Genomic DNA, 72,089 nt, shown 5'->3' with positions numbered 1-72,089 from the left:
GACAAATGGATTTCAAGAACTGAAGGCAATCAACTGCATTTCTGTTCAACTTCAACCCAGATAACTCTGATTCTTTTCTCCTTTTATAAAATTCACCCTAGTCCAAGATGTTCAATGCAGATTTATACTTAAAGTAACTACTTTCATAATTATGTTACACTATACCATTCAAAGAAATAAGATTCTGGATTAATGAAAGTTCCCTAATGGTATTTACCAATTTTTCAGTCTTAAAAATTAATACCACTCTGTTTTCTCTAGTAGGATTCTCTGCTCCTCTAGACACACAATCAATGATGTCCACAGATATGGCCAACATTATCTATGAACCTGTAAAAGAAGTGTGCTCAACTGTGTCCCATTTAGAGATGAGCTGGTATGAATTTAGTCTACCCAGCTTCCACTCCCCCAAAATCACAGTGGTCCTGGGAGTACAGCAGACATCAGGGAGTCACACTGCAAATTCATTGTGTATGATAACCTGTCATTTTAGCTCATCATTTAGGGCCAAATTGTAGAATCTTCACTCATTCATGTAAACACATGAGTAGTGCTACATAACAGGATCTCTTGTGTAAGTACTCACCAATAAGAGTTCCACAATCAGTTGGACTTCTTCCACTAGCCAGTTTACAAACTGTAGCTATGCTGGGGAGTTACTTAAAAACTCCACATTCTGCAATACTATTATCCTCAGAAGAGGGACCACTGATAGAGAAATCAGAATAAAAATATCCCTGAACTGTTCCCTTGTGGTCGTGGTAGGGGTGGGATTGTTTCTGGTTCTCATGGAACATAGTCGATGAAATATAATTAACCTGATTGCCATCTCCACTTCTCTTAAAATGTTTATGTTGCTATTTTAATATTCACTTTATTACATATTATCTAGGGAACTTTCAGGATCAATAAATACATCTCCTTTCCCTGAGTTATCTAGCAGGTCTTCACACATAACTACTAAGAGCATTGTTAAAGTGACATACTAAAGCAGTTTAGTGCACATATTAGATTGGGAAGACATCTTGCCATCCAGACTGAAATCTTTTATTCCAAGCTTCCTTCTGAAAGTGACGAAATATAAATTGGGAATAGAGAGAGAAGGAGCTGAAATCTTTGCTGAGTTGAAGATTTTGCCAGCTACTTTCAAGTCATTCCACAAGTGTACACAGCACTGTGCAAAGCAAAAATGTGAAGATCAATTACATGTGTCCACTCACTCTAAGCTGACAAAATACAAAGAAATATTGAATAAAGACAATATTTCATTTCTATAAATAGTTTCAACTAGCATATTCCAAAATGTCATTTTTTTAAAATATGCCTATCCTTCAACCTTGGTGTATGTGCATTAAGAAAAAAAAATGTTTCAGATCTTCACAGCTAAATAATAAATGCCATTTATATTGAATGGGTTCTGAGGGAAAGTTGTAGTCATCTGTATAGTAGCCAAGATCCTAAGGTTTGCTTTTGATGATTATCATTGGTTAGATATCATGGTGAAAGATGGATCAGACAGATATTAGCAATTGTCCAAAAAACCTGAAACTCTCATGCTCAATGAGAACCAAATCCTGGTCCAATTGATCATTGGGAAGTTTGCCATTGACCTCAATGGCACCAAGATATAATTAAAAGTTGTGATCTAGCCCTCAATTGACATGTGGTCAAAGTCTTGGGGGGGGTGGGAGACGGTTACTTGCCTTCTTGTAACTGTTATTCTCTGAGATGTGTTGCTCATATCCATTCCAATTAGGTGCGTGTGTGCCACATGCACAGTCGCTGGAAAGTTTTTCCCCTAGTAGCACCCATCAGGTCAGATGTGGAGCCCCCTGGAGTGGTGCTTTCATGGTGCTCAATATATGACCCTGCTGACCCAGCACCTCTTCAGTTCCTTCTTACCCATTACTCCAACAGAGGGGAATGTGGGTGGATTTGAAATGGATATGAGCAAAATATCTCAAAGAATGACAGTTACTTGGGGATTAGGAAGTATCAGGAATAGAATCCATTGCCCCTGAGCTCCTGAGGAACCATCTCCACTGCTCCCATGGTGAGGAGCACCCGCACTTCCGGCATAAGGATTTGCTCATGAGAAGGGGCCCTGAAAAGGGATGGAAAAGAGGGGTGGGAGGGAGGGTAGGAGCAGAATTGGACAGAATATCCCACTTCTACTGTAAGGAGAACCCAGCGGTCCAAAGTTATTTGGGACCAAGCACAGTAGAAGTGGGACAGACAATTCAAGAAAGATGGGGAAGGATCCAGAATTGTGTCTGGTACGCCATTCTAAGGTGCATCTTTGAAAGGCCTGCTTTGAACCTGACGATGGTTTAGCTGGGCCCTGGCCCTGCCCGGGCTGGGGTTGGGAAGGCTTGAGTCTGCCATTCCTATCCCTTCTCCATTAAAAGTTCTGCCTTGGCCGAGGAGCATAGCAGCACTGCTGCTGCTGCTGTTGAGGCTTGAAATGTTGATGTTTGGTTGTCGGGGTGTGCATACCCAAGGACTTCATGCTTGCCATGGAGTCCTTTGGGCTACACAGCCTAGAGTCAGTCTGCTCCACAAACAGACCTTCCCCATCAAAAAAACAGGTCCTGCATGATCTACAGAACCTCGGAAGGGAGTTCCGAGGCCTGCAACCATGAGCTACGCCTCATGGCGATACCAGAGGACAAGGTGCATGCCGCTGAGTCGACAGCATCCAGTGAGGTCTGAAAAGAGGTTCGTCCTACCGTCTTGTCTTCCTCCATGATTGCTCCAAACTCCTCCGTGGACTCTGTTGGTACCAGCTCCTTAAACTTGAGCATTGAGTTCCAGGAGTTGAAGCTGTATCTACTCAGAATTGCCTGCTGGTTGGCAATCCTGAGTTGCAACCTCCCGTGGAATACAATTTGTGCCCAAATAAATCTAAGTGCTTGGTGTCCTTGGACTTAGGTGCTGGAGCTTGTTGTCTCTGCCTCTCCTTTTCATTTACTGCAGCGACCACCAATGAGAAAGGCTGCGGGTGCGTGAAGAGGTATTCATACCCCTTAAATGGGATGAAATATTTCCTCTCCACACCCTTCACAGTGGGAGGGATGGAGACCGGGGTCTGCCAAATGGTCTCAGCATTGGCCTTTATATTCTTGATGAAGGGTAGAGCCACCCTCGATGGGCCTTCCAGGGCCAGGATGTTAACCACTGGGTACTCCAACTCCACACCCTCCTTGGCCTATAGGCCCATATTTCACGCCTCCCAGCGAAGAAGGTCCTGGTGGGCATGGCTGTCTATTTGGGGGCAGTCCAGGGATGGAGGTGCCTGCAACTGCCTCATCCAGGGAGGATGAGGATGAGGCTAATGGGGGAAGATGGTCCTCCTGACTCTCTTGATCTCCAGGGGCCTCCTGTCCTGCCTCTCTGTCAGGGCCAACCAGACCTGGATCAGGCTCAGGAACTGGGGTTGGTCCAGAGGTGGTAGTGCAACCAGTACCTCCTTGGCACCCCTAGGGGTGGGACAACTGGTTGAGGCCTCTGGAACCCATGGTTCAGAAGCTGCTGAATGGGAACCTTTGGATTGGGCACACTGGGCCTGGTGATATGCCCAAGGGGTCCAAAATGGCCACTGTGCTGGTCCCTGCCTTTGCGCAGGCCATGGCCCTGCCCCCACCTCAGGCTTTTCACAGGCTGGCCAGTGCCAGCCCCACTCTGAGTATCTAGACCCTGTCTCCAAATCCGAAGACAGGGACCGGAACCGCGATGGACAAGTAGAGCTGGCCTTGGGAGCTGTGCCACGAGGCTGGGGAGTGGTTCTACGAGGCTGGGGAGTGGTGCCATGATCTGAAGTGGTGCCGAGATCAGGATCTGTGCAAGGACATGACTGGTGCCGGGATAACCGGTGCTGGGAGTGGGACCTGCTGCATGATGGGAATCAACATGTGGATCAGCGTTGCAACTGGGAGTGCTGGCGCGACCTGGAATGGTGCCATGAGTCTGAGAGGCACTATGATTCCACCGGTGGTGCTGAGGGATGAAGCATCGCCTGTTTGCCTCAAGACAGTGCCAAACGTTGTGGTACCGGAGGCTTGGCTCGAAGGACTGGGGTGTCATCATGGTGATGAGGTCCCTTGCAGCCTCAAAGGTTTCTGGGGTGAATGGCAATTCCACCTCCTCAATGTCCTGGCTCGGGGAGTCCAACGGCACTGGACATGACAATCCACCTTGCAGGGCCGAAATCGATGGTGCCAGCTTCAAAGTCTTTGGCCCTGGGTGCTCCTCTGGCTGGGTGGGTCTCTGAGTTGGAGATCCACTCCTCCTCTGATTCCCATGCTGCTTCTGCATTGCAGAATGGAACCAGTGCTGGGTCAATCCCACCAGTTTTGGCGCCGGGGAGTGGCGGTGCCACGGGTCTCTCCCAGAGTCCTTCCACAGTGCTGCTTCTACCACTGCTGCCAGGGCACTGTGCACTGATGAGCTCGGTGCCAGGTCTTGCCGCACCGATGTAGGTTGCAGTCTAAGTTCCGCCTTCATAAGTAGCTGCTTAAGGCGAATGTCTCGCTCCTTTTTTGTTCTGGGGCGAAACGCTTTACAAATCCTGCACTTGTCCACTTGGTGTACTTCCCCCAGACACTTTAAGCAAACAAGTTGTAGGGGTTGCCCATTGGCATGGGCTTGTTGCAGGACTTGCAGGGTTTGAACCCTTAGGCATACCCCAAGTCCCAACGGGGAACACAGTCGTGGTGAAGGGGAACCCCCCCTCCCCCAACAGCTATCTGTTGTAACATCCAAAAATACTAAAACAAAACTTAACGAGGCTAGGAATAACTGTGAACTAAACTAAACTGAGAGCTAAGGAAAATGAGGAGAGGTTGCTAAGCATGTCACCACAGTTCCAATGACCATCACTGGCAGTAAGAAGGAACTGAGGAGGCACTGGGTTGGCAGGGTCATATATTGAGCACCATGAAGACGCCACTCCAGAGGGCTCCACAGCTGACCCGATGGGGAAAATCTTTGGCTGCTAGGGGAAAAACTTTCCGACGACTGTGCACGCGGCACACACGCACCTAATTGGAATCGATATGAGCAATCACTCGAAGAAGAACCCAAGTTATACATAAAGAATCCTAGAGAAATAGATACACAATACTCAAAGGTTCAGTTCTGTCTAATGGCTCTAAATCAAAGATTCTTTGAACAAATAAAACCAGCTGTAGGATTGCTTTGTCTCTTCTCCCTCTCATATTAACCAGAACACTAGAAAGATGTCAGAGTCTCTTGTACTACACTAACCCTTCCGTTCTGAAGAAGCACTAATGAGATTGTTTAAAATCAAATTAGGCTGGGCATTCTGACATAAAAAAGTTGATTAATTCTATTCTCATTATAAAGTTAAGTTGTCAGTTAACTTGGCCTGTTGCCTAAATGCCATTGGACAGAAAAAAGGGATAGACAAATGGACAGAGTTTATCCTGAGTAAAAAAAAATCTTCTAACACTTTCTTATTTTTACAATGTTCAAGGCTCTGTAGTTTAAAAGGACATAGTAAAATGTTTAGTTTATTGCATAATGCAGTCCCACTGAGCTTCATGTGAGCTAAGATCCTCATATATGTTTCTGCTCCCACACAGAAAAACTCAAGAACTATCTCTGCATAAATGAACCTCAGTAAACTTGAGCTCTAAATGATATATTAGAACTATAAAATGTGGGAAAATCAAAACTGATTTATTTTTGTCCAAAATCTGAACATTTTAATTTGGTAATGCCACCAACAGTGTTTCATGGGAGTCATTTGGATGCCTCATGCCCCCATGAATTTTTTTGGCTTTCAGAGGTTTGGACTTTTGACAAAAAGCTGCAACATTTCTCAGAAAGCAAATGCTTTCCATAAAAATTTTCAGTTGAAAACCCAATTTTCTGTAAAACAAAACAAAACAAAACAAACCAACAAAAACCATTTAAATGGAATTTTGTTGACCTACAGCCTTAGTTGGAACTGATATACGGGTTACTGTAAAAACAACATTTTACTTATTGACTTTACCATTTAACTTCAGTTTTTCCTTTGCACTTACTGTGAACAGAAGTGCATACTGTGGTAAGGTTGAAGTTACAATGTGGTTAATGTTTCTTTTTTTTAAGATAACTCAAAGTAGGTATATCTAAAGCAACTGCTTGACTGTCCATTCCCTTCAAACTGCAGCCATTTGATCAAAAGGAGGTTTACTTCAGGAAAGGAGGGGTACCCACACATCACTATTTCACATATTCAAATCAAAAATCAAGTAAAGGTGTTACATAGTTCATGAGTACAAGACGTTTAGCATTCCTGCTGCAATAAATAATATATGAAGGCCTGCTTAGATAACTAATGAATTAGCTTTGGTGTGTCTAACTTTACACATTCTTGAACTTACTTAGAGATATAAATGTAACATCGCGCAATCCACTCACGTGTATCAATGATATTCTTTAGAGACTTTAAAACAATGCATTTTCATCTGCAATACTCAAATTATATAACACAGAAACATGGCCCAGCACAAGATGACCTAATCCTACTGTATTCTCAGACTGCAGGCTAAGTGAAACATTCATTCCAGGCCTCAACAACCTATCCAGTGACACTGAAGGAAGAGATAGAGGGGGGCTGGCAGGGTAGGGGGGAGGAATTGGGCCATCCACTGCTCAGATCAGATCTCAACATTTCCTTTAGTATGTTAAAAGAAGATAATTTCCAAAAGTGTCAAAAAAGACCAATCAATCACTAGAATACACCCTGCTCAATGCATATCTTTGTACTGCAGAGCACTCACCTCTGATTTAACATAGTGAGCTAAAAGATTGTACAGAAACTCAAATAAAATTAAATAACCAAATCAAACTTTATAAAGACAAATCCATTTTAAGAAACTGATCTATATATAACTGTGCAACATCTGAATTACCAAATTAAATCAAGCATTCAAGATGGGTCTCTATTGGGTATCATAAATCTGACTCCTATGTGTTTTAAAGCCCATTAGTTCATTCTACTTTTCTAAGTTATAATGAAATTCCATTTGTATTGGAAATTGACTTACACAACAAATACAAGGCTGTACCACTGCAGATTCAACAAGAAGTTGAAAATGATTGTCATTGCTAGACCTGGCCAGCCGCTTGAGAAACAGTGTCTGTAAGAATTCATACTTGAATTCCAAAGGACTGTTCAATTCAGCAATGATGATGTCTCCAGCTTTAACTCATTTCCCCCAAGAGTAGGTATAAGATTTGCTGAGAATCTCTAGCCTCTGTACTGTGAATGAGATAACACCTTGTTGTCTACTAAAAAGGTAGTTTACTGCTACTAAGAAATCATTACTATTTCCTTATCAGAATTTAGTATTTTGGAGCTGGAAAGGGAGAGATAATTCAGCTACATTACCATTATTTATTCATGTACTATTTGTTAAGCAATGACAATATGTTTGTCCGTATGGGGGGATGTATTCATTTTCTTTTAGTGATAGATATAGGGAAACAGAAGTAGAAATGGAATTGAAGGTTTGCTCCTCCTCCCCGTGCCTTCAAAGGGAACAGCATGGGGCCTACCTAAGCAACTTTTTCAAGGTCACAGAGGAAGACAGCAGCAATGCTGAGAACCCAACCAAAATCTCCGAGTTCCCTGGTGGTTAACCTTTAACCCCCTCACCGGAGAAGCTAGATTTTATAGACTTCTAAAAGCTGTTGCAATTACGAAGAGATTTTTTGGTAATTGGTTGATGAGGAGGTAACCACTGATAATATGTGTGTGCTATTTAAGATTTACTGTAGAAGAGAAGAGGTGGCTATGTTTTTTACAACAGAGGAGGTCAATATAAAAATGAAAGTGATGCTGTATCTTAATTGACAGGACTATTAATGTGCTGTAACTAGTTCATTAATCCAGCCAAGTGGCAATTGTTACAGAGACAATAGCTCTAATAATGTGTTCAGCATTTATTATCAGAATACTGTATAATTGCATTGTTTTAATTCCACAAATATGATGTAAACTATCTGAGAGAATTCATATTATTTTACTTTATATTGACACTGTATCTTCAGAGGCAGCATGGTCTAATAGATTGGAAACTGGAGATCTGTGTGCCCCGTTCTGGCTCTGCTCTGATCAGCTGGGAGAATTCGTCATGTCACTTCTCTTTGCCTCAGTTTCCCCTCCCACACTTTGGCTATTGAGATTGTAAAATGGTTTGGGTCAGGGACTGTCTCTTACACTATGTTTGTACAATACCAAATACAATGGGGCCCTAATCTCAGCTGAGGTATCCAGTGCTTCTATGATAAGAACAATACAACTAAAATTAAGCATTTTGCATTTGCTAAAATAAGTGACTGAGGAACAGTCAGCGTTCCTCTACATGAGTTCTCACACCTTTCTCAGAGATACACACTTTAAACAGTTAACGTTTTGAGGTGAGGGCTTTGCAGAAAGTAATTTACTTAAGAGGCTTAATCAATTCTCATTTTGAATGTGTCCACCCTTGCAGCCACAAAGCAGTTCAATGATTTAAAAGGTTATTTTCAATAATAACATTTTCATCTGACGGCATTAAGCTTATCTTCAGTGGGATGTGTGTTACTAGCTAGAGATATGTTAGCTCTAGGGTTGAGAAACCTCTGCTGTATCATTCTTATGAAACTAATATGTTTGTACAGCTGATGAATGCCTCTACAGTAGTAATCTAAATCTACCATCAAACTAACGTGTTGCACTGTCTTAAAAAAAAACATTCAGGAGAAATGTTTATTTCAAATAGGTAGCTGGGATATTGATCAAGCCAGATGCTGACCGGGGTGCTGGAACAATGTGTACAGTATGGGTACTGAAAGCCATTAAAAAAAATGTAAACCTTGTATATGATGGAAACCACTTCAAGCCAGGGCGTGCTGCCCCACCCCCAGCAGCCCTAGTTCCAGCATATCTTGAGTTTTGGGAAAATTTGGATTCTCTCCATTTCTGATTTTGACCTACCTCTAATACTTATTTATATCAGCAGACTAAGAGGGAAATCCCCTTTCAGGCCTTTTCTTTTAATAAGTTAAGACTCTGTATCATTCTTATTAAAGTTCTATCTCATTGCAAAATCAGAAATGGAAAGAATCCAAACTTTCCCAAAACTCAAGATATTTTCCAGATCTAGAGTTGTAGTTCAGGCCCAACTCTAGCTTTAACATTAAAATACATCTGACTTAAATAGGCGCAAACCAATGAAAATAAATAGTATTTATCTGTGCTAATTTGTGAGTCATTCATTTAGTGGCATAATCAGAGATTTTTCAAATCCTCAGAGTACAAAATGTTAACAGAATACTTGCTTAATGAAGAATTTTTAACGTTCATGAGAAAGTCAGTTAATTAATCTACACATGCACATAAAAAAGGAGAATGGTAAAAGAGACTAGAGAAGGGAAGGTAGTAGGGGCAGCAGCTCTGAAGGGGAAGAGGGCAATTGAGGCTTGAAGAGGTGAAGTGGGAAAGGGAGTTATTCTATGAATGGTAGCAGTGGAGGTAATTGAGGGCAACAATTAAAACTATCATATTAATAAGCCATGAAGAATTAATGCAACTGCCTATGATTCAAATGCTTCGGTGATATTTCTGTTAATCCAGGCTATTGGCATATGACTACGCTCTGCAGCAATGTTCTTTCTTTCAAGTTCCTAAGCATCTTTTAAAAGATGTTAGGAAATATTTTACATCCACTTCCATCACTAAAGACTAGGTGTAATAAAACCAAAGGAAGCTCGATTCCAGGAGGACCCAAGTCCTGCACAATTCACTTTCTCCAGGAGATAGGTTTATGCCAACACAGATTTTTTTCCTCATTCATCCTGTTCAATCCCAGATCTTTTTATTTGAACTTTTATGTCAAAAACTTGGTCAAAATTAACCTCAGTGTTGGAAATCTAACATGTTCTGTTCAAAAATAAACAGTAAAGAAATTTTGTGCTGTTGCCTCGATCCTTGGTTGAACGATTGTGCATCATAAACTGATTTTCTGTTTTCAATAATCTGTCAGGGGAACTGTGCTTCATGCATCATATTACAGTGGCTATTAGACTCATCTCTTATAACAGTTCTACAATACAGGCTATGTGGCTTTTCTATTTGAAAGTCCAAAGTTGTTTTTCTGTCTTTTGTTCACGCTACATAGTATCAGTTGCTGTGTTTTGTTGTCAATATTGGGCCTGAGACAAAGTCCATTGAAGACAATGGGCATCCTTCTATTGACCTCAATGAGCTTTGGTTCAGGCCCATTAGAAATAGTTATGCATAATTTACCAGAGGTATGCAATATTGGGAGAAGGCCACAAGCCAGCAATTTGATTTTTGTTTTAAAGTAGGCAAGGAGATTGTAATTTTTATGACACTCTGAGTGATATCTGTATGAGATCCTGAACGCCTGGGATACAGTAGTTCAGTCTATTGAAGAAGTGATGGGAAGAAGACATCACAAATACTATGGGAAAGGTGAAGGGCTTGATAAAGATCTTCGCACTCAACAATTCCTATTTAAATACCTAAATAAAGTGGCCAAAAGTACTTAGCACCCAGCACTGCCCACTGTTATAAATAGTAACTGCTGGGAGATTAATATTTTTTTGAAAATCTGGCCATTTCATTGGCAACTAAATGTATGCCTACACAGGGATAAAAAACCTGGGGTTAACTCAGGCTTGTGGGGCTTGGACACTGAGCTGAAAAACTGCTGTGTAGATGTTCAGGTTCGGGCTCCAGCCCACGCCTGAATGTCTACCCAGCAGTTTTCAGCCCAGAGATGGAGCCCTGTGAGCCTGAGTCAGCTGATGAAGGCCAACTGTGGGGGGTTTATCCCTGCACACATATAACCAAAATGGGAGCTGATCATTGTTGAAAGTCTGGCCCCAGTTGTAGACATTGAGAACTTTTGAAATAAATATTTCTTTTCTAGGTCTTTCTATTTGATTTAATTTTTCCTGATTTTTAGCAATACAATATAAAATAGAAGCATTTGTACAAAAAAGTCCCACAAATATTAGTTATATGAGGGAAACTCTGTAGCACAGGTAAGCACATCATTGTCTTTTCCCTCATACCACTTCATGTCATTCAAGACATCTTCGCAATCAGGTGCAGGATTTTTATTTATCTAAATATCCATGGATCAATAACATGCAATGATATCACAGGTAGCTACATGCGACACACATGTGTATCATACTGCTGCAGCTACATTTTTCATGCACTCTCACAGGTGGATATTTTCATCATCTTCACACTCATATACAAAAAGGTTTGACTCATCTCAGAGACTCCCCTGTACTCTGTATCTGATAAGGAAGAAGAAGGTATTACTCAGTAATGGTAGTGGCTCCATAGTTATGGAGGATATCAAAGATGAACAAATGAAGAAAATCACAGCTTCAGAGAAAAGAGATAAATAATAAGGACAAACAACAAGGAGATCTATGGAAGCACACAATAACTGACTTTTAGAAGACAAACTGTTGCGAGCCCTAGTTTTCAGAACACATTATTGCTATTTTCTTCTGTGTTGTGAGGGCCTCAGGTTTCTGGGCTATAAATTAGGAGTTTAAAGCAAACATTAATTGGTCTCATTAGTAATTTGTAGCAACAATAAAGACCTTAAAAAAAAATGGGGAAGAGATGGCCAGCCCTCTGTAGAGATAGAGGTGGTTAGGGACTATTTAGAAAAGCTGGACGTGCACAAGTCCATGGGGCCGGACGAATTGCATCCGAGAGTGCTGAGGGAATTGGCGGCTGTGATTGCAGAGCCCTTGGCCATTATCTTTGAAAACTCGTGGCGAACGGGGGAAGTCCCGGATGACTGGAAAAAGGCTAATGTAGTGCCCATCTTTAAAAAAGGGAAGAAGGAGGATCCTGGGAACTACAGGCCGGTCAGCCTCACCTCAGTCCCTGGAAAAATCATGGAGCAGGTCCTCAAAGAATCAATCCTGAAGCACTTAGAGGAGAGGAAAGTGATCAGGAACAGTCAGCATGGATTCACCAAGGGAAGGTCATGCCTGACTAATCTAATCGCCTTTTATGATGAGATTACTGGTTCTGTGGATGAAGGGAAAGCAGTGGATGTATTGTTTCTTGACTTTAGCAAAGCTTTTGACACGGTCTCCCACAGCATTCTTGTCAGCAAGTTAAGGAAGTATGGGCTGGATGAATGCACTATAAGGTGGGTAGAAAGCTGGCTAGATTGTCGGGCTCAACGGGTAGTGATCAATGGCTCCATGTCTAGTTGGCAGCCGGTGTCAAGTGGAGTGCCCCAGGGGTCGGTCCTGGGGCCCGTTTTGTTCAATATCTTCATAAATGATCTGGAGGATGGTGTGGATTGCACTCTCAGCAAATTTGCGGATGATACTAAACTGGGAGGAGTGGTAGATACGCTGGAGGGGAGGGATAGGATACAGAAGGACCTAGACAAATTGGAAGATTGGGCCAAAAGAAATCTAATGAGGTTCAATAAGGATAAGTGCAGGGTCCTGCACTTAGGATGGAAGAATCCAATGCACCGCTACAGACTAGGGACCGAATGGCTCGGCAGCAGTTCTGCGGAAAAGGACCTAGGGGTGACAGTGGACGAGAAGCTGGATATGAGTCAGCAGTGTGCCCTTGTTGCCAAGAAGGCCAATGGCATTTTGGGATGTATAAGTAGGGGCATAGCGAGCAGATCGAGGGACGTGATCGTTCCCCTCTATTCGACACTGGTGAGGCCTCATCTGGAGTACTGTGTCCAGTTTTGGGCCCCACACTACAAGAAGGATGTGGATAAATTGGAAAGAGTACAGCGAAGGGCAACAAAAATGATTAGGGGTCTAGAGCACATGACTTATGAGGAGAGGCTGAGGGAGCTGGGATTGTTTAGTCTGCAGAAGAGAAGAATGAGGGGGGATTTGATAGCTGCTTTCAACTACCTGAAAGGGGGTTTCAAAGAGGATGGCTCTAGACTGTTCTCAATGGTAGAAGATGACAGAACGAGGAGTAATGGTCTCAAGTTGCAATGGGGGAGGTTTAGATTGGATATTAGGAAAAACTTTTTCACTAAGAGGGTGGTGAAACACTGGAATGCGTTACCTAGGGAGGTGGTAGAATCTCCTTCCTTAGAGGTTTTTAAGGTCAGGCTTGACAAAGCCCTGGCTAGGATGATTTAACTGGGACTTGGTCCTGCTTTGAGCAGGGGGTTGGACTAGATGACCTTCTGGGGTCCCTTCCAACCCTGATATTCTATGATTCTATGATTCTATGAAAAGCCATATGCTTCAAAGTTATAATACCTAGTAATTGCTTCTCACTCTCAATACCCACTTTCTGTATTTAATTCTATCTTGTAATTACTTCACAAACATTCACATAGTAATAAATGCCTAGCCCCATACAATGACCTTTTGAAAAAAAAAGTTCAAACTAAAACGTGCATCAGATCTTATTATATTAGCACTGCCAGACCATGCCCTTTTACAGATCAGGTTGTTGCTCTGTGTATCTGTCTGTCGGAATAGTGCAGATCCACACTACAGGCATATATTCAGTGATCACAGAAGCATTACCATCATATCTGAGGCTAGATTTAAGCAGGGGGCAGGAGGGGTTGTGTTGTTGTTGTTGTTAGTATGTTCGTTTATTTGTTTCTGGCTATTCAAAAAGGCAGAGTCATTTCTAATAACTTCATTGACTTCAGTGCAATTATGCCAAATAGAATTTGGCCCAAAGTGCCTTCAACTAGCCTCAAAACACACTATAGGCTCTTTACTAATCTCCTAAGAGGAAGTATACTGATCACCTTCCTAATGAGAAAAGCATTTTCTGACACACATTTATGTTTATGATAGAAAAGTAGGGTACCATAATCTATAACATTATTCCATGGCAGATTATCCCTGATAGTATTATGAACAAATGTTATGTAGCACAAATATGAAACATGAATCTGTAATAGGAAGGCTACCTAAGGCAGCATAATATTAAAGGTATAACAATACCTGTACTGTAAGGGATTTGCACATACTTTGCCACAACAGATTCTAGTGGTCTACCAATGAAATATTCCTGATTCTTAATCATTGTAACATTATACAATAGGAGCTATAGGATTTTGTGTGTGAGCCACACTCACTCAATGTGCTTCATTAGAGGTGGCTAGGCTACCTAGAGCTTAATGAGCCTGTTGCAACTTTGGTTAAAAAAGCTGGATCTTTTAGCTCATTCAGAATACACTCATGAATTAAGGTTCAGAGGTCCCAGATTTAATCCCTTCTGCCAACATCCTCCTCAGAGTCATTTGTGTGGCATGCATGTCAATGAAGTGAGAGGCGTATCACATGCATGCTATTCTGTGGTAAATTACTTCCAATACATTATGCCATGAAACTACTCTCTGAGTACTGACACAGACGAGATGTCATAAAGCAGGCAAAAAAATGCAACAAAAACAAAAAAAACCCCAACCCTACAGATATTGTAATACATTTCTTATTTCACTGATGTACAAGTTAAATTCAATTTCGCATCTAAGGCTATGTGAAATATTCATCACAAAAAGTGAAAAGCTTTGAAATTAGGAAGATTTGTGTTATATTTTGCTTTCATAAAAGTCAATCACAAAGTCTACAAAATTTCAGAGACCATCACTTGAGAAATGACCTACTTTGAAAATGGACCCATTCTCAATCAGAATTAGTCTTAATTGTAATGCAAAAATCAAGATTTTTTTTTAAATTTGGCATTTTGAAATTTGACATATTGTTCCAAGAAAGATCAACATTCACATGAAAAGCAGAAAAGCTTTAATATGTCATATATTTTGATGCAAAAATTGAAATTTCATCACAATTTTGTCCTTTTATGTCCTTTTATTATTAACTATTATTATTATCGGTCTTATCAAGAACTATCATTAGCCAGGAAACATTTAATCAAGTTCAGGGAGGCACTCATACCTCAGCTTGGTCTAGTGGACAAGAAATTCAACTGGCAGGCAAGAGACCTAGGTCCTCTGCCAACCTCCAGTACTGCCCAGTTGCATAACCTTGTATAAGTCGTTTCATGTCTCTGTTCCTCCTCTTATGTTTTGTCTATGCCATGTAATTAGATTGAAGTTATCCAGGGCAGAGACAGTCTCAAAGACTTGTTGCCAGAGGATATTGTGGAGACCAAAAGTATAAATGGGTTCAATAAAGAATTAGATAAATTCATCATGAAGGACAGGTTCATCAATGGTTATTACCAAGATGGTCAGGGATGAAACTCCATCCTCCAGGTGTCCCTAAATCTTTGACTGCCAGAAGCTGGGACTAGATGACAGAAGCTGGATCATTTAATAAATTGCCTGTTTTGTTTATTCCCTCAGAAGCACCTGACACAGGCCACTGTTGGAAGACAGAACAGTTGGATAGATGGACCTTTGGTCTGACCCTGAGTGGGTTGATCTTATGCTATGTTTTTATACAGTGCCTAGCAAAGTGGGGCTTCTAGCCACTCCCGTAATGCATATAAATAATAAAGTTGACATTATGGAGTATTAATGTTCACAAAACAGCCTAGAACAAAAGTAAAAGAAGATCTTTGCAAATCCTATCAGACATTTTGGTTAAACAGTTTCCATTCTAATACCTGTGTGTTTACTCTTATCCTGTTGTACCTCACCTGTGACTCACCTTGAATCTAAACCCTGAGTCCAAACACCCTGAACTTTGAGGTGGAAATTCCAAACATCTGGATTTGGGTCCATTTCTAGCTGAAAGAAAACAGCACCCATTTTGTTAATCTACACATACTATATATTTTGCAGTTTACTCATTTCTTTTTAATGTTTATTTCTGATCTGAAGGAAATGGTTATGTTTTTCCTAGACTTACAGTAACAGCCAAATATTCAAACTTGGGGGCCTAAAGTTAGGCCGCTAAATCCATGTCTGGGCTGGGCTCCTTTCCTGCAAAATGCAAAATGTTCAGTGTGGAAACTAGAACGAATCAAACAAAAATTCTGTTAATTAGTTCTCTTATTTATTTAATGTATATACTTATTTTTAATGTCTTTTTGACTAAATGGAATTTTTTGCTGAAACATTTCATTGAAGATTATCAGGTTTTCAGTAACCAAGAAACTGAAATATTTTTGGCTTTCGGTGTTCTTATGAAATCCTGAAAAATTCTGATGAAAACGAAATCTGTTTTGCTTTTATCTAAATCATTTTGAGATCAGACCGTATGGTACCCTTTTATTTTAGGGATCCACTCACATTGAGCCATTTTCAATGACAGCCTTAGTTACCTCACTAATTCAGATTTTAATCTCAAAACGGTGACAAATACTTCATGAACAAACAAAATAGCAGTGGGTTTCCTCCTCCTGTCCCACCCTAAGACTCTGTATGCCTTGATACACAGTGTGCATCTAAGATTATAATCTAGTATTTTGTTTTCAAGCTCTTCCTGCCAATAATCAGTGTCTGCTGCCTGTGTATTTCTGATTTCAATTTTCTCTTTGAACCACATTCCTAGAAGCACAAAGGACACATTTCAGCTATTCTGTCATTTTTAAACAGCTCCTGTATGTCTCCATTTGTTTTCAAATTGGATTCCTACTCATTTCAGCAAAGGACTAGATCCCTGCTACATGACTATGCTTAACCAGGAGCTGTCTTCTCTATTGACTCCCTGAATAGCCATTCCAAATGGGGAAGGAAGGAAACCAACCTGACACTAAGATTCTGGTTCAGTGGAGATCAGGATGGCATAACAGTGATGCCGATGTTGTGCATTTTTGATAATAATTTCCTATTACAGGCAGAATTACTGATGCATACAAAAAAGTAAAAGTTCCAGTGAACTGATATCTCTGACTCAGCTGATACTTTAGCAAGCAGATTCTATCTTGTAACTTTAAACAAGTATTTTGTAGCCTTCACAGAATAGCAAATACCCAGGAAATTCATTTGTTGCTGTCATCGCTATTTATTCTAGAAATTGCCAAGGAAGAAAGAGGAGAGCTAAGTTTTAGCAGAGTTTAAAATGAGACTATTCTTTTTTTCCCCCTTTTCACATGCATTTTAATTCTTGTTGCACAATATGCCACATGACATTCAGTTACTCATTACAAGGGGATGGTCTTGTAGTTATAAGACAAAGGGCCAGATTCTGATCCCTTTACATTGTTGAGAACCATTTTAATCCAGTGTTCCCATTGATTTTTACAGGGTTTCTCATTGAGGAGGGTACTGCTGAATGTGGCAGAGTCTGGCTGACTAATAGGAATTCTGTTCCCATCTCTTCCTGTCTGACCTCAGACAAATTCTTACAGCTTCATTCTGCCATCCTTCCTCATGCTGTGTGATACCTGATTATGCACATTTCACTGGGGCTCCTTGTGTGGTAAGCTACTACTCAGTGTGAGCAAAGGTGGGAGAATAAACCCCTCAGGGTTTGTCTACACACAACATTTCTGAGCAAGTGGGAGCAAGCCTCCCAGCCCAGATCAAGCATCTCAGGTTAGTACCTCTTGCACTAGCACTCCTAAAACAGCTGTGCAGATAGCACTATGAAGTTTTGGCTTGTGCTGGAGCCTGCTCCCCTCCCTAGGCTTCAGAACGTCTCCGTACTTCATTTTTTTACCAGATGTAAAAGGCAGAGAATGACATTTGACAGGGAGACATATAGCAAGACTAAAATTCAGGGGTGTTTGTGAAGGGCTTTGGGGTCTTCACTTTGAAGGCACTTTGTGTATAGCCCCATGTGACTTTGCAGGGACAAACAAGAAGCTTTCCTCTTCTGAACTCCAGGGACACAGGAAACAGTTCCTCCGGCTTCCCCCCAGAGAGCACGACTCCAAAAGTAGGCTGGGAGAGGGCATGGCCATGTCCCTTTTGCTCCCTCCTTATCAGGCCTTGAGGTGGAGCCAGTACACCATGGGATTCAATCTTCTCAATCAGACTGAATGGAAGACATTGCTCAGCCTCTTCCTTTGTAGGCATGCAAGGAACAGCACAGGAGAGATGGTGTCTCTGAGTCAGACACTCCCAACAATGCTTCTCCTGCAACAGCACTGCTCCACAAGGGACTGTGGATCAAAAGACACAATCTAGTGCAATATAAAGGGCAAAGTATTAGCATAGACAGATGAGTATGATTATGATGGTGATTTCACCCTGTGGTCTATTATGCTTGACTGAAGGTGTTGCTACACACACACGTACACACCTCTTCCCTTCCCTCCCTGCCCCGTCAACACTGTGATAGCTTGCAACTGCTAAGCCACACCCTTGCATCATAGTTGGCGTGGCATGATACTGGTTTAGGAGGAGCTGGCCAGATCCTTGGGACCATCTGTTCTGCACTCAGTGCAGTTCAGGGAAGGGAAGGTGGTTGGTTCTAATAGGACTTCTCAAGGAGGAAGGGTATCAGGCTGTCTCCCTGAGTATCTTGCACAAAGTCACACAGAACTGTGATATAGCTAGGAATAATAAGACTTCCTAATAAAGACGGTCTGTAATAGGTTTCTCAAGTACTAAAGCCTAACTCTCTCCTCAGTTCCAATAAATTTAAAAGAAGATGTTTATTATTTTGTTTATTATTTTGTTTTTCTCCCTTTTTTACCACATCATTATATGCTGCCTCTAACAAGCATAGCAAACCCAAAAGGCTGTTTCTGATTTCATGAATACCAAGAGGAATGTTTTCCTAAGCAATTAGTAATCATACAAAGACACAGTTCCCCTCACTTGTTATATGAAGTCAGGATAAGAAAATACCTGAAATGCAAAGCACACCTACTACTAAATTATCTAAAAGACATAATAGCAGGATAGTAAATGTGTGGTATGTATATTTAGTATTTATTATAGAAATTTACTGCATATAAATTATGAGAGAGTGCCAGATGTATCTAATAAATACGAATGAGGAAAATTTCATGCCCCCAGAGCTATATATGATGCTGTCTTATAGCTCTGGGGTTGAAAATATTATATGAAAATCACTTCACCTTGTTTAATTGTAATTGGTTTCTTTACATCCTCTATCCCTGTGTTAATCAGCTATTCCTAAACAACTTTTATTTTAAATTCCCTATGGCAGAGTCCAAAAAAGCTAATATCTTGCAGAGTTAGGGTAGGGAAAGAGAAAAATTGCAGCAACAACAAACTTAGCAGAAATCACATCTAGTATCACAAGCAACAAAACCATGTGAATATTTTGTAGTCTTGCCCCTTCCCCACCCCCACATAGTTTCTATGAAAAGGTAAAAATGAGTCCACAAGTTGCAAGGGAGAAAAAGACAACTTTAACTGAATGGTGGCATGTTTTTGAGAAAATGTGATTTTTCATTTGAAACAAATTATGAAAATCTAATTGTTCCATGATAAAATGTCACAATTTTTCACTGCAAAAAACTGTTTGATAAAGGATGGGGGGAAATGTTGTCCTTGAAAAGTCTTCAACATTTCTCACTTTTTCCTGAAATGTGAAATTTTACAAAGCAAAACCCGAGTGTCACCAAGTAACCGAATAATATTTGAAGTTGTGTGATAAACATTGCATACAAAATAATGTTCAAGGAAAACAAAATCATATTTTCGTTTTGATCATTTTTGTCTTTAATAAGAAGCAGGTCTCACAAGCAAGTATAACAACAAGCAAACAAACAAACAATCCTTAAGAAAAAGCTCTGTAGAATTAGACAGACAGTGAGACATACATAGTGTTCATTTAAACTATAGGCTCCTATAGAATTGAATTATATCCCTGCTATATGTAGAACATTTAAAAAATCCTACAGAAAGCAGATCATTTTTGTATTAAATTCTAGAGTGCTCTAGAGTAATTCCTATAGAATTCTATTCCTGCCATCCTGTCACTGGGCCCCTTTAAGAGGAGTCCAGGCTGTGATGGGCTTCTTTAGGGAGAACAAACTCATATTGCCCCACCTGAGTAATTAACTGTCTAGGTGTCTGCTTAGCAACTAATTGACTAATGAGCACCTCGGCCTGTTAAAGGCTAGGAGAACTCAACAGCTGGAGATGGGACTCTAGATCAGTGGTTCTCAAAGCCGGTCCGCTGCTTGTTCAGGGAAAGCCCTTGGCGGGCCGGACCGGTTGTCTACCTGCAGCGTCAACAGGTTCAGCCGATCGTGGCTCCCACTGGCTGGCTGCCTTTCCCGCAGCCCCCATTGGCCTGGAGCGGCAAACCGCAGCCAGTGGGAACCGCGATCAGCCAAACCTGTAGATGCAGCAGGTAAACAAACTGGTCCGGCCCACCAGGGGCATTCCCTGAACAAGCGGTGGACCGGCTTGGAGAACCACTGCTCTAGATGGGGAGGAATCTGAGTTACTACAGAGAATTCTTTCCCTGGTTTCTGGCTGGTGTGTCTTGCTCACATGCTCAGCGTGAAACTGATAACCATATTTGGGGTCAGGAAAGAATTCTCCCCCAGGTCAGATTGGCAGAGACCCTGGGTCTGTTTGTGTTTTGTTTTTGTTTTTTGTCTTCCTCTGCAGAGTGGGACGTGGGTCTCTTGTTGGTTTGAAGTAGAGTAAATGGTGAATTCTCTGTAACTTGAAGTATTTAAATCAAGATTAAGACTTCAGTGACTCAACCAGAGGTTGTGGGCCTATCACAGGAGTGGGTGGGTGAGGTTCAGTGGCCTGTGATGTGCAGGAGGCTAGAGTAGATAATTGTGATGGTCCCTTCTGGCCTTAAAGTCTATGAATCTAATTCAGATGTGGACTGTACTTCTGGAGTGAGGAGGCTCATAATGAATGGGTCACCCAGAGATGCAAGCCCGGAGAGGGGCTGCTGCCTTCTGAGCTTTCTCAGTGAAATGCTGATTTATTAGCACAGGCCTGGGTTATAATACACAACACACACACATACAAACCAGGAGAAAGGCTATGGAACTCATGATGCTAGGAGAAGAATTGTTTTTAGCTCATAGAACACAGATCACAGAAGGAGGGCTGAGACACTTCTGAATTTAGGAGAGGACGCCTGTTGGAAGTAGCATAAGAAGGGTGGACTTGAAGGGTGAAAACAGTAAACAAATAAACCCCACACAGGGGCAACTTGATTTAAGTACTCTGGTCTGGGAGTTAAACATGGCAAGATCACCAGTGAAAATCCAAGGGGGCAGTGGGCCTGCAGCTGCCACACTGCACCACAACAGGGCATGCTCGAAGGTGGCATTCTGCCACACATGCCTCCCTCAATTCTATAGGACAAACAATAAACTTAACCCCATCTTCAAAGAACCTCCATGTGACAATGGAATAAGGACACTAAGGGTCAGGGTTTTTTAAAGGTGTTTATGCACCTAGGGTGATTTTCAAAAACATTTCAGCAAACAACACCCATTGATTTCAATGGGTATTAGATGCTTAGGGGCTTTTGAAAAAATCCCACTAGGCATCTGAATACCTTTAAAAATCTGGCTCTAACAAGTCATACCTTGGTCTTCCATCCCAGAAGACAATTCCCATGGATTTGTAATGAAACCATCCTGGCCTAGACACCAGGAAGCATGTGGCTCTAAAATATGCAACTCTTGGCTACATTTTTGTGGATGAATTCTTATGCATGTGATAAATAGCTTTTAGGCAAGCACAGCCTGTGAGATAGCTCACATGGATAACTTGAGAGAAAATTAATTTCCCTGGCAGCTGCAAAGAAAATGTCCCACTTACCTACTTTCCTGACAGCTTCCAAGGCCTTCACTCCCCTCTGGAAATAAAAGTCCTTGTTCCCATCTCAAGTTCAATATTTCAAAAGCCACTTCAGACTTGTAAAGTATGGTAAGCCCTGCATGGAGTGGAGGCCTCTCTGAACATTATAGAGTCTCCGTGGCTGTCTGCTACTGAAATTTTATGAGCTATCCAGCCTATCTAGCACATTCAATGGTGCTCTATACCTCTCACTAATATACTCTCACTAATATTTAGGGCCTCTACTTCTCCAAAAATATATTGATGCTAGAGGCATATCAGGACTCTGCAGTGAACACGACATGTCTGATAAGTCTTTTCCACCTTTAGCATCTACAACAGCCAGCCACACTGAATAAATACATTAGCTGTATATTTCTGCTAAAATTATCTATAGTGAAATAGTTTAAAATGTTAATATCTATAGAGTACTGTAATATTTAGTCTTAAAGTTGACATTTCTTTGAGCTAAATGGGGCAGCTCACACTTCTTCAAGACCTTCTGCTTGCTTCAGCTTTCTTTTGCTGTATAAAATGGAACAATGTGTTTAAAGAGATACTGCAGAGCTAATTTGCTCTGTTGTGAAAGTCAGTTACCTATGGGAAAGTTTGAATTCACAGTGGTAAACCATAGTTATTACACCCAGAATTCCAAATACAAAGTCACCTCTAAAGGTCATCTATGCTACTGTACGGTACTCCCAAATCTCCCAGTTTCAGCTGCATCAAAACTAATGGAATTCAAATGTTATCACACCTTTTCTAGTGGGCTGAATCTCCATGCTCCTGTGAAGACATTTATTTATGTGAACTTTCAGTAAAGCAGAGGAAAGCAGCACGTCCAGTAGCTGTCTCTTGCTTCCAAAGTCAGTGACATCTTTACGTTACTTTCAAAACCAAAGCAAGGCCAGTTGTACTAGCCAATTTATGTTGGAATTTCATAACTTTGATCACTGCTTTGATTGGAATGCCATTTGTCAGCTATCTTGAGCATGCCTGACATTCACAGCTTTATGACCAAAATTTATTTATAGGAAAAGCAACAACGCACAAATGTACTCCCCTCTCCTTCTTTATAAAGGTCAGTCCAGCTCATACCTGAGACAGCTTGTTAGAAATTTAAAGTTGCTTCAAACTGACTCTTATTTTGTTGTTTCAGATGGAGAGCATATATGAAAACAGAAAAGCTGAGCTTTAGAGATGTCTTGATTAAATATGTGTGAATTGTTTGTGTTCTGTTCTAGTCTATGTAGGTTCTTATATCATGCTCATAATAGTGACATATTTTGGTCTATATAAATCTGCATTTTCTGGGGGAGACTTTGTCCAAAAATGTTTACCCAACTAAAAAACCCTACATGGAGAACACATTCTACCAGTTCTCTTCCAGAGTTTGGCAAAAACAATTTCAATAAAATTAAAATGGACTCAAATCATCACTAAAATGCAGTTCAACTGAATCTCTTTCAGTATTAGAAAAAAGTTCACTTATCTTTCTACTGTAGCTTACTCTGCACTTACGGTTTTCAGTAAGTGTGCATGAACCAAAATACTGCAAGAAATGTTTTCTTTCATCTGACCAGGAAAGAAACAAGAAATACAACCACAATTATCATGGGAAATTTTTTTCAGAAGATTTACTGACTTAATTTCCAGGCCAAGGAGGTTCAGAAAGTATCTTTGGCACTTATTTGAACTGACTCAAATAGTAATACAAAAAATTGGATGTTCATCTGATGCTTATCTGAAATTATCTGAAACCCTTTGATTCACAACAAGCTTTCTCAGGAAAGTTCTGGTATTACTATTTTTGTTCCCAAACAAAACCAGGAAGTAAGTACATAGATCTTCAAGTATTTACTTACACACATGCCCATGCATGGTTAACTAAAGTTATTCAAACCTCAAAAAATACCAGAAGCACACTTAGCCTCCACCAGCAGCTGTACGTGCAATACCTTTTAAAATGCCCTTCTCCACAAGACACCAGACTCCTGTTCAGGGCCACATTACTAGCTGTAGACTGGCCTCTCATGTCAGCACAATCAAGGTGGAAGTAGTGAGCCCTTTAAATGTCTGTCTCATCCACTGGAAATCTCCAGGTCTATACTCATATTTCCAGCAGTGATCTGGCCCTTCCAGAGATAATGTGGTTGTTCCTTTAATAGGCCCTAACCTACCAAACACTAGCAAGACTCCTGTTCGTGACTGCATTACTATAACTGGCTCAGTCTCTCACAGTAGTACTATCAAGATGGAAGGGTTGGGTCCTTTCAAACACTTTTTGAAATCTCAACCCTATTGGGAAACTTGGCTGGGGCCACACTGCCAAAAGAGTTACAACCTACCTTGCACATGCACAATTAGGGTGCCTCTACCAGATAACTCAAGGATGTCCTTTATGACTGAGAAGTGGGAAGACTCCTAGAGTCTGCTGTTAGGCATAATATGCTTAGAGAGTAGCAGAAAGGTATTTTTTGTTCAGTTTACTTTAGATGTAATCTCTTTGCTGGAAAGAAGAAGGACAGCACCCACTGTGCATTCAAAATCTGAACGTATATTCTGCATCGCCATATTTCCAAAAGACTTCAAACATGACTTGGAAGGACCATCTTGAGAAATAAAAGATTAATTGGGTCTCTGTAGCCCTTCCAAGTTCAGAGAATCTTTGGCACCTCTGCCTAAGGCCATCAATAAAGATACCAGTTGTGATGGTGGCTGTTGTGAAGTAAAAACCTGTCCAATAGAAACTTTATAGAGATGGACTCTTTTCAGTCATGACTGACCTATCAAAAAAACTGACCTAGAAATTACTGGATGCATACTATTATTAATCCCCTGAGCCAATTTGCCTCTAAATGGTTATTTTAAGAATGTCAGTTGCTGCATCAATCCAACTTCAGACTGATCAAGAACACAAATGAATTTCTGATGTATAATTCTGCAAGAAGAGACCTAAGTAAGTGGTAAATGAAGCAACCACAGCAAATCACAGCAAAATGTTGAAGACCTCCCTAAAAATGTCAAAGATTGCTGTGATGCCAGAATTTATAATCTAGCTGCTCGGAGCAGATCTCTCAGGTTCTCAACATAGCAGGATTAAATGTACGGTGGATGCAGTTTTTGAATTTTCTTTAGAGCCACAGATTTAAGAATATGATTGATATATGAGCTAGAAAACATGGAGTTCCATAATGCATGTTTCCTCAATCAGTATGGATTATACCAGCATTCTGGGCAGGCAGTATCAAACATGTTTACTCTACAGTGTGGTGAGAAATTTTGCCTCAGTTGCCTGAAATTCCATATAACACTTAAATTGAAGGTCTGCAGAAAAACCTCGGAAAGGGGTTTAGATTCATGAAAATTGTAACTTGCTTAATTATACATAAAAAGAGTGGTGATAGTGTCAGGATGCTTAGAGTAGTGATTAGTTTTAAGAATAAAGCCTTAATTAAAGATAAATTAATAATAGATTAAATTAGAAATTTCAGTAATGGCAGCCATAGAGTGATGTAATTCTACTTCCTGTGGGGAATGACTAAGCAAACTTCATCGAAATATATTGGTGCCCATAGAAATGCATGGGTATCTCAGACAGTAAGTAGTTAGGAGTCATCGAGAGGTCAGTTAAGAGAACCCCCATAGGAATACATTGTAGCCCACAGAAATATATAGGGGTCATCCACAGGTCAGTTAAGAGAACCCCTATAGGAATACATGGGAGCCCTTGGGAATGTATGGGGATGATGCAATCAGAAGGTAGGATTGCACCACTTGGGGGTATAACTCAGCAAAGTCCCATAGAGATACACTGTATCCCATAGAGTCCCATAGAGATAGCCCCATAGAAGTGTATGGAGTGGGAGGAGCTACCTGTAAGGGGTGGAGCCAGCTGAAAGTTGGAAGCTGACTGGCTGAGCTTGGAAGAGCAAATTGTATATAAAGGAAACAGCCAGTAGACTAAACCCTGTAGTGCAGTGGTTCTCAACTCTGGTCCACTGCTTGTTCAGGGAAAGCCCCTGGCACGGGCCAATTTGCTTACGTGCCGCATCCACAGGTTAGGCAATCGCAGCTCCCACTGGCCACGGTTCACCGCTCCAGGCCAATGGGGGCTGCAGAAAGTGGCACGGGCTGAGGTATGTGCTGGCCGCCCTTCCCGCAGCCCTCATTGGCCTGGAGCAGCGAACCGCAGCCAGTGGGAGCTGCGATCAGCCAAACCTGTAGATGCGGCAAGTAAACAAACCAGCCCGGCCCGCCAGGGGCTTTCCCTGAACAAGCGGTGGACCAGAGTTGAGAACCGCTGCTGTAGTGGGATCGGGGACCTGGAAGAGAGAAGAGGCTACAAGGCACCTGCAAGGAAAAAAATGCTTGTGCAGAAGAAGACATCAGCAGAACTCTGAAATCCGAGAGCTGCCTGGAAAGCAGCTATTGAAGCAGCAGTAGCAGCCGTCCACCCAGCGTTCTGAGGTTGTCTTGGGCAACAGCCATTTCTACTATCCAGACAGCAGGAGGCCACCACAGCAGCTACCAAGCGGGCTTCCATCTGCCTCACCTGAGAAGCCGTTTTACCTCAGCAGCAGCAGGCAGTCAGTCCACGCCAGTAGTCACAGGCTCAGTGAGATAACCCTTCCATCGCACCCCAACACCAGATAGAGCAGAAGGACCTTTGAGACGGTCTCAGAGGGAATTTTAAGAAGCTTTTTGTAATTGTAATTTCCTTTTGCTTAACATCCTAGAGCTCATGGGTTTCAAATGTAAATAAAACTGGATGTCTGTAATCTGAGTGAGATCTTCCCCTACCCATCTAGTAACTGCCTGGCCAGTACTTACTGGATGTTTAGCTTTAAGTATATAGTATTAAATGTTTAATTGATACATTGTTACATGTTTAATTGCTATACTGTTATTAGGCATAGAGTATTAAGTAAATGATTATATTGTTATAGTGCTATATTGTTATTGCATTGCTTTATTTGCCGCACCACTTCACTCCTGTAACTGTAATCTTTGTTGTATTGGTTCCTACTTATATCTATCTCAATTTTACTGTAACTACTCATTTCTAAATAAATATTATTTTTGTTTTCAAAGATTTACTGCTTACTTGTCTATTCTTGATCAGAGGGTTGTATCCGCTTACTTGTCTAGTCTTGATCAGAGGGAAAGCTATCTAGCTGTGGTTTTTCCTGGTAATTCCTTTAGGGCGGGCCACAACCTTGGTTACTAGTTTAGATAGTTATAAAGGATTGTTAAACCAAATCTTCTGGTACAACAACAACAGGCCTGTTTTCAGAGTTGAACAGCAGTTTGTATCATGAAACACTGCAACAGTTCACCAAGACTCAGAGTTTCTCTCAGAGAAATGCACTGAAAAACACCACTGAAACTTCAGCAGATATCACCTTTACCCCAACTGATAGCTATCCCAACTATATACAGAATAGGAAGTCAAGAAAATATGATCCTTCCCTGTCCCATGCTTTAACTTTTCCCAAGCTTAACTTTTTATATTTCCCCCTCATTTGCTCACTCCCAGGACTGGCAAAATGAGTTATTTCTTAATTAATTTATCAGTACAGGGAAACAACGTTTTTTATAAACACTTAGAATGTGGTATTAATGAAATCATCATCATTATTTATTTTTATTATACTAGTGTCTAGAGATCCCTGCCCTGAAGACTTTACTATTTAAGGAAGCAAGATGGATACTAGGTGAGAGAGGGCAGTGTAAACACCATTTTACTGATGAAGAAACAAGACACAAAGAGATTATACGACTGCCAAAAATCACACAAGAACTCTGGGCAGTTAAGAACTGAACTCAGATCTCCTCAGTCCCTGTGTAGCACATTAAAGACAAGATTATCCTCCTTCTATGTGAAATAACCTTTTGTTTTCCAAGGACACTCACAAAGTGCAGCACTGATGAGTTCAAGGTCCATTTATATTAGATAAATTAAAAACAAAAATAAGCAACCCAGAATACTGAATAGATTATGAGGGATATCAGTTGTGAAACTGGACCCAAAACATCCCAACATATTTAGCAAATACTAGAAAATTAGGTAACTTATTGGAACATAAAGTAATTTATTTTCAATCTGGATGTGCGTGCATGCACACACACACTGCCTATAGACCTTCTGCATTCAGTGCTACTCGGCCTACATCCTAGACACAGCATACACTGTGGCAAGCTTAACATAAATTTTGTGATGAACCCCCTCTGAATATGTGGTATTTTTGTGGAAACTGTGGCAGAAGCAGGTACATTTAAAACAAATTAAGTTACTACTGCATTAAATATGAAAATGAATAATACCATTTATACAATATTCTTCATCATATTTACTTTTATATTAAATTTTCATTCTGCGAAAGTCAACGAACAAATGGACAAAGGTGATCCAGTGAATATAATTTGCTTGGATTTTTAGAAAGCCTTTGACAAAGTCCCTGACCGAAGTCTCTTAAGCTAACTAAGAAATCATGGAATAAGAGGGAAGATCCTCTCATGTATCGTAATTCGTTAAAAGTAAGTAAAAAAAAGAAGGAATATATTTTTCACAGTGGAGAAAGGTAAATAGCAAGGTCCCACATGGATCGGAACTGGGACCTGTGCTGTCCAACATAAATCATCTGAAAAAGGGAGTCAACACTGAGGTTGCAAAATTTGCAGATGAAAAAAATTGTTAAATCCAAAACTTACTGAAAAGAGTTACAAATGTGATACATTTCAATGCTGATAAGTGAAAAGTAATGCACATTGGAAAAAATAATCCCAGCTATACATACAAAGGTATGTGGTTCAAATTAACTGTTACAACTCAAGAAAGAGATCTTGGAGTCATCGTGGATTGTTCCATGAAAACATCTGTTCAGTGTGCAGCAGCAGCCAATAAAGCGAAAAATGTTAGTATCCACTAAGAAAGGGATAGAAAATAAAACAGAAAATATCATGGCACTATATAAATCCATAGTACAACCACATCTTGAGTAAAGTATGCAGTTCTAGTCACCTCATATATTAGAAGTGGAAGAGGTACATAGAAGGACAATGAAAATGATTAGGGGTATGGAACAGCTTTCCTATGAGGAGAGATTAAAAAGACTGGTGCTATTCAGTTTAGAAAAAGGACAACTAAGGGAGACACGATAAAGGTCCATAAAATCATCAATGATATGGAGAAAAGAAACAGGGAAGTGTTATTTACCCCTTCATATAACAGAAGAACTAGGGGCATCTGATGAAATTACTAGCATCAAATTTTTAAACCAACAAAAGGAAGTATTTCTTCACACAACAGTTAGCCATGGGATTTTGTGAAGCCAAAAAGTATAAATGGGTTCTGTCAATTAAGCACAGTTAACACACATGATTAACTCAAAAAAATCAATCATGGTTAAAAAATTAATCATGATTAATCACATTGTTAAACAATAGAATACCAATTGAAATTTATTATTCAGTACATTTTGCCTCTTATATTCAGGGCCTGCCAGTTTGGTGTGAAAGATCACACACGCAGGACCGGGCAACAGAATTCGGCTTTCAGGCACAGGTAAGCCACAGTCTTTCGGTTTCTTCAACCTTCATAACATGTGGGAAGGTTTCAAACATCAGCACCCTCCTTTCCCATACCAAGCACCCACTGGGTTGGCCTTTTAAAAGGAGGGGCAATGGTTTTTGGGTTAATGTGCAGCACAAACCCAACTAACCTCCCACCCTAATTCTCTGGGATGATCGCTTCACCCCTCCTCCCACCGTGTGACTAGTATCAGGAAAGATCCCTGCCAGCCAAACACGAACAGCTCAGTGTGAAGGCCCCCCAACACCCCTGAGTGGCTAAAAGAGGGGATGATTTCTTTTCAGCCACAGGCAAACAGCCCATCAGGAATGGCCACCTCTGAATGTTCACTTAATAATGTCCCTGGAGGATTTCTGCTCCATCCCAGACATGTTAACAGACTTTTCCAGTAGCTTACTGGCCACGAATGCATCCCAAATCTTCAGAGAAAATTAATCATTAAACATGTTTGCTTTTAAACCATGTATTATATTTACAAAGGTACACTCACCAGAGGTGCCTTCTCTGCCTTCATGGTCTGGGAGCCTGCCTTCAGATGGTTGGGCGGGTATTGGCTCCAGGGTGATAAACAGTTCCTGGCTTTCGGGGAGAATGGTTTCTCCACTTGCCTGTTGTGTGCTATCCTCATCCTCCTCATCATCATCCTCTTCCTCGTCCCCAAAATCCTCATCCCTGTTGCATGAGACTCCCATCTGGTCGGTGTCCACGGATGGGGTGGGGTATTGGTAGGGGCACCCCCTAGAATTGTATGCAGCTCATCATAGAAGTGTCATGTCTTGGGCTCTGACCCGGAGCAGCCATTTTCCTCTTTGGTTTTTTGGTAGGCTTCCCTGAGCTCCTCAATTTTCACGTGGCACTGATGTGTGTCCCTGTTGTAGTCTCTGTCCATCATGCCCTTGGAGATTTTTTCAAATATTTTGGCATTTCGTCCCTTGGAATGGAGTTCTGATAGCATGGATTCGTCTCCCTATACTGCGATCAAATCCAGTACCTCCCATTTGGTCCATGCTGGAGCTGTTTTGCAATTCTGGGACTGCATGGTTACCTCTGCTGATGAGCTTGCCACTCTAGCCAAACAGAAAATGAAATTCAAAAGTTCCCAGTGCTTTTCCTGTGTACCTGGCTAGTGCATCTGAGTTAAAAGTGCTGTCCAGAGCGGACACAATGGATCACTCTGGGATAGCTTCCAGATGCCAATATTGTCGAATTGTGTCTATACTGCCTCAAATTCAACCTGGGGATGTCGATTTCAGTGCTAAACCCCTCGTTGGGGAGGAGTACAGAAATTGATTTTAAGAGTCCTTTAAGTTGACAAAAATGGCTTCGTTGTGTGGACTGGTGCAGGGTTACATTGATCTAACACTGCTAAATTTGACCTAAACTCGTAGTGTAGACCAGAGCTAAGAGCAAAAAGGTTTTTTTACATTTTCAGGAGATAATACTGCCCACTTCTTCATTACAATGTCACCTGAAAGTAAGAACAGGCATTTGCATGGCACTGTTGTAGCTGGAGTTGCAAGATATTTACGTGCCAGATGCACTAAAGATTCATATGCCTCTTCATGCTTTGGCCATCATTTGAGAGAACATGCTTTCATTCTGATGATGCTCGTTAAAAAAATAATGTGCTAATAAGTTAGTGACTGAACTCCTTGTGGGGAGAATTGTACGTCTCCTGCTCTGTGTTTTTATCTGCATTCTGCCATGTATTTCATGTTATTGCAGTCTCGAATGATGACCCAGCACATATTGTTCTTTTAAGAACACTTTCACCGCAAATTTGACAAAATGCAAAGATACCAATGAATGTGAAATTTCAAAAGATAGCTACAGCACTCAACCCAAAATTTAAGAATCTGAAGTCTCTTCCAAAATCTGAGAGGGATGAGGCATAGAGCATGCTTCTTAAAAGAGAAACACCTTTTTGTGGAAACTACAGAACCCAAACCACCAAAAAATAAAATCAACCTTCTGCTGGAGGCATCTCACTCAGATGATGAAAACGAACATGCATTGGTCTGCACTGCTTTGGATCGTTATCAAGCAGAACCCGTCATCAGCATGGACACGTCCTCTGAAATAGTGGTTGAAGCATCAAGGGACATATGAATCTTTAGTGCATCTGGCATGTAAATATCTTGCAACACTGGTGCCAGGCAAATGCCTGTTCTCACTTTCAAGTGACAATGTAAAGAAGAAACAGGCAGCATTATCTTCTGCAAATGTAAACAAACTTGTTTGTCTGAGCGATTGGCTGAACATGGACTTGTAGGCTCTAAAGTTTTACATTGTTTTATTTTTGAATGCAGGTTTTTATTATACATAATTCTACATTTGTAAGTTCAACTTTCATGATAAAGAGATTGCACTACAGTACTTGTAGTAGATGAATTGAAAAATATTATTTCTTTTGTCTTTTACAGTGCAAATATTTGTAATCAAAAATATATATAAAGTGAACACTTTACACTTTGTATTCTGTGTTGTAATTGAAATCAATATATTTGAAAACATCTGAAAATATTTAAATAAATGGTATTCTATTATTGTTTAACAGTGTGATTAATCAAGTGATTATTTTTTTTAATTGTACGATTAATCACGATTAATTTTTTAAATCACTTGACAGCCCGATAAGCAACAGATCATGCTAGTGGAGGATTCCCCTTGTGAACAGTGGAGGTTATACAACTCAGTTGCTATCAGTTTGCAGGGCACAGAAATCTGGTTAGCTTTATTATATAGTCTGAGAGAACTGACAAAGCGCAATCTTCTGATAAGGATGTTCCTGACACCTGAAAAGCTGCTATCTGCTACCCCATCTCTCTTCCTACACTTCCAAAATAAGTCTGTTTCAATGCCAAAATGATAAAACAACTGCTACAGCAATAGCTACATTTTGTCCATTGTAGCTCTAAGTCTTAAAGGAAGAGTAAAACAATCTCCATGGTAATTTTTATGGAACAATATCCTATCTACACAAATGGTCAAGGAACAAAGAAAAAGGAACTGACTAATCAGATCAGGCCCAGGGGTCAAATTATCCAGTATCCCATCTCTGATCATCATTAAAGCCAGATGTGTCACAGGAAGTTACAAGAAACCCTCTAATGGACAGTTTTGCAATAGCCTGTACACAGGGGAGTTTCTTCCTAAATTCATCACTTAGTAGTTTTTTTTATGGCATGAAACATGAGCATTTATATCCATTGATTTTTTTAAAATCATATTTATTGTAAGTCTGGATGTTCTCATTATTCATATAAATGTCTAATTTTTTTTATTTTAATAAACTATTTTCCTTAATGATACTTTGTGGCACTGAGTTCCACAGGTTAATTATATGTTGTGTAAAAAATAAGGTTTTCTTATCAACAGCATGAAATTCATTGTCTTTCAACTGAATGTCCTGTTTGAATTTGGATTAAGAGAGGCTAAAAAGGAGTTGCTGATTGAACTTATTTTCTATGGCATTCATTAGTTTATATGTCCCCATCATCATTCCTTTGCCTTCTCTCAGATTAACAGTTCTAGTGCATTTAGTATTGCCTCATATAGAAATCGCATTAAGGGTCTAATAATCTTCATCTCCCATATATGTCCCCATTATATTTCTTGCTATTTCTTTACATGGGGTGACAAGAACTGAACATGTCTCATACAGTGGTATATCATTGATTGATATAATGGCACTGTAATATTTTCCATATTATGTTCTATCCCATTCCTTTTACATCTTCACTTTTCCCCCTTCTATTTTGACTACTGCTGCAGATATTTTCAGTCAGCCTATGATGACATGTAGGTCTCTTTCCTTACAGGAATACAATTAACCTACAACCCAATAAGGTGCTCATGTTATTCCTTCCAAAGGTTTTGGAAAACTCTTTCAAGTTCCTCCAATCATTCTCTAGTCTCAACGAACAAATATTTTTGCCCTCTCACCCATTCTCTTGATCATTTTCATATTAAAGGGTTACCTATCAATTTTACTAAAATGCTTGACTAATATAATTATTATTAATTATTATGATTATTATTTACTTGTATTGCAGCAGTGTTTAGGGGTCCCAGTCATGGATCATAGACATAGGTTCTTTGTTGTGTTTGTACAGCCTCTAGCTCAAGACAAGTATAATACAAGATTCATACCATTTCTTTTTGAAATCCTATCTTTTGTAATCTATACAGTAGAAGGGGAAATATAAATGTTGTGCTATCAGTGGATTGCCAGCAGAGCTAGGTCAATATGATAAATCACTGTTCCAAACACTGTTAATTTCAACCATCTTTCTTCCCCTTATCTTGATGTGCTATTTACTAACAGTTACACCAATGTTTGGGGAATGACTGTTCTTCAAACAAATAATTGCATTTCTTACAATCTCATGTGAAGAAGTCTATTGATATGCCATCAGAAGTATTCTTTGTTTGCTATTTCTTCATTTGTCTGTTTAAAAAAAATGTCAGGATCAAATTTGGCCAGGTTGATAATCTGGCACTATTTTTTGAGGTGGCCATCTTGTTCTCTAGATCCTGATCTTTCAAAGTCTCTAGTCCCCACAGTCATGCATAAAACCTTGAAAATGTAAAATGAGTGTATCTGACACAGAGTTGTCTGCCTAAGACTTCGGAGTGTCTGAATCAGTAGCTCTAGGAGGGGAAAATTGATCCATTCATTTCAATTTCCAGTGCTGGGCAACATAGATGTCCAACAATGATGAATTAAATGTCAACATTGTTAACTAATAAAATCATATTTAAAAAGACAGATTACAGATCTGCCCGATCTACTCTGAGTGGTAACTCCTTCTAGTGCCACAAGTGGACTGTGTTGGAGAAATATCACCATTTCCCCCCCCCCAGAACTTACTCATGGAGCCAAAATTTCAGAGAAATGGAAGACAGCTAAGTTGGCTCTATACCTCACCAAACGTAAGTAATCTCATATACCTCACCTGGCTATTGAAGCCTTGCTTCAGGACGGGTAGCCAATCCTGAAAAGCCCAGCAAGACATCCAGGCCTCACAACCACCCCCAAAACAATAGCAGCCAGCTGTGCTCTAGGTGCTGTAGATGTGGGGCCAGGTAGTTTCCTCCCTGGCTTTAATGGAGGGTGCTCCTCCCTCTGCTGGAAGCTCTCTGCATACTCAGTCAGAGATAAGTGCATCGATTACACTTGAGTCATACTTTCAATGTTTTCTCTATAATTTTTGATAGCTGAGATTCTGATGTCATCACATGACTAAGGAATCTGGGACCTCCTGTGCCTATGGTGCCTCTGAGGGCCAGCAGGAGGAGCCAACCTGATGAGCACAGTAGAGCTAGCTGATCATATTCTGAACATCTGCACAATCTGCTCTGAGTGGTATCTCATTTTGGCACCTCATGTGGGTAGAACTCAGCTTGTGGGAGGATCTTGAAACAGCAAAATCCTTTTTTATTTGCAAATTCAATCCCTGCTTTGTGAGAAATCCATAGGCTGAAACCTCTTCTTTTGAATTATGTCAAACTATAAGAATAATTAATAAAATTCAGCACCTGAGAGTGGATAATTCAAAATGGTAGAAAAAAGTCTAAATACATTACACATACTATTTCCAATAAATAATTCAGTCTTCTCTAGTTACCAGACACCAGAGGTTATAGACTTATTCAATCTTTTTCATATATACTTTCTGCTGCAGTGTTTTAATTTAGAAAATTAGTGATACTTTTGCGTCAACTTAGGCAGGTGGCAAAACAAAGGCCACCTGTATGGTACAGTCCATAATTAACTATGAATGTAAAAGCTCTACAAGGCAAATCTGAAATATTAACATTAGTATTTTTATAAAGCTGGGTATCCTCCAAGGCCAAGATTTTCAAAAGTAAGATCCTAAAGTTAGTCCCCTAGGACAAATAAGTGGCTTGATTTTCAAAAAAATAAAGTGGCCATCATTGAGGACCCAGCAGCTCTCGCTGAAATCAATAGGAATTAGGAGCCTAGACATTTGTATATCCCACTAGGTGCCATTCTGCATCTTTAGATACCTAAATCACTTTGAAAATTTGGCCCTTTGAAAATCTTTCCCTACTTGACTTAGGAACACAAGTTCCACTGACTTTCAAAGGGACAATGGGCTGGTGCTCCTAAGTCACTTAGGTGATTTGGAAAATCCCACCATATTTAATTTTGATGGAAATTACTTAGTAACGATAAATATTGATACATATTCTATTTGCTTACCTTGGTTAACTAATTACTGAAAATAGTTATGCACTGTGCTCACAGTAAGATGTGCACAAAGGTCACACATAAAGGGAGGAACGCTGCAGTGGTGGCTCAGAAAGGGATATATTTTGAATCCCTTCTGTTCTCTGGTTGGGGAAAGGAAGGTGAAGAAATTCAACAGAGCAAAAGTTTGCAGACAGAGTCTGAATAAGAACCCAAAGCTCCTGAGACTGATTAAAATCTTTCAGCAAATCTAGAACATAAGAAAAATGTCCTGAAAAATATCACAAACTCTACTAAAAACAAATGTAAAATAGAATTTGCATATAATGCTATTATTTCCCCCCTAAGTATTAAGACATCCCTTTGACCTACAGTATTAGACGCTTAAATGAAAGCCAAAATAATCAGTGGACCAAAGAACATGGATATTTTAAAGCAGATGTGAAGATACTGCTAACATTTACATAAAATATTGCCCCTTCTTTTTCTTTGAACCACAAAGAAACTTCCATTAAAAATTCTGCTCTTCTGCCTTTTTCTGTGATTGTGATAACTTCAGGATTTTAAAGGATGCTTATGACTACAGTAGAAGTGTTTCTAATCTGGTATTTCATTGCTTAACACTTTAGATCCTCTGAATGTTCTCCGCATTCTGACCTCTGCATTACTACATTAGAGTATCATCTCCCAATGGGAAACAGCCTAACTCACATATCTGTTAGCCTGTCAGTGAAATGCCCATCCCTGAATTCTCTGTATTATGTTTTATGAAGCATTTCAAAAATCTGTTTTTTAACTTCTTAGAGTGACAATTTTCAATATGTTTACTGTCAGTAATGACAGAAATACTAGGTGGTCATGAAAAGGGATAAAAATGTGTGAATTTATTATGCAAATATGTAATTGGCACCTAATTTTCAAAGGTCTACTTGTAATAGTATACACATGTACTCCATTATTAAAATCAGGGTTTGTACCCCAGAGGGAATGAACAGAACAGGTAATCATCAAGTGGTCAGTCCCATGTCACTCATTCCCACCTTCTGGCAAACAGAGGCTAAGGACACCATTCCTCCCCATCCTGGCTAATAGCCATTGACGGACCTATCCTCCATTAATTTATCTAACTCTTTTTTGAACCCTGTTATGGTCTTGGCCTTCACAACATCCTCTGGCAAGGAGTTCCACAGGTTGACTGTGTGTGGTGTGAAAAAAATACTTCCTTTTATTTGTTTTAAACCTGCTGCTTATTAATTTCATTTGGTGACCCCTAGTTCTTGTGTTACGAGGAGTAATAAACAATACTTCCTTATCTACTTTCTCTACAGAAGTCATGATTTTATAGACCTCAATCATATCTCCCCTTAGCCATCTCTTTTCCAAACTGAAAAGTCCCAATCTTATTAATCTCTCCTCATATGGAAGCCATTCCACACCCCTAATTATGTTTGTTGCCTTTTTCTGAACCTTTTCCAATTCCAATATATCTTTTTTGAGATGGGGCAACCACATCTGCACACAGTATTCAAGATGTGGGTGTACCATGGATGTATATAGAGGCAACATGATATTTTCTGTCCTATTATCTATCCCTTTCTTAATTATTCCAGCATTCTATTCACTTTTTTGACTGCCACTGCACATTGAGTGGATGTTTTCAGAGAACTATCCACAATGACTCCAAGATCTCTTTCTTGAGTGGTAACAGCTAATTTAGACCCCATCATTTTATATGTATAGTTCAGATTATGCTTTTCAATGTGCATTACTTTGCATTTATCAACATTAAATTTCATCTGCCATTTTGTTGCCCAGTCACCCAGTTTTGAGAGATTCTTTTGTAGCTCTTCATAGTCTGCCTGGGTCTTAACTATCTTTAGTCATTTTGTATCATCTGCAAACTTTGCCTCCTCACTGTTTACTCCTTTTTCCAGATCATTTATGAATATGTTGAATAGGACTGGTCCCAGAACAGACCCCCCCGGGGAACACCACTATTTACCTTTCAATATTCTGAAAACTTACCATTTATACCTACCCTTTGTTTCCTATCTTTTAACCAGTTACCAAACCATGAAACCACCTTCCCTCTTATACTGTGGCAGCTTACTTTGCGTAAGAGCCTTTGGTGAGGGACCTTGTCAAAGGCTTTCTGAAAATCTAAATACACTAGATCCACTGGATCCCCTTGGTCCCCTCAAAGAATTCTAGTACATTGGTGAGGCACTATTTCCCTTTACTAAAACCATGTTGACTCCTCCTCAACAACTTATGTTCATCTATATGTCTGACAATATTGTTCTTTATTATAGTTGCAACCAGTTTGCCCAGTACTGAAGTCATGTTTACAGGCCTGTAATTGCCAAGATCACCTCTGAAGCCCTTTTAAAAAATTGGTGTCACATTAGCTTTCCTCCAGTCATCTGGTACAGAAGCTGATTTAAATGATAGGTTCCAGACTACAGTTAGTAGTTCTGCAATTTCACATTTGCGTTCCTTCAGAAATCTTGGGTGAATACCATCTGGTCCTGGTGACTTATTGCTGTTTAATTTATCAATTTGTTCCAAAACCTCCTCTAATGATATGTCATTCTGCGACAATTCCTCTGATCTGTCACCTAAAAAGAATGGCTCAGGTTTGTGAATCTCCCTCACATCCTCAGCTGTGAAGGCCGATACAAAGAATTCATTTAGTTTCTCTGCAATGGCCTTATCATTTTTGAGTGCTCCATTAGCACCCTGATCATCCAGTGCCCCCACTTGTTGTTTAGCGGGCTTCCTGCTTCTGATGTACTTTTTAAAAAAAATTGCTATTACTTTTTGAGTCTTTGGCTAACTAACTATTCCTCAACTTCCTTTTTGGCCTTCCTAATTGTATTGTTACATTTCATTTGCCAGCGTTTATGCTCCTTTCTATTTTCCTCATTAGGATTTAACTTCCACTTTTTAAAGGATGCCTTTTTGCCTCTCACTGCTTCTTTTACTTTGTTGTTTAGCCACAGTGACTCTTTTTGGTTCTCTTACTATGTGTTTTACTTTGGGATATACATTTAGGTTGAGGCTCTATTGTGGTGTCTTTAAAAAGCTTCCACATAGTTTGCGGATTTCACTTCTGGCACTGTATCTTTTAATGTCTGTTTAACTAACCTCCTCATTTTTGTGTAGTTCCCCTTTCTGAAATTAAATGCTACAGTGTTGGGCTGCTGTGGTGTTTTTCCTGCCACAGGGATATTAAATTTAATTATATTATGGTCATTATTACCAAGCAGTTCAGCTATATTCACCTCTTGGACCAGAACTTATGCTCCACTTAGGACTAAATCAAGAATTGCCTCTCCTCTGGTGGGGTCCAGGACCAGCTGCTCCAAGAAACAGTCATTTAAGGTGTCAAGAAACTTTATCTCTGCATCTTGTCCTGAGATGACATGTACCCAGTCAATATGGGGATAATTGAAATCCCTCATTATTATTATTGAGTGTTTTATTTTAATAGCCTCTCTAATCTCCCTGAGCATTTCACAGTCACTATTACCATCCTGTTCAAGTGGTCAGTAATATATCCCTACCGCTATATTATTATTAGAGCATGGAATTTCCATCCATAGGGATTCTATGGTACAGTTTGATTCATTTACGATTTGTATTTGTAGCCACACATAAGCACATTTGTATTCACACATCAGTACACTAGTGCAAATCAAAGACATGAAAGTGTGTGAAGACTTTATGTCTGGACACTTTGAGCCAGATTGTGAACCTGCTACATTGGTGAGCAGTTACTTTTACAAGTAGATCTACTGATGTCAATTGGACTAATGATTATGTGTGTGTAACTGCTCCACAATGACAGCAAGGAGTTCACAGTCTGGGCACTTTGGAAATCAGGCCCTCTATTTACAGGTAGTCTGCACTCAGATGCTCAAGTTTGAATAAGGCAGGCAGAATTCATTCACCACACTAAGAGCTGGGCAGAAAGCTCAAATTTTCCTATTCTGCACCAAGATGAACCCATGACCTTTCAATATTTTCAGTGTGGTGCAGCAGACTCATCCAAGAATAGTCTGGTGGCTCAGGCACTCACATGGGATGTGGAGGTCCAAAGTACAAATCCCTGTTCTGACACAGGCAGAGCAGCGACTTACATTTGGGCTTTCCCTATCCCATATATGCTAGCCATCTGGCTCTTTGGAAAGGGTGGGCCACTCTTCCCCTCCCATACTCTAACCTTGACCTGAAAATCTTTTCCTGATGAAAATTTCATCAAAATAGGTACATACCCAATTAAAGTTTTGGTTTTGAGGAATCAGTATTTTCCAGTAGACAAACATTTTGTTGCAAAGTTCATGGCCAGCTCTAACCACAGTGTGTCAGTTTTGTCATTGACATGTAAGTAAGCCCAGTATCAATGGGCTACATTTATAACTGGAGTAAGTGTTGGCATGCTAAGAGAAGGATTTGCTCCAGCGTACACTGGCAAATGTTATATTCAGCATGTCTACACTTCAAGATGGAAGTGAACATTCCAGTTTGAAGCGACATACCCATGCTACCTCTGATTGAGCGAGCACGCTAAAATTAGCTCTGATCTTAGACACCAGGAACATACTCAGAGTTGCTAGCCCCTCCTACCACTTGTGTGACCATGACAACACTCCCTTTTTAGCATGCTAGTTTAACCACAGCTCTCAAACCTTTACATTACTTTCACTCACTTAAAAAGAGAGAATGTTAAAACATGAGATAAAGTGTTACTTTCAAAATGAAACATTTCAAGAATACAGAAAAATGTCCGTTTTTTCCCCCTGAATACTTTTGCTTGTTTGTTTGTTTCAAACCTTTTTTGAAAATCAAAAAGTGTCATTTTCAACTAAATCCCATTTTCTGGATTAAAAAAAATCATTAAAAAATGGTTAGGGTGACCAGACAGCAAATGTGAAAAATCAGGACAGGGGTTGGGGGATAATAGGAGCCTATATAAGAAAAATATCCAAAAATCGGGACTGTCCCTAAAAAAATCGGGACATCTGGTCACCCTAAAAATGGTTGACCAGCTTAATTATGGATTTCTACAAAATCTGCTTCATGATATCTTTTTAAATGCAGTCCCAATGAAACTTATTTTTCAACTGATATAAGTACAAATTAAATTAAAGAAAGGTAGATAATATAGTAAACTAAGCAAAGTTATGGAATGCAATCATTGCTAGCCAAATTATATAGCATTTATAAAGCAAACTTGAGGCCATATTGTGCAGGATATTTAGTGTAGCCTCTGTGAGTGGTAAAACACCTAGATCACTTATGAGCACCATAATTTCTGTTATTTTAAAGCCTAGTAAAGATGCAGGGAAATGTGGTAGCTATAGGCCCATATTTTTAATTAATCCAGATTGTAAAATTCTTACAAAACCACTAGCTAGGATATTAGAATCTATTCTTCCTGAATTAATTCATCCAAACCAAGTAGGCTTCATTAGCCACTCAAACAATAACATCAGGTTTTTTATAGACTTAATAAACATTAACCAACATTAAAATGAGCATGCAGTAGCTATTTCACTAAATTCAGAAAAGGCACGTGGGTATCTCGGATAGGGGTGACCTGTTCTATGTGGGAATGGAACTTGGATTTGGGAATAAACTCTGTTAAATGCCATAATCAAAGCATCAGTTACAATTAATGGTGTAATAGCAAGATTTTTTACACACTATAAAAGGATTGATAAGTGTGCCTGCTCTTCTTTGCTATTTGATTTTTCCTCACTCAGAGAAATGCATTACTTACAAGCCTTTAAAATTAGTCATTGCATTTTATATGAGTAGTAAAATGATTTGTCCAAACAGCAAATAATTTGTGATAACACTAAGTATTTCATTCTAATTTTTGGCAATTAGTGTATAATTCAATATCTTTATGCCTGTTTTATTTCTTTTCTTTATTTATTTTATTTATAAAATCATAGAAATGTAGAGCTGAAAGGGACTTTAGTAGCTTATGCAGTCCAGTTCCCTGCACTAAAGGCAGGACTACATAATAACTAGATCATTACTGACTGGTGTTTGTCAAACCAGTTAGGAAGGTTTTCTAATGTCCAACCTAACCCTCCTTTGCTGACATTTAAGCCCATTGCTATTTGTCCTATCTTGAGAGGTTAATGAGAACATTTTTTTCACCCTCTCATGAAGGAGACAGGCCATACATTACATTTAAATATATATGCATGGCTGGCCAATCCCACTAAGGAGGCTCACTTCTGCTTGCCCATTGCTAGGCGGCACAAGAATTTTTTCTTGCCAGCTGAAAGGATGGTGATGAAGAGGGTGAGACCTGAAGGCAAACCTCTTGTATCATCTAAAGTACAATGAGATACTTAAAACCTCAGGTGTTATCTGGTAAGCACTGACGTTCGGAGTCTTGTTAAAAGAAACCCAGAACACAACCAGAAGATTACACATGCAAGCACATCACATACCTCAAAAGGATATCCATTATATCAGCCCTTGCTAGATACACTGTAAGCCTTTAACAAATAATTAGTCATAAGTCAGGTGGGACTTGAATCTGTGGGCCCAGGGAATGTCCTTATTACAACTCACAAGTATAGACTACAAAGATATCCTAATGCTTGATACACAGCCCACTGAAGACAGTGTTTTAGATTAGGCTACCTCTTTGGCAAGAGATCAGTCCTGCAAAATGCTAAGCAGCTCCAGGAGAGGTTGAACCTCCAGTTGATTTCAGTGCCTTGCAGAGTCAAAACTCAATTGTACAAGTAAATTACGATGGGCTGGTGTAAACTGATGGAACTTCACTGTAGTCAATAGAACTACAGTATCACATTTGTGTCATGGATGGCCAGGCATAGCAGTCAGAGCCAGGTCCACACTCACAAGACAGGAATTCAATTATCGGGGGTAGCTGTGTTAGTCTGTATCCACAAAAACAACAAGGAGTCTGGTGGCACCTTAAAGACTAATGGATTTAGTTGGGCATAAGCTTTTGTGGGTAAAAAACCACTTCTTCGGATGCAACCTTTCATCCACGAAAGCTTAAGCCCAAATAAATCTGTTAGTCTTTAAAGTGCCACCGGACTCCTTGTTGTTTTTGAAGACAGGGATTAGAAGTCAGCTGGATCAGGATATCAGAAGGTCAGAAGCAGGAGACAAACTGACAGCTTGTCAGCGGCACAGGAGCTAGCAAACAGAGCTCTAAACAGGGGAGTTTGAGTGGGAGTTCTGTTGGAGGAGAAAGTAGTTGTACTTGGTTTTGTATTTTTAGTATTTGTGTGTGTGTAGGGGCTTTGTGCTGGAAGAGCAGCTGAGCCCTGCTTAGGGGGTGGGGCTTCTGACTAGGGGTCCTATAAAGGTAGCCAGCCAGTCAGGCAGCGGCACAGACAGCTGCAGTGGCACAGGAGCTAGCAAACAGAGCTCTAAACAGGGGAGTTTGTATTGTGGTGCTTGTTTGGGGTTTGCTTTCCCTGGGGGGGTGGTCTTTTTGGTGTGGCTTGTGTTTCCCAGATTAACAGGATTTAGGTGGGAAGGAGATGACAGATACAGAGGCAGCTGTGGGAGTGACTCCTGCAGTGAAAGACACATTGAGGATGACTGGATGTGGAAGCTGTGGTATGTACATGATCCTGGAGGGGGGAACCGGTAAGAGTTTTTTCTGCATGAAATGCCGTCTGATAGAGCTGATGGAGGAAAAGATCCGAGGTTTGGAGATGCAGGTGGAAGTCTGGTTGAGTTTAGGAAGCGGTTTGAGCAGATGATGGAGCAAAGACATGAGGTATCTGAAGGGAAAAGCTCAGACTCACAGATGGAAGCAGGGCTGGGGAATTTTGAGGAGAGACTGGGTGAGGAAAGTGGTCAGTGGAAACATGTGACTCAAAGAACCAGGCAGAGAAAAAGACGGGCTAGTGAAGGAGAAATAGAGCTTAGGAACAGGTTTGCAGAGTTGGAAAATGAAGAAGGGGCTCAGCAGGTACTTGTTGAAGGTGGAACGGTAAGGAAGAAGAGAAGAGAGGCTAGTCCTATAGGAAAAGGGAAAGAGTCAAGGGAGACTACACCAAATATGAGCCCCAGGAGGATACAGGATGGGTTGAAGAGGATTGTAAGGGAAAATAGGAATGGAAAGAACTTGCAGCCAGAGGGAACAGGGGAGAGACTGGAGAATACCACTGTCACCAGGAAAAGGCAGGTCTATGTGATCGGGGACTCTTTATTGAGAAGAATAGACAGGCCTGTAACTAGAGCTGATCCTGATAATAGAAGGGTGTGCTGTCTTCCGGGTGCTAAGATACGGGATGTAGACCTGAGGTTGAAAAGGATCCTCAAGGGAGCGGGAAAGAATCCCCTAATTATCCTTCATGTGGGAACAAATGATACAGCCAGATTCTCGTTGGAAAGTATCAAGGGAGACTATGCTAGGCTGGGGAAGACACTTAAGGAAATTGAGGCTCAGGTGATCTTTAGCGGGATCCTGCCTGTTCCTAGAGAAGGGCAACAAAGGTCTGACAAGATTATGACTGTCAACAGATGGCTTAGGCAGTGGTGCTATAAGGAGGGCTTTGGGATGTATGGCCACTGGGAGGCATTCACGGACAGAGGTCAGTTCTCTCGGGATGGACTTCATCTGAGTAGGGAAGGAAATAGACTTCTAGGATCGAGGCTGGCACAACTGATAAAGAGAGCTTTAAACTAGGAATTGGGGGGAGATGGATGGGAGATGTCCAGAAAATCTCCACGCCAGATTTTAGCATTGAGAGGGAAGAAGATGAAGTAAGAAAGGATACAGCCGTGGGTAGGAGAATGTATATAAGGAGCGAGGGCGGTGTGGATACTAGTCTAATAGGTTATACTGGCTGTAGAATGACTGTGCCTAATAGGGTACAAAATGTGAGCGAGGCCAAACAGCAAAAATTAAGATGTTTGTACACCAATGCGAGGAGTCTAGGTAACAAAATGGAGGAACTAGAGCTACTGGTGCAGGAAGTGAAACCAGATATTATAGGGATAACAGAAACATGGTGGAATAGTAGTCATGACTGGACTACAGGTATTGAAGGGTATGTGCTGTTTAGGAAAGACAGAAATAAAGGTAAAGGGGGTGGAGTAGCATTGTATATCAATGATGAGGTAGAATGTAAAGAAATAAGAAGCGATGCAATGGATAAGACAGAGTCCGTCTGGGCAAAAATTACATTGGGGAAGATAACTAGTAAAGCCTCTCCTACGATAGTGCTTGGGGTGTGCTATAGACCTCCGGGATCTAATTTGGATATGGATAGAGCCCTTTTTAATGTCTTTAATCAAGTAAATACTAATGGAAACTGCGTGATCATGGGAGACTTTAACTTCCCAGATATAGACTGGAGGACCAGTGCTAGTAATAATAATAGGGCTCAGATTTTCCTAGATGCGATAGCTGATAGATTCCTTCATCAAGTAGTTGCTGAACCGACTAGAGGGGATGCCATTTTAGATTTAATTTTGGTGAGTAGCGAGGACCTCATAGAAGAAATGGTTGTAGGGGACAATCTTGGCTCAAGTGATCATGAGCTAATTCAGTTCAAACTAAATGGAAGGATTAACAAAAATAAATCTGCAACTAGGGTTTTTGATTTCAAAAGGGCTGACTTTCAAAAATTAAGGAAATTAGTTAGGGAAGTGGATTGGACTGAAGAATTTATGGATCTAAAGGTAGAGGAGGCCTGGGATTACTTTAAATCAAAGCTGCAGAAGCTATCGGAAGCCTGTATCCCAAGAAAGGGGAAAAAATTCATAGGAAGGAGTTGTAGACCAAGCTGGATGAGCAAGCATCTTAGAGAGGTGATTATGAAGAAGCAGAAAGCATACAGGGAGTGGAAGATGGGAGGGATCAGCAAGGAAAGCTACCTAATTGAGGTCAGAAGATGTAGGGATAAAGTGAGAGAGGCAAAAAGTCAAGTAGAGTTGGACCTTGCAAAGGGAATTAAAACCAATAGTAAAAGGTTCTATAGCCATATAAATAAGAAGAAAACTAAGAAGGAAGAAGTGGGGCCGCTTAACACTGAGGATGGAGCGGAGGTTAAAGATAATCTAGGCATGGCCCAATATCTAAACAAATACTTTGCCTCAGTCTTTAATAATGCTAAAGAGGATCTTGGGGATAATGGTAGCATGACAAATGGGAAGGAGGATATAGAGGTAGATATTACCATATCAGAGGTAGAAGCAAAAGTGAAACAGCTCAATGGGACTAAATCGGGGGGCCCAGATAATCTTCATCCAAGAATATTAAAGGAATTGGCACCTGAAATTGCAAGCCCATTAGTAAGAATTTTTAATGAATCTGTAAACTCAGGAATAGTACTGAATGATTGGAGAATTGCTAATATAGTTCCTATTTTTAAGAAAGGAAAAAAAAGTGATCCGGTTAACTACAGGCCAGTTAGTTTGACATCTGTAGTATGCAAGGTCCTGGAAAAAATTTTGAAAGAGAAATTAGTTAAGGACATTGAAGTCAATGGTAAATGGGACAAAATACAACATGGTTTTACAAAAGGTAGATCGTGCCAAACCAATCTAATCTCCTTTTTTGAAAAAGTAACAGATTTTTTAGATAAAGGAAATGCAGTGGATCTAATTTACCTAGATTTCAGTAAGGCATTTGATACCGTGCCACATGGGGAATTATTAGTTAAATTGGAGAAGATGGGGATCAATATGAACATCAAAAGGTGGATAAGGAATTGGTTAAAGGGGAGACTGCAACGGGTCCTACTGAAAGGCGAACTGTCAGGTTGGAGGGAGGTTACCAGTGGAGTTCCTCAGGGATCGGTTTTGGGATCAATCTTATTTAATCTTTTTGTTACTGACCTTGGCACAAAAAGTGGGAGTGTGCTAATAAAGTTTGCAGATGATACAAAGCTGGGAGGTATTGCCAATTTGGAGAAGGATCGGGATATTATACAGGAGGATCTGGATGACCTTGTAAACTGGAGTAATAATAATAGGATGAAATTTAATAGTGAGAAGTGTAAGGTTATGCATTTAGGGATTAATAACAAGAATTTTAGTTATAAGTTGGGGACGCATCAATTAGAAGTAACGGAAGAGGAGAAGGACCTTGGAGTATTGGTTGATCATAGGATGACTATGAGCTGCCAATGTGATATGGCTGTGAAAAAAGCTAATGCGGTTTTGGGATGCATCAGGAGAGGCATTTCCAGTAGGGATAAGGAGGTTTTAGTACCGTTATACAAGGCACTGGTGAGACCTCACCTAGAATACTGTGTGCAGTTCTGGTCTCCCATGTTTAAAAAGGATGAATTCAAACTGGAGCAGGTACAGAGAAGGGCTACTAGGATGATCTGAGGAATGGAAAACTTGTCTTATGAAAGGAGACTTAAGGAGCTGGACTTGTTTAGCCTAACTAAAAGAAGGTTGAGGGGAGATATGATTGCTCTCTATAAATATATCAGAGGGATAAATATAGGAGAGGGAGAGGAATTATTTAAGCTCAGCACCAATGTGGACACAAGAACAAATGGGTATAAACTGGCCACCAGGAAGTTTAGACTTGAAATCAGACGAAGGTTTTTAACCATCAGAGGAGTGAAGTTTTGGAATAACCTTCCAAGGGAAGCAGTGGGGGCAAAAGATCTATCTGGTTTTAAGATTCTACTCGATAAGTTTATGGAGGAGATGGTATGATGGGATAATGGGATTTTGGTAAGTAATTGATCTTTAAATATTCAGGGTAAATAGGCCAAATCCCCTGAGATGGGATATTAGATGGATGGGATCTGATTTACTATAGAAAACTCTTTCCTGGGTATCTGGCTGGTGAATCTTGCCCATGTGCTCAGGGTTTGGCTGATTGCCATGTTTGGGGTCGGGAGGGAGTTTTCCTCCAGGGCAGATTGGAGAGGCCCTGGAGGTTTTTCGCCTTCCTCTGTAGCATGGGGCATGGTTGACTTGAGGGAGGCTTCTCTGCTCCTTGAAGTCTTTGAACCATGATTTAAGGACTTCAATAGCTCAGACATGGGTGAGGTTTTTCATAGGAGTGGGTGGGTGACATTCTGTGGCCTGCGCTGTGCAGGAGGTCGGACTAGATGATCAGAGTGGTCCCTTCTAACCTTAGTATCTATGAATGTCAGAATCAAAAATCAGATGCCAGGAGTCATGCTGGGTCAGGATGCCAGGAAATCAAGCCGGGGGCAGGAGCAGGAGCAGAAAGCATGAGGCACACAGTCGAGAACAGGGTGGAGCCTAGTTGTTCAGATAGCTTCCTGTTCCCACTCTGGCTTAAGCACAGTCAGCTGGCCAAACAGCTGCTCTGAGACTCTGCCAATAGGACTGCAGGGGTGGAGCCTCAAACTGGGGCTGGTCTTCATGGATCACAGGTAAGCATTTGTCAGCAGGCTTCCTGATGGAGGGTTGGAGCATGGGTGCTCCTATAAACCCTGCAGAGCCAGGTTTAAGGCCTGGCGGTCATGACATCATCCCATCTCCTAGGAGTGCCTTGTGGGTCCAGGTTTTTCAGGTGGACCCCCTTCAAGGTGCAAATCAGGGTGGGAGCATGAACATTTTCTGCTGGTTCCTAAGTACATTTCTCTGGTCCATGACCTTCCCAATTGATCAGGTACCATAATTTGCCCCCATTTTATCTTAGAATAAAGACTTCATGAATAATAAATTCCTCTTGACCCTGTACTTGTACACTTGCACTAATGTGGCCCATGATTGGCCTCTGTGAGGAAATGTGTTCTCAGAGTATGGTTTCAGAAGTGAGACATGGAACACCGGGTGGACTCCAAGAATTTGAGGGAGCTGAAGCTCAAAGATGACTGGGTTGATTTGTCTCCAAGGAACTGATAATCTAGTTTCCAGGAAGGTCTGTCTGTGTGGAGGTGTTCTATTGAAAGCCATACCTTTTGTCCTATAACCATCCAAACTGTATCTTCACCCCTGGCTGAAGTTCTATAGGGCAGTCATAGTCCTGATGTGTGGGGAAGTTTTCTGCACTCTTCTTCTCAAAGATGTCAGTGTTGTCATGATACCTGGGGGGAAGTTCCATAGCACAAATCAAAGACATTAAAGTGTGTGAAGACTTTTCTATCTGGAAACTTTGAGCCAGATTGTGAACCTGCTACATTGGCAAGCAGTTACTTTTAAAAGTAGATCTACTGATGTCAATTGGACTAATGATTATTTGTGTGTACAGCTTCTCCCCAATGACAGCAGCAAAGGGATCATATTGAATTGTATTTTTTGTGTGTCCCTGAAAATGGCTATCAGGGGGACAGTCTCATCTACAACTGGACATGAAGACAATGTGGAGCCATCAACAGTTTTGATTGTGTTGGGTATGGCCTGGCATAGCAAGGGGATTTGTAGGGCCTGAACTGTAGCTGCATCCATAAAATTGTCCACTGCTTCTGAATCAATGAGGGCCTTTTGGAGGGAAATTTGTTGGGGTCCCCAGCACTGATGACCCATCCCTGCTGACAGTGAGAGGGAGGGGACACAAATCCAGAACAGCTTGAATCATGCCCCGCGACCCCCCGGTAACTCTATCCCTTCTGGAAAGTGCCCCTCCAGCCCCTCTGGGAAAGCAGCGGCACCTCCGAGCAACTCCCAGCTGTTCCTCCACTCCTGCCTCTACCTCTCCCTGCCCAGGGCAGCTCACTGGCTCAGCTACTTCGCAGAGAGGGGTACCTGCCGCACCACATGACTGAGCCATCTGGGGGGCATGTGACCCTGCAAGCACCCCCACCTACCACCTCTGGTCCCCAGGGATGTGCAGTTGCATAGGCACCTGCAAATGGGAAGCCTGTGGATAGGGTTCAGGAAGCATCTGAGTGAGGACTAAGGTACAGGGAAGTTCTCTCCTCTCAAGTACAGGCCGATTCCCACCATCTGGGGTCGGCTTGTTTCCCCAAATTCTTCAGCAGTCATATTGAGCAGGCTGAGATAGCATGGCTATGTTCATCACAGTAGAAGCATAGGTGACAGTGACAATCCTTTTCTTCAGGTTTGGGTTACTGACAAGACAGATTGGCTTGCATAGGTTTGGCGGGTGATACAGAAGCTGAAGTCAGGATATGTGGTAAGGGAGGTTGCAGGCAACCTCCTTTTTCCTCCTTTTGTTCTCTCAGCCAATGATTTATGCGGATCGTGAGGTCCGCAGAGGACACCAATGAGCCTAGATATTCTACATGGGTCAGTTCATCTTTGATTTCTTTCTGTAAACCCCATCGGAACTGATACAGCTGTGGTTCATTCCTTTCTGTATCCTCAGTGAGGTGGCAGAAGTGCACTGCATAGGAAGCCACTGTGCCTCACCCCATCAACCCAATGGGACAAGGGTATTTCAGGCCTCTGGTTCAGGGCAAGGTATTGCACATTGCATTCACAGCACAGTAATGTCAGTGCTGAGTTGCCTCACTTGGTCCTGTAGCAACTGGTTGTCTGAGGTCAGCTCTGCAAATTGGGCCTGCAGTACTTGATTGTCCACCTGAAGGGGAAGAGCACATTTGGGCAAGTCCAGTGCTTCTAGTGTCTGCAGTGGTGCTACTGGGTTCATCCTTTGCGCATCAGGCTTGGCCCCTCAGGGAATTGTGGTCCAAACAAGCTGTCATGACTGGGCAAAGCCAGAGTCCTCACTCACAAGACAGGAGTCAGCTGGATCAAGATACCAGACTGTCAGAAGCAGGAGACAAACTGGGGATCAGAACTACAAGTTCGGAACCAGAGTCAGGTTGGGTCAGGATACCAGTGGGTCAGAGTCAGTAGACAAATTGGAGGTCAGAACCATGAATTGGGTTTCAAGTGTCACGCAGCATCCTGACTCTGCGTGCTATTCACCTTCCTTGCCTTCCCTCCCATTTCTGAAACAAGAAACTATTAAATGGAAAGAACACATTTGAAGATGTACAGCTGCATTTGGGGATGACTATAAAACAGGCACAAACTGGCATCAGCTATCTTTCACTCCTATTTTCACGTGTACATATAGTCTTGGTTGATGCCTTGTCAGCAATGACTTTGAGGCAGTGCAGGAAACTGCTAGAGAAGGAGGTGGTGGTAAAAATGTCATAAGAGCACAGAATGCCACAAAGCAACTCCTGTGTACTTTCATATTACTAAGAGATACTTAAGGGGTTAGTATTCAGATGGGTGATATTGTCTTCATAACCTATAATACCATTTTAAAACAAAGCACTGTAAAGTAAATTTCTGTAAAAATGACTGCTCCTGTGTGAAAAGAAGCCTTCACAAATGAACAGCAAACAGAATGTAAACTGCTGAAAGAGTACATTTTCCATGCACCAAGAGTATGCATTTAACAGCTTTCTGCTATACTAGTGCTTGCAGCTGATACTCATTTATGGCAGCATTAGATCTGGAACAGATTTAGCACATTTGCAATGTAAATTTATTACCATTCAAGTATTCCTACCACCTGTGCCTTAACATTAATACATGTCCTCTAAATTTGCCCGTGACCCAATATATAAGTTTCCCCCATCATTCACAGATGAATGAACCTATAAGTGAAATTGAAATGCAAATCTAAATCCACCCTTTCCAAATTTTTGCCTATATAATATGTTCATATGAGGAAAACTGCCATGGTAACTTAACTTGCAATGTCTAATGTATAGATCAAACCTGCTTGTTCCTCATGGGAGTTATGTCCACATAAATTAGTGTAAAGTGTCATCTTAAACTCACAGCATCCTTAGGTGGCAGGGTTTGCCCTGTAACATGAAAGAGTCTGGAGTTTCCACATCCTGAGACTGCAAGTCCCTGAGACTCTTGTGGTTCTTGGGGATCCAGTGGAGGCAAGGGGTATCTGAACAGAGATACCATGCTCCTACATTAACTTATGCTGCTCTATCTAATGGGGATTTGTAACGAGATTCCATTGGATACCTGCTAGTGGCCCTGAACCAGCACTGGCAGGAGGCAGAAGTGCCTTTCCCTCGTTCCCCACCTGCCCATCCTGGATCTAAAGGCATAGACACACATACAAAGAAGGCTATATTTATGGAATTGTTGCATCTGAGAAGTTACTGTATACCGTATTCTAGATAAGATTTGCAGCTATAGACATAGGACCGACATAATTCATAACACCCTACACATACTGTAAATTTACTAGAATGTTTTTTAAATAATTGAATCAATTTAATATGAGCAACATGGGTTAATTTTAATCAAGTATATTTTTCTAACAGCATTGGTGTATTTCTGTTGTACACCAAACGTATTCCATATGAAACTTTAATACAGGCACTGAAAACTCAAGTTATATTTGAAATGGTGATAGTGAATATCAGACCAAATTAAGTTTCTCTCTGCCAATCAGCTTGTTCAAAAACCGTTCCTTTATTCGTTGATTAAAAATACAAATCACTAAAACACAAAAGCAGTAGTGACAGCAAAAATGAGCCAAAATTTTCTTGCACAAAAAGAAACCAGTATCACATATTTCAGCACTTTACTCTTATGGTCCAATTCATATAGTGAAAAGGAAAATGTCTTCCTCTCTCTACACTGGTGTTTATCCATAAAGGTACAGAAAGAAAATAAAAAGACTCTGCTTTCTGAACTCTAGTCAAATCAGCTATCAGGGAATAAACTGATATGTGGGGAAGGAACTTTTAAAAACATCTCAGCCTATCTGTTATCATGAAAGCACAATATTATGAATCTACTTGTTTCTTATATAAGACCCAAGATCTTAACTCTGAGCCACATATGAACTAATTATCCTGCAGATAGAGTTCAACACTGTATTCAACACTCATATTGTGTTGTGTAATGGAACCATGCTGGTTACACTGCTTGGAAAGCCACCACATTTGTGGAAGCAGGAGCTGGATTTGCCCCTAAATGTACAGTTGAGCCCTCTAGTAACATTAACTCAGTGATTCTCAGCCTTTCCAGAAAACTGTACCCCTTTCAGGAGTCTGATTTGTCTTGTGTATCACCAAGTTTCTCCTCATTTAAAAACGACTTGCTTACAAAATCAGACATAAAAATACAAAAGTGTCACAGCACACTATTACTGACAAATTGCTGACATTCTGATTTTTACATGTAATTATAAAATAATTGGAATTGGAATATAATTGGAATATAAAAACCATACTTACATTTCAGTGTATAGTATATAGAGCAGTATAAACAAAGTCATTGTCTATATGACATTTTCATTTGTATTGACTTTGCTAGTGCTTTTTATCTAGCTTTTGTAAAAGTAGGCAAATATCTAGGTTAGTTGATGTACCCCCTGGAAGAACTCCGAGTACCTCCAGGGATACCCCTGGTTGAGAACCACTGCATTAACTGAATACTGATTCAGTGCTACAATCTGATTCTGGATTAGTTGATCCTGCTCTGTGATATTATGACTTCCATGGATTTATAAATAATGTGTTTCAAAACATCATAAACAAAAACAAAGGATGAAAGAAAGAAGTTTCCTCTTTCAATCTGAAGTAGTTTCAGATTTTCTTTTGTCTGACTTTGCTTGATGTACTAGGTCTTATTTTCTAAATGTCTTTGTGTCTAGTAATTGATAGCTTTGCTCTTAAAAGAATCCATAAAAATGTAAGGGCAATTACACCTTCAGGTACTGTTCCCACACCACTGACAACAATATGACAAGATATTTACTACAGCAGGTTCTAATTACCTTACCACAGCCAAACAAAAACCACTATCTAAAGGGGTTTTCATCAAAAGTTACAAATGTAGCTGATGGGTGCATTGAATGATTTCCAGAGAATAAATTTCAGTTATTCATTAGTTTAGCTTTGCATAAATAGATAAAACTTTTAATAAGGCAATGCTGAAAGTACCACACACAGAGCAGACTCTATATCGGTGCAAAGATCTGAGCATGTGTATCGGTGCAAAGTGATTTAAATGAGTCCTGTTGTGGAAAAAAATAGGTAACTGATGATTCTGCTGCAAACTGTGTCCATCTACAAATCTGTATGTGCTCTACATTTCAAATGTGGGGACTTTTTTTAGCCTTATCCATTCTACCAAAGAAAGCCAGATTCTTCAGTTAGATCACTGATGTTTGTGTAAATGAAAGCCAGTATATATGAACAAATTATTCCTGCCTTGTAGGTAAATCTCTGACATGCAGCAGCCTATATCAGATATGGAGCTACTAAGGAAATGTCTAGAATACATCTGTTGCGCTCTCTCTCTCTCTCACACATACTCTATATTGAAGAATAGAGTAAATAAAGCTAGTAGAGTTAACAGGAGAAATCTCTTGTAACAGAAATATTTCTCCTCTGTCTACATGTCAGTCATTTTACACTGTATTGGGAGAATTAGAGGGTTATATTTAATCTTCATGAGATATTTATTACTTTTTTCCAATACATTTTCTAACATTATAGTAGTGCCTATAAAGTATTTTAATTGGTAGATTATGAAATATATAGATAGAATCATAATGGAAACAATCATAGGAGCTTTTGCGGCAGCAAGTGGCCAGGATACCGGTTTAACTTGTCATCAAAAAGACTACATTTCTAATGGCACAGTGCCCCTAACACCATGTGGGATTCAATAGGAAAGACAGTGTAACAATAAATAACTTCCTAATAGAAGAGCAATAGTATGATTACCTCTAGGACACAGTGGAGTGATGTGACAGCTATAATAAGGCATGCAACAACTCACTTGCATGCCTTATGCTGGCCAACATGGTGTCCTCCATGCAGCATGCCTTGCATGTGCGATGAGCGTGAAGTCATGCTGTGTGGAGGACACCATTTTGAGTCTTTTATGAGGGCCAGACGGAATCATCCCATGGGCCTGATCTAGCCCATGGGCTGCCAAATGGATAACACACAGCCTGTTGGTCATGCAGGGCGTGCAATCCGTACATAGATGGCATGCCACTACTAGGAAATTAGAGAATTCCACTTCAGGAAGTCCTTGATGAGAGAAGACAGTGTATGCAGAAGAAGAAAATAAAGCCTAATGTCACACAGTCTTGGGTCTCTTTCTTTATGCTCACACAAAGTACAGGTGAATCAATACCTCTAACTTGCAGAACCTATGTTTTCTTTGGAGGTCTCCCCTGCAAGCACTAACAAATCCAACCCAGCTTAGTTTCTGAGAGATGACAAAATGAAACTGCCAGATGCCAGACACCCACACACATAAAATACATCCTTCTTCCCACAGGATTTTTTTTCCCGGTTCTACCTAGATTCTTATATCTCACCATTCTTACATTAGATGTTCTGAATTCTCCCAATCTGACAAACCTCTGGAGTATTAGCCGCCTGCTAAAAGGCCATGTTTCCTTGTAGTGCTTTCCAAAACTGCTCCTAAATGGCCAGCAGAGATCACTCCCAGTGCAATGAACGACTCACCTCTCCTACCCAAGTTTAACAAACTCTCTCTGACACTCACAGATCTTGTTAGCAGATGAACAAGATACCTCACCGGGAGTGTGATGAGTTTAGAGTAATAGTATTGCTAGGCCACCAAAGTGGACTTCAGCATAATTTTATTTTATTATTTTTCAAATTATATTTGGCTAAAACTATTCTGTGTTCACTATGTGTGCCATGATGGGATATTACCACTTCTCAAGTGAGCAAAAGCACTTCACCTTCAGTCTTGTGTCTCTGAAACCACCACAGCACGGTGATATCCCAGAATGACATACCTTGAGATATCTCACTGCTTAATTAACCAAGCTGTGAGAATAATGACCCCAGTTAATATGGAATATATGAATAATGCTATAAATGTTTATGTATATTCATTAGTATATAGGCCTCAAATCTCTGGCTTCAGCCTCTCTAGCTACAGCCTCAGTGCCTAATAACATGTCAAACAGCAGACTTCATGAATTTTCTTGAGCATCCGTACAAGGCTGCAGGCTAACAAAGCCCACTCATGAGATAAGCTGACCTCAGACTGTAAACTTTTATAGTGATAGTTGCTATATAATGCGCCACTCACCTTAAAACTCTGGTAAACAATATAGTATGGTAAACATATTCCATCAATAGCTGGAATGCAGACATAGTCTCAGCTTCTGTGAAAGTAAATAACCTGCTCAGATGAATGTGACAGTTATTGTATACCCCAGAGTACGTATGTAGCGATATACCATAGGATATCATTTTGCATAGAATCAAGCAGGGACAGAGACTTATTAGATATTGAGATTTCTCTACAGGGAATTGTTAATGCCATCAAAAATTGCCCTTTGGGAAACATTAAATCCCAGATAGCATTCCAGGATAATTCTTTAAATCTTTTCAATATATTTTATGTCATGTTTTAATGGATATATGTAGTGATATTTTTGCTAGATGGTTACTCTCTAGAGATACATATCTTGCTTTAATCACTGTGATCATCAACAAAGGCAAAATGGAATTATACTTTTAAATATATCAACAGGAGACATATACCTCTGCTACTGCAATTGACTTGTGCAGAACACTAACTTGAAACATTTCAGGGTTGCTTATAATACTAGAGAAATGGCCTTATTTTATTTTAATGGAGATGAAGCAAAAAGTATTTTCTTAATCCAATCAATGTGTTATGATCATGTCTATTTGCTCTGGATGTAGTATTTTTTATTCTTTTTAGTCTCCGCTCTTTACGTCCTGATCCTGTAGGCCTTATGGACATGTAAGTCTTATTGGAGCCAATAACTGCAGGACTGGGTCTATCCTTAATGAATTATGATTATTCTCAATCTGCTACTGTTCAATTACCATGATTCAGGACAAAGGCCAAATTTTCTACTGTTGTAAATTATTAAAATGCCACCGAAGCCCTGGAACTGTGTCAATTTACACCAGCAAAGAAGCTGATCATTAATGTTGGTAAAACCTAGACAAACTATGGTGGATTTATATAGAGGTAACTAGGAATATGAATTTAAGGTGAAATTGGATAAAAATAAGCCCCGAGACAGCATACCATGAAACAATCTGAATATCTTTAAAGTATTAACTTGATAAAATAGGCTAGTAGCTAAAAAACAATAAGTATTTGGTATATTGTGGCGTCTGGGATGAAATCTTGGTTCCATTGAGATCAGTGAGAGTTTTGTCATTGACTTCAATAAGACCAGCATTTCATCACTAAACTCCAATCTGGTCTGCCAAAGCCTGGATTTGGTAATTTTCCAGGCACACTGCACAGGTCATTTCTTTTCTCGGGCACTTGGGGAAGGAAGCTGGCAGGATTTTAATTATTATGACTGCTATGGAACAGGTCTTATTTTTATTGTATCTGCTGGTGCATTTTTGTATATAACTGGTATGGGATGGACAGGTCATTCTGATATTTTACTGTGAAAGTTAAATTAGGCACAGGTACTCATAGCCTAAAATGGGGGATACTTCTGCTTTAAAAAATCAAAATTAATTAATTCATTAAATCAAACCTTTATGTAGGACATGAGAACCACAGAGCTGTTACAGTAAGGTGCTGCTGTATTATAATCATCCTGTAGAATAAAGATTAAGTACATACTCTTTCTGTTGCTCCAGATGACATAGCTGTTCTTGGTGATTACTGATTATATAAATGATGGGTCTCACTAACCTATACAAAAAGAAAAGGAGTACTTGTGGCACCTTAGAGACTAACAAATTTATTAGAGCATAAGCTTTCGTGAGCTACAGCTCACTTCATCGGATGCATTTGGTGGAAAAAACAGAGGAGAGATTTATATACACACACACAGAGAACATGAAACAATGGGTTTATCATACACACTGTAAGGAGAGTGATCACTTAAGATAAGCCATCACCAACAGCAGGGGGGGGAAGGAGGAAAACCTTTCATGGTGACAAGCAGGTAGGCTAATTCCAGCAGTTAACAAGAATATCAGAGGAACAGTGGGGGGTGGGGTGGGAGGGAGAAATACCATGGGGAAATAGTTTTACTTTGTGTAATGACTCATCCATTCCCAGTCTCTATTCAAGCCTAAGTTAATTGTATCCAGTTTGCAAATTAATTCCAATTCAGCAGTCTCTCGTTGGAGTCTGCTTTTGAAGCTTTTTTGTTGAAGTATAGCCACTCTTAGGTCTGTGATCAAGTGACCAGAGAGATTGAAGTGTTCTCCAACTGGTTTTTGAATGTTATAATTCTTGACGTCTGATTTGTGTCCATTCATTCTTTTACGTAGAGACTGTCCAGTTTGGCCAATGTACATGGCAGAGGGGCATTGCTGGCACATGATGGCATATATCACATTGGTAGATGCGCAGGTGAACGAGCCTCTGATAGTGTGGCTGATGTGATTAGGCCCTATGATGGTATCCCCTGAATAGATATGTGGACAGAGTTGGCAACGGGCTTTGTTGCAAGGATAGGTTCCTGGGTTAGTGGTTCTGTTGTGTGGTGTGTGGTTGCTGGTGAGTATTTGCTTCAGATTGGGGGGCTGTCTGTAAGCAAGGACTGGTCTGTCTCCCAAGATCTGAGAGAGCGATGGCTCGTCCTTCAGGAGAGGTTGTAGATCCTTGATGATGCGTTGGAGAGGTTTTAGTTGGGGGCTGAAGGTGATGGCTAGTGGCTTACTGTTGTTTTCTTTGTTGGGCCTGTCCTGTAGTAGGTGACTTCTGGGTACTCTTCTGGATCTGTCAACTTCAACAAAAAAGCTTCAAAAACAGACTCCAACGAGAGACTGCTGAATTGGAATTAATTTGCAAACTGGATACAATTAACTTAGGCTTGAATAGAGACTGGGAATGGATGAGTCATTACACAAAGTAAAACTATTTCCCCATGGTATTTCTCCCCCCTACCCCACCCCCCACTGTTCCTCTGATATTCTTGTAACTGCTGGAATTAGCCTACCTGCTTGTCACCATGAAAGGTTTTCCTCCTTCCCCCCCCTGCTGTTGGTGATGGCTTATCTTAAGTGATCACTCTCCTTACAGTGTGTATGATAAACCCATTGTTTCATGTTCTCTCTCTGTGTGTGTGTGTGTGTGTGTGTGTGTGTGTGTGTGTGTGTGTATAAATCTCTCCTCTGTTTTTTCCACCAAATGCATCCGATGAAGTGAGCTGTAGCTCACGAAAGCTTATGCTCTAATAAATTTGTTAGTCTCTAAGGTGCCACAAGTACTCCTTTTCTTTTTGCGAATACAGACTAACACGGCTGCTACTCTGAAACTAACCTATACGTGTCAGATAGATGAGATGTGGTACATCTAGACAAACTCACTCTGCTATCTCACAACAGGGAAGGAGCACATTCTGTGAGAAGAGGGTGCACTATGCTAATTACTGTATTAATCCAGGGAGCAAGTCCAGTATCAAGCAGATTTTTCCTGAAATTTGAGTAGATTCAGTCAAAGCTGAGTGTTTGGGCTATTTCGAACTAGTAACATATTTTCCATCCAAATGATTTTTTTTGTCAGAAAATGCAGTTTCCATAAAATTGAAACTTTTCACAATTTTTTTTTTTTAATTATTCTTATTTCAGGAAAACCAAAACAAGGTATTTTGTTTGGGGCTGGCTTGAAACAAATTGAAATATTTTGAATTGTTGAATGGGCCTGCAACATTTAATTTCAAGTCAGTTCAACATTAAACTATATTTCCCTATTGTGGCACATTGCCTATATGCCTATGTTCAGCCCCTCCCTTCCATTTGACTCCCATGATACATCAAACAACCTGGTCAGTAGGGATTCCACTGTGGATTATGGGATGTGCAGTCCAGCCAGGGACCTTAGTCCATAAGAGAAAATGGGGTCATCAGGTTCCTCAGTTCCTATAAGGAAATGCACCATAATAAGGAAATGCAGTTTAATGTTGAAATGAATCAAAGGGAAGTGTTTGGGGTCAAACAAAACAAAATATTTTGATTCAGGAATTTCAGAATGTTTCATTAGGATCCAAAATATCAAAACAAAAAGTTTCACCATTCTCTAATCAAATTTATTTTTTGGAATATTTTGTTCTGAGATACTTTTTGCTATTTCCATTTTTCATCCCCATTTATGAAGAAAGCAAATGTTGATATATTGGAATTTTCTGCAGGATGGGGAAAACAATTTTACTCTGCTTTGGTACTGTTAATAGAAGTGCCATAACTTCTTTCCATCTGGGAGTGTCATCTCTGAGAAAGTTCTAAAACAAAGTTCCAAATACATATTACTTAGTTTCCTATAATTTCTCCCATCCACATCCTATAGGGAAACTATTTTAAAAATCTTGAATGCTTAATAACTCTGAAGTTACTCCATGAAGTCAGTGAATGTCTTTCTATTGATTTCAATGGGCTTTAATCAGGCTCTGGCCCTGTCATTTGTATAACAGCTTTCTGTTTCTACTTCCCCACACCCTTGTCATTTTGAAATCTACTACACCGAGGGCTGGTCTGCACAAGAAAAATAGATCAACCAACTACATTTCTCAGGGATGGGAAAAATACACAATCCTGAGTGATGTAGTAAAGACAACCTAAGAAATTTTTCCATCAACCAAGCCACTGCCTATTGGGGTGGTGGATTACCTATGCCAATGGGAGAACCCCTTCCATCAGCTACAGTTGTGCCACTGTAGCGTTTCAAGTGTAGACAAGCTCTGAGAGATTCTGAGTTGATGAAGTTCAGCCTCCTCAGCTTTTGAACTAATTTAACAAGTGGCTCATGGCTCTGGCAGATGTTTCTGGTATCAGGGACATTAGGAATGTTATGGGCCTTTTCTTAAGTCCCTCTGACAGGAATGGGATTTCTAATGGAAACTTGAAATTAATTTAATAGTTCAGTAAATTGCTACATATTTTTACAGTCCGTACCACACCACTTAGGGAAAATACTGATTTCAATTTCAGTCCTATAACAACCAAACCAAAAATATAATTTATTTTAAAGCTGGCTGACTAGTTACCTGACTCAGGGTTGCCTCTGGAGGCAATTTTTTATCTCACATATTTATGTCAATTTTTACTTAGTATAATTATTCAAGTATTGCTGTTTACAGTGCAAAATGTACTTTGGCCATTAGCAAAACTATTCAAATTCAGTTTTGCAAAAAAAAAAAAAAAAAAAAAAAAAAAAAAAGTATTGATTAATAAAATCTACATTATTATTAATTTCAGTGCTATTCACAACCCCTTTGTTACTTACCTGTAAGAATGTGAACAGGCTAAATTTTATTGGAATAATGTTCCTTGAGAAGTGAAATTGTCACAAATATTTTTACAAATGTATAAGGAATGGACAGGCTGGATCACCCTCAATCTGGATCACCTAATAACTATTTCTCCCTAAAACACTGCCTATTTTCTTCCTGAAGGAATCAACCCCTTCCAACCAACAGTGACTTGTTCAGGCATTCCTCCCGTTTATAAAATGTACATCATCCAGTCAGGCATCAGAAACAATACCATGTGACTTACGAGATGACACACAGCACAAACATTCAATATTCAAGTAAACAGTTACAGCAAACAATTTGTGAGCAATCCATTGGCTGAAATTTGTTTGCATAAAAATATTAACAGGTATGAATACCAAATAAATCTTTTAAAAAATACTTTTTGCAAACAATTTGCCCCGCTTCAGTTATAAGTAATACAAAAGATGATTGGGGCTTCCAGAATATTTTAATACAAGGTCTTAGTCTCACTTTCACTCTCAGTATTTTCACAGGAAGTGAAAACTGCAATTACTCCCTTCCCACTTTTTTTCTCTCCTGTCCCTCTAACTGTCCCTTGAAACATATCCTATCATTCATTTTTGTTAGGCCTAGTAATATACAGTGGTTGCCATTAAAAAGTAATCACTTATAAATAATTATACACAGCCAACAGAACAATTATTTCTTATTTTGCATATAGGCAAATGTGAGGTATGTCTCAGATATCACATTGCGATAACTTTTCGTACACGTGGTTTTTTTAATGGCACCCATTCTAGTGCTGGGCAAAAAGTCACTTTCATTATCCCAATTCTACCTAGGATCTGAAAGTTCAAAATGAAAAATTGAGGGCTGGCTGTGAAGGCTGTTATGAAGCAAGTCCCCGGTAAGAACATGACTGTCTCATTATTTGTTCATACACATTACTTCAGGACTGCTGACAGCATGTAATTATTCCTACTGAAAGGCACTACTACTACATCAGGTGTTTCAATTGATCTGCTATTATCTAGCATCATATAGTTTTAAACCCACTGTGTGCAGATGTCTGACAATACGTAGTTTGCCTTGGAACGCAACTTGCAAAGACAGCAACTAATAGCCAACCAAATGTCAGTCACTATGCCCAGTTCATTTTGAGGTTCTGCTGCTCAGATGTGTGAACGTTTTCCATCTGTTCTATTGCACGATAAAGGTTTATAACTACTGGCACTGGTGAGCATTCTCTAAAAAGGCCAACTTATGTCAGTGTGGGTTGGTTGTTCATGTATACATGTATCTTTGTAACAAGCACTGTGCAAATTGTCAATCTCTTGACAAACAAACCATACAGACTTCATTTCTTATGGATATTACTTTTCTAACTACAATCAAAAAAGCCTCTTTTTTTTTTGTAGACAGTGTGATGGCACCAGATGCTGCTGTGTCTGCCAACTGGTGGCCAGACAATAGAGCAGATTTAACCGATTATTGGACGCCTCCTATGGCTGGAGTTGCTGCACATACATCCTGAATATTACTGTACCTAAAACTCAAACACAGCTCTGCCAGATAAGCCAAAAGGGTTCCCTATGTCTGAAACAGAAGACAAGCTTGCTGAAGACCGAAGTTGGGTTTTGCATCACTTGCACATAGCACACATGCAGTAACACTGGCTGGGTTAAATTTACAAGCAGACATGCTAAACCCATGGAAAAAATGCAGAAATTGGGCTTGTTTTTTGCTTAATTGGCTTTTGAGTTGCTTGTTGTCTAGTTTTTGTCTTGTAGCTTGTTGCTTTTTTTTTTTTTTATCAGCTTCCAGCAAGCAGAGTCGGGCAGGGGGAGGGGAGAGTCAGGGGGCCCACCAGAGTCCCAGATTGCATGCCTGGAGATCTAGGCACATAGAGTGCTGAGGTTTTTAGGGATTGGCTTGTTTTGGCCTTGTTTTAAAATGGGATTAGCTTGATTTTTAGCTTATTATGAAAGTCAGAGTGCTTACTTACCGTGTGAAAGTTGGCAACTTTGTTTACAAGACGATATGGGTGTCCCCAGCAAAAGAAAGACCAATTTCCTTGCAAGTGGCAACAGAAAGGAGAAACATTGAGGAGTCCTTGTGGCACCTTAGAGACTAACACATTTATTTGGGTATAAACTTTCGTGGGCTAAAACCCACTTCATCAGATGCATGGAGTGGAAAATACAGTAGAGACGTATAAATGCACAGTATATGAAAAGATGGTAAGGCAATTCCGGGCGGGGGGGGGGGGTCCAGTGCTAACAAGCCAATTCAATTAAAGTGAAAGTGGGCTATTCTCAACAGTTGAGAGGAACGGAGGAAAAATCACTTTTGGAGTGCTAATGAGTTCAATGTAATCAATGTTACCCATTTCAAACAGTTGACAAGAAGGTGTGAGTATCAGCAGGGGGAAAATTAGTTTTTGTAATGATCCATCCACTCCCAGTCTTTATTCAGGCCTAATGTGTTGGTGTCCAGTTTGCAAATTAATTCCAGTTCTGCCTTTTCTCGCTGGAGTCTGTTTTTGAAGGTTTTTTTGTTGAAGAATGGCCACTTTTAAATCTGTTATTGAGTGTCCATGGAGATTTAAGTGTTCTCCTACTGGTTTTTGAATGTTATAATTTTGAATTGTTGTAATTCAGAAAGGAGGTTAATCATAGCTCTAGTTTGTAGAACATATCTTCAAAAGGTTCTGTTCATCTGCTCATAGATGAGCGAATCTTCACCAACGTCTTCGGTACCAAATACTATGACGGGGCAAGGCCAGATGGCTAATAGAAAAGTAGTCTTACTGGGATCTGGGAAGTGGGCGGGTGAGCCCATCCACCGCTAAAGGATCCCCCCAAGCCTAAAAGGGGGATCCACAGGACTTAGATACCCAAAAAATTCCGGGGGACAACTAATGAAACAACAGGGACAGGAGTGTGGTCAAAGGATCAAACGAAGGGAGCCGGATGGGGACACCGAGCAGAGAACCCCAGACAGTGCCCACTGAAAGGCGTCAAGGGAGTCAGAGGACATCGCCCAGAGGAACTCTGCCCGGATGCGTGAACAGACCGAGGATCGGAAATAGGCCCCACAGTCACAGGAGAATCCATCGGCCAACCTCCTCACTCTGGTTTTATAGATGGCCATTTTTGCTAGAGCCAGGAGGAGGTTGACCAGGAGATCCCGTGACTTTGTAGGGCCACGGATAGGGAGTGCATAAATGAGAAGGTGAGGGGAGAAGTGCAACCAAAAACGTAATAAGATATTGGTGAGGAGCCGGAATAGGGGTTGCAGCCTGGCACACTCCAAGTATATATGTGCCAGGGTATCCCTCATGCCGCAAAAGGGGCAGGTCTGGGATTGAGGTGAACCACGCCAAGTACACGCCCGTGCTCACGGCTCCGTAGAGGAGCCGCCAAATGACGTCCCCGGCGGGCCTTGGAACTAAGGTGGAATATAGGCTGGCCCACCGGGGCTCCTCGCCCTCCAGAGGTGGCAGGAGGTCCCGCCATTTTGTATTGGGGTGGGACACCAGGGTGCGGGTGTGAAGGGTGTGGAGCACGAGCGTGTATAGATGTTTTCTTGGCACGGTTTGAAAGCAGACTGGCTGCGTCTCATGCAGCTAGTGTCCAGTGAAGGGGTGAAGGGGTCGGTTGGGTCTACGGGACAGGGGTCCAATTAAAAGGCCCTGCGGGCCTGGGACACAGGGTGGGCGGGGCATGCCCTCGTGCAGGACCCGGTCGAGATAAACCCGAGCAGCAGGTGGCAAAGCAGCCTTCACCTCCTGAAGTATGCGCCGGGGACTACAAGATCTGGAAAGCCCCATGCGCTGAGCGAGCATCAGGGGATCCAGCCAGTCTCCCCGGTCATAGTCCAGGAGGTCTCCGACTCTTGTGACCTCTGCCAGGACCAACCTCTGGCACACCGAGAGGGACTCCACCACCTGCAAACGGAACTGGGGGTTGTGTAGCAGGGGCTCCGCGAGGAGATCTGCCCCCTCGGTGGCCGCCATGGACCTGGTCGTTGCAAAGAGTTTCCAGGTCCGGAGGAGGTCCTGGTAGAAAACCGGCAGCCCGGAGAGGTCTCACGGAAGACCTCTCGGATGGAGATAAAGGAGCTGCCGGTCGTATCGGAGCTCTCAGAAGTGGCGCAGGAAGGCTTGCGCCAGTATGCTCCACGCCAGACTACCTGCACCATAAAGGAGCCTCTGCAGGGTCTGGAGGCGGAAGACATGGACCTGAATGAGCAGACATTTTAGGCTCTGCCCTCCCTCCTCCAGAGGTAGATGGAGAACCCCTGCAGGGACCCAGTGCAGTCCTGACCAAAAGAACTCCAGAATCGATGTCCGGAGGTTGGCCAAGAAACCTGGGACCGGGACCAGGGTATTGAGCCGGTACCAGAGCATGGACAGGACTAGTTGATTAAGCACTAGCGCTCTCCCTCGAAGGGAGAGGCACTGGAGTAGTCCTGTCCATTTCCAGAGCTGCTCTACCACCCCGCCCTCTAAATTCTGCCAGTTCTCCAGTGCAGAGGGATGCGGGGCAGAAAGGTAAACGCCCAGATAGAGCAGCGGACCCATGCTCCACCGGATGGCCTGAAGCACGGGTGGGAGGGAGCTTGCCTGCTGCCAGTCACCTACCCAGTCTTGACCCAGTTGACCCACGCAGAGGAGGCTGCCGAATAGATGGCCTGGCAAGCCTCCACCCGCACCAAGTCGCCCAGGTCCTGGACCACGAGGAGCACGTCATCAGCATACGCCAATAGGACCAGCCGCAGCTCCGGCTCCCGCAGCACCAACCCTGTCAACCTCCTTCAGAGGAGACAGAGGAAGGGCTCGATTGCCAGAGCGTACAGCTGGCCCGAGAGGGGGCACCCCTGCCGTACTCCTCGCCCGAAGCTGACCGGTTCGGTCAGGGTCCAGTTGAGCCTGACCAAACACTCTGCGGAGGCGTACAGCACCCGGAGAAAACTCACAAACCTGGGTCCGAAGCCAAATGCTTGCAGAGTGCTCAGGAGATACCCGTGATCCACCCTGTCGAACGCCTTCTCCTGATCTAAGGACAGGAGGGCAAACGACAGACCATCCCTACACCCAAGTTCCAATAGGTCCCGGACCAGATATAGGTTGTCGAAGATGTTGCGGCCCGGGACGGTGTAGGTCTGGTCTGGGTGGACCATGTCCGCCAGCACGGACCCTAGCCACAGCGAGATGGCTTTTGCCAAGACTTTGTAGTCCATGCCAAGGAGCGAGACGAGACGCCAATTTCGTAAATCGCGGAGGTCCTACTTCTTTGGCAATAAGGCCAGCATGGCTCGCCTGCACAAAAGAGGGAGGACTCCGCTCTGCAAAGACTCGGCCCAGACGGTGACTAGGTCTGGGCCGAGGACGTCCCAGAACATGCGGTAGAACTCCACGGTCAGCCCGTCTACGCCTGGAGATTTATTGGTGGGCATGCGACGGAGTGCTTCCGAGAACTCGGCCAGAGTGAGAGGCAGCTCTAGCTGGTCTCGGTCGCCTGCGCTGACCGTCGGGAGTTCCTTCCAGAGCACTCTGCAAGCATTAGGATCAGTCGGATCAGGGGAGAAAAGGCTTGCATAGAAGGCTCTCGCCCTCCCGCACATCTCCACCGGATCCGTGAGGAGGGTGCCATCTTCTGCCAGTAGGCAGATGACATGTTTTTTAGCCTCCCTCTTTTTCTCCAGGGTGTAGAAGAAGCGGGAGCCACGATCCATCTCCTGAAGGAGACGGATGCGGGATCGAACAAAGGCACCCTGGGCCTGATGGTCTTCGAGGGTCCGGAGCTCCTCCTGCTTCTCCCGGCACGCTCAGCAGAGGGATGGATCCTCGGGGCTGGCGGCCAGACACCTCTCCAGCTCTAAGACCTCTCGTTCCAACTGCTCTATCGCTGCATCCCTCCGTCAGCTGGCGCCCTGGGTGTACTCATGGCAGAAGAGCCGGGCGCGCACCTTCCCTAGGTTCCACCACCGCAGCGCCGAGGGAAAGGCACGCCGATGCCCTCGCCAGGCTAGCCAGAACTCCCGGAAGGACACCAAGAAGCCTGCATCCTCCAGCAAGCTGTTGTTAAAATGCCAATAGGCCGGCCTCTCCGCGCAGAGGGAGGCTGTCATGGTGGCTATATGATGGTCAGAAAAAGGGGCCGGCCGGATGCTGGAGGAGTAGACTCGTGAAAGATGAAAGCGTAATAAATAAATGCGGTCCAACCGGGAGTGGCACGACCGATGGGCCTCCACCCGGACAAAGGTGAACGTGGAAGTGTCATCCGGCTGGTGGTCGCGCCAGACGTCCACCAGGGAGTGGTGTTCGACTATCTCCTGGAGGACGGCGGCCGGGCTCTGCTCGGTCCCCGAGTGGTCCCGCTCCTCAAGGGTGATGTTAAAGTCCCCTCCCAGGACCAGGCACTCCTGAGGATCCAAGGTGCTGAGGAAGGTGGACGCCTGCTGATAGAATTGCAGCCGCTCCGGGCTCGCTGCTGGGGCATATATGTTGACGAGGTTGACTACGAGCCCCCCCATGCGGACCCGGAGGTGCAGCAGGTGGCCCGGCACAGCCTCGGCGACCCCCAGCACCGCGGGCCGTAGGTCGGGGGAGAACAGGGTCGCCACTCCAGCCGTATGAACTGTGAGGTGGCTAATGTAGACCCTGTCCCCCCAATCCAGCCGCCAACTGTCTTCGGCGGTCGGATCCGTATGGGTCTCCTGCAGGAAAACCACAGAGTACCTCCCCTCTCAAAGGAAGGAGAGCACCTGGGACCTGAGGAGACCCATCCTACAGCCATGGGTGTTCAATGTTGCAATGGTAAAGGGTGCCATGAGGAGGGCTGGGGGGGATCCTCGCCGGCAGGGATGCTCGCGGCTCCCGGCGGGCTGCGCAGCTGTCCGTGACCCACCCCGTAGGTGAGTAAGGAGTCACGGAAGTGGCGGACCAGCTGGTAGGCTGCAGCACCCTGCCTCCCGGTCCTTTTACCCTCCCCCATGAGGGTCCTTGCAGCCCGGAGGATTTGATTAAAGTCCCCCCATCGCTGGAGGGCAAGCTGGACTTTGTTGCGGGAGCCACAGATGTCTTCTAGAAACTCCCGCAACTCCTCTCGCAGCGCATGGGGGGCTGGGGTTATGGTCTGGTTACTCCCCGACGGGGCCCTTGGTACAGCCCCGTGGCCCACCGAGACGGGCACACAGGGTGTGGACCCCCGACGGGGCTCCTGATGGGTTGACCTGAATGCTGGGGCGATAGGGGGCGGCGGAGGGAGGATAGCAGCCCCTGGTGGGTCGGGACGGGTAAACACTAAGTCCGCTCCCTTGGAGTCATCTGTTGGAAAGGGGAAGGAGACAGTCCCAGGGGTGGCAATAACATCTCGGGAGATGGACGGGATAAGGGCAGGGGCAGGGGTAGAGGTGAGAGTCTGGGTTCGGAGAGGGCTCTCACTGATGCCGGGCGCAAGCTCTCTGGTGGATTTGGTAGCCACGGCATCAGGAGGTGGACTCTCTTCTGTAGGGCCCTCTCCTGGGAAGGAGGTCGAATGCTCCTCACCAGCGAGGGGTGCCCCTGGTGGCTCAGGTTCCAACCGCATGGCACTGGCTGTCGCCTCAACAGGCTCGGCGGCTCTCAGCGGGGTGCCCTCTGCAGCCGGGTTGATGGAGGAGTCCAGGGGCTCCTCGGAGGTGGGAGTGGAAGCAACGGTTAGGGGGAGGGAGCATGGGGAAAGGGGGGCTGGAGTGAGGTTACCCAGATCGAGGCCCACTGGCATAGGATCGTCCTCCCCCTGGGTGACTGGGGTCAGACCCAGGGCCTCAATCTCCTCATATATAGACGGGAAATAGTTTTCCGCTACCCCGGGATTCTCCCCGCCAGCACCTGATGCGATGATTGCTTTGGGGCACACTGGGGTTTCAGATGGTGCCTCGGGGGTCTTGGAGGGGAGGGACTCCCATGCGGAGGAGATACCACCTTTCAGTGCTGCCACGTCTTCCCCAGCCATCTCTGGTGGATGGAACACACCCGTGGGTAAAGCGGAAGGCTCGGCATCGGTGCCCCCCTTCCTGGTCTTCCGTGGGGCCTCCGCATCAGATGAAAGGAGCGGAGCTCGAGCCTTCTGCTTGCCCCGCTTCCCCTGGACTAGGGCCCAGCCCTCCCTGGCATCATCCGGGGGCTGGCTAGCAGGGGTTGTGTCAGGGGGCAGAGGCGATGGCTCAGGGACTCAAGGGGGTAATGGTGGGGCAGCACAAGGGAGGGAAGATTCCCCATGGGGCGGGCCCTCTCCCATGCCCGGCGGTGTCCCTGCCGCACCCTCCTCCACAGGCCCCGCCAGATTGCGAGCAGCGGGGGCGGGGCTCTCCCGCTCATCTGGGCATAGTTGGGGAGGTGCCCCTTGGGCCCGAGTGGGAGCAATGGTGGACTGGGAAGGAGGAGGGGTGGTTTCGGGCGCCGGGCAACCAGGGGCACCAGCGATGACGGGGCCGGTGCCCTGCCGATGCTCGGGGGTCCCGGATGCCCCTCCTTGCCGGGCCCAGGCGCAGTCCCTCCAGACATGCCCCATCGCCTGGCAGAGGTAGCACCGGGCCTCCCCCGTGGAGTAATGCACCCGGTAATGGGCCCCCTGGTAGGGGACTAGGAAGGACCCCTCCAGCGCCTCTCCGTCACGCGCCGCCGGCAGCAGTTGAAGCTGCACTTGCCGGCGGAACGAGAGGACGTGACGGAGGGCGAGGTCTTTGCAGCCCAACAGGAGAGGGCTGATGACAGAGATGGGCTTTCCCAAGGTAGAAAGGGAGGGTAACGGGGCGGCATTGGGGAGAAAGGGAGGGACGGAGGTCAGGACCAGGCAGACACCCAAGTCCTCTAGCGGTTCTAAGGGGACAAAGACGCCCCCTACTGCCAGGCCCTTCTCCACTGCCTCCTGGGTGGCGGCCTCCGAAGTTAAGAAGAAGACAACCTTGCCATACATTTTGGAGGCCGCTACAATGGCCATGGGCCCCTCCACCCTCGCCAACGCCCGCACATAGGTCTCCACGTGGGGCGAGGTGGGCACCAGGAGGCAATGGACGCCATGCTTCCTGGTCATGGTGGAAAAGGGGCCCCGGCCACTATAGATGGTAGTGGAGGCGGTGGGCAGGAGAGATGACGTAGCGGCAGGCGGTGGGGCTGCCGCCACCTGGGCATACGCCCTGGGGGCCGGGGGAGGGACACCCGCAGAGCTGGTGGAGGGAACTGCGGGGAGGGACGCCCCAGCCGGCTGTGGGGCCGGGGCATTGGGAGCAGCCCCTGCCATGGAGGGCCTGGTCTTCTTAGCGGGGCCCTTCCTCTTCTTCTTCCCCTGGCTCTTCCCGCCGGCTGGGGGGCTCCCCCCGAATCTGAGGGGGTGAGGGACGTGGCAGCAGTGCAGGTCACCCCGGAGCCCGTCGCTGCTGGTGCCCCAGCAGGGGCCGTGACAAATGGTTCGGCAGCGGAGGTAGAAGCTTGGGGGGGTGACGGAGGGGCAAGCGGGGAGGGGCAGATCAGGCTACTGGAAGGGCCCCATCCCTCTCATCCCCCGCCATCATGAGTAGGGAGGGAAGGGGAGACACCAGAAGGAAGAGAGGAGAGGGGAAGCAGGTCAACCACTCCTCTCCGCTAGGCTGCAGGCAGGGGAGGAGGGCGCCAAAAGGGGTGGGCTGGACGGGGGGCAATCAGGGGTTAGGGGTCAGTCACCGACACAAGGTGGAATTCCGGCTCCTCTTGGTGCACTAGGGGAGGGAGGAAAATAACAACATTCGGGGTGCAATGAAAAGGGTTGAAACTAAAATGGGGAGTTGCACAAGCGCATGGAAGGGGGCATGGGCACACGGAGCGAGGGGCTAAGCGGTCTGGAGGTAGAACAGGGAAACTAAGGGGCTAGCTTCAGAGGCTGGGGCGGGACAAACAAACAAAGACTGCAGAAGGAAATGGGCGGGGCAGGCAAACAAACTGAAGCTAGTAAGGGGGGCTGGGGCAAAAGGGGGGGCAAAGCTACAAGTGGCGAATGGGGCAGGTAGTAATGGGCAAAGCTGTGGGGTGGGCAGTCCGGGGGGGCACATGCACCCACGTGCGCTTGCACAAGTCTTTTTAGGCTGGCTGCTGCTTCTGGCCCAAAGGATGGAAATAGGGCGTGGCAAGCCAAGCAAGCAGCTGAGTTCAGAGGCAGGAGCTGAGGCAGATGGCACACAGCCAGTGGGGGTAGTGGAGGGGGCAGCGGTGGTGGTAGTAGTAGTGGGGGTTGGGGGAGACACACAGATGGATCAGGGGGAAGCTCCACACTACACCCCCTGTGTCCGTACAAACATAGTCAGAACCCCCACCACAAGAGCACAGTTTGAAAATTACTCAGTCTTAGGGCCCCCTCCACGGTGGTCTGCAAAGTCTCTAGGTGCTCCCCACTGGTAGATGACCCTCTTCTTCTCCTCCTCGGGCTTCAGCAGCTCCAGGCAGCAGACTCCGCAGCAGCAACAGCAGCTCCAGGAACTCCAGGTGGTGGTCCAGGCAGGCAGAAAGGACCCCTCTCAGGTGGTGGTGGTGGTGGTGTCCACAACAGCAGTGGCTGGGGTCCCTCACTTCTCCTCTCTGAGGGTGAGCTAGCAGTCCCCCTCTTCCCCGGGGCTGCAGTTGGAGCAGTAGCAGCACCCGAGATTGGGGGGGGTCCAGCAACCAGGTAGCAGAGAACGGGGGAGGGGATGTCTCACCCAGCCAGGGGAGCAGCAGGGAGAGCTTAGGGCCTAGCAGCAGGAGTAGCAGTTTCCCACCTTCCTCCAAGCTAGAAGGCTATGGGAGGGGGAGGGGGAGAAGGAGATAGAGAGAGAGATTTGCTCCAGGCTAAACAAATCCCTGGTACCAGGATCAGTGAAATGGCAGCTGCTCCAGGTCAATTAAAACACCTGGGGTCAATTAAGAACTTTTCAGAAGACAGGGAGAATGCTAGGTTGATTGGGACACCTGAAGCCAAACAGGGGCTGACTGAAACTAGTTAAAAGCCTCCCAGTTAGTCAGGTGGGGGTGGACATTAGGAGCTGTAGGACCAAGTTGCCTTGTTGGCTAGACGGAGCAGTATGCACCATATCAGGCACGAGGAAGGAGGCCCTAAGGTAGGGGTGAAGTGGAGCTTGAGGAAGTGAGGGCTGCTGCGGGGGAAGCAGACCAGGGAATTGTACGTGTCATGTTTCTAAAAGGTCAGCTACCATAGCTGATGTTATTAGGGTCCCTGGGCTGGAGCCCGGAGTAGAGGGTGGGCCTGGGCTCCCCCCTCCTCCCCCTGATTAGTCACTGAGACTGGGAGACAACAGAGACTGTGTAAGGGAGGATAGCTTCTCCTCACCTTCCTTGAGGGCTTATGATGAAAATGGTTCAGTAGACTCTGACCCTTGTCTCTAGAGAGAGAAGGGTTATGC

At 42.8% G+C, this 72,089-nt stretch overlaps 1 long non-coding RNA gene across 1 annotated transcript; it reads right to left on the bottom strand.

Annotated features, from left to right (window-relative positions):
* Positions 1–15,197: 15,197 nt before the first annotated feature.
* LOC122458526 lies at positions 15,198–31,353 on the bottom strand. Its single transcript, XR_006278567.1, has 3 exons — positions 31,341–31,353; positions 18,796–18,800; positions 15,198–15,277 (listed from the first exon to the last, which is right to left on the bottom strand). It is a non-coding gene; the product is annotated as an uncharacterized LOC122458526 (long non-coding RNA).
* Positions 31,354–72,089: the final 40,736 nt, after the last annotated feature.

This window comes from Dermochelys coriacea, chromosome 2 (genome assembly GCF_009764565.3).
Source record: "Dermochelys coriacea isolate rDerCor1 chromosome 2, rDerCor1.pri.v4, whole genome shotgun sequence".
Taxonomy (NCBI): Eukaryota; Metazoa; Chordata; order Testudines; family Dermochelyidae; genus Dermochelys; species Dermochelys coriacea.
This window is presented reverse-complemented; position numbering and strand designations above follow the sequence as displayed.